We start from the raw sequence: 71,090 nt of genomic DNA, 5'->3' as shown, positions 1-71,090 counted from the left end.
AAAGAAATCAGCCCTCGACAACTTAACCGGCAGAAAAAGATTTTTTTTTTAAAATCCCTAAGCCCCGGGTTCAGAATTTCATAAAAAATCTGACTTTCGGCAATTCACTGAAAAATGTTGCCAAACGGTTGCAAATGATCCCCTGAAAGGTTTGGCGGTCGAAACAGAAGGCTTTTAATCACAGGAAAAGAAATCAGCCCTCGACAACTTAACCAGCAGAAAAAGATTTTTTTGAAAAAATCCTAAGCCCCGGGGTCGCAATTTCATAAAAAAATCTGGTTTTCGGCAATTCACTCAAAAATGGTGCCTAAGGGTTGCAAATGCTCCCTTGAAAGGTTTGGCGGTCGAAACAGAAGGCTTTTTATCACAGGAAAAGAAATCAGCCCTCGACAACTTAACCGGAAGAAAAAGTTTTTATTGAAAAAATACCTAAGCCCCGGGGGCACAATTTCATAAAAAATCTTGCTTTCGGCAATTCACTCAAAAATGGTTCCAAACGGTTGCAAATGCTCCCCTGAGAGGTTTGGCGGTCGAAACAGAAGGCTTTTAATCACAGGAAAAGAAATCAGCCCTCGAGAACTGAACCGGCAGGAAAAATATTTTTTTGAAAAAATCCTAAGCCCCGGGGTCACAATTTCATGAAAAATCTGACTTTCGGCAAATCACTCAAAAATGGTGCCAAACGGTTGCAAATACACCCCTTAGCGGTTTGGCGGTCGAAACAGAAGGCATTTAATCACAGGAAAAGAAATCAGCCCTTGACAACTTAACCGGAAGAAAAAGATTTTTTTGAAAAAATCCTAAGCCCCGGGGTCACGATTTCATGAAAAATCTTGCTTTCGGCAATTCACTCAAAAATGGTTCCAAACGGTTGCAAATGCTCCCCTGAGAGGTTTGGCTATCGAAACAGAAGGCTTTTAATCACAGGAAAAGAAATCAGCCCTCAACAACTTATCCGGCAGGAAAAGATTTTTTTGAAAACAATTTCATGAAAATTCTGACTTTCGGCAAATCCCTCAAAAGTGATGCCGAACAGTTGCAGATTTTCCCCTGAAAGGTTTGGCGGTCGAAACAGAAGGCTTTTTATCACAGGAAAAGAAATCAGCCCTCGACAACTGAACCGGCAGGAAAAGCCCCGGGGTCACAATTTCATAAAAAATCTGACTTTCGGCAATTCACTCAAAAATGGTGCCAAACTGTTGCAGATGCTTCTCTGAGAGGTTTGCCAGTCGAAACAGAAGGCTTTTTATCACAGGAAAAGAAATCAGCCCTCGGTCACAATTTCATCAAAAATCTGACTTTCGGCAATTCACTAAAAATGATGCCAAATGGTTCCAAATGCTCCCCTGAGAGTATTGGTGGTCAAAACAGAAGGCCTTTTATCACAGGAAAACAAATGAACACTCGACAACTTAACCGGCAGAATTTTTTTTTTAAAAAAAAATCCCTAATCTCCTGGGTCACAATTTCATCAAAAATCTGACGTTCTCCAATTCACTATAAAATGGTGCCAAACGGTTGCAAACCCCTGAGAGGTTTGGCGGTCAAAACAGAAGGCTTTTTATCACAGGAAAAGAAATCAGCCCTCTACAACTGAACCGGTAGGAAAAGTCCCGGGGTCACAATTTCATAAAAAATCTGGCTTTCGGCAATTCACTGAAAAATGGTGCCAAACGGTTGCAAATGATCCCCTGAAAGTTTTGGCGGTCGAAACAGAAGGCTTTTTATCACAGGAAAAGAAATCAGCCCTTGACAACTTAACCGGCAGAAAAAGATTTTTTTGAAAAAATCCTAAGCCCCGGGGTCACAATTTCATGAAAAATCTGGCTTTCAGCAAATCACTCAAAAATGGTGCCAAACGGTTGCAAATGCTCCCCTGAGAGGTTTGGCGGTTGAAACAGAAGGCTTTTTATCAAAGGAAAAGAAATCAGCCCTCGACAACGGAACCGGCAGGAAAAGATTTTTTTGAAAAAATCCTAAGCCCCGGGATCACAATTTCATAAAAAATCTGACTTTCGGCAATTCACTCAAAAATGGTGCCAAAGGGATGCAAATGCTCCCTTGAAAGGTTTGGGGGTCGAAACAGAAGGCTTTTTATCAAAGGAAAAGAAATCAGCCCTCGACAACTTAACCGGCAGAAAAAGATTTTTTTGAAAAAATCCTAAGCCCCGGGGTCACAATTTCATGAAAAATCTGGCTTTCAGCAAATCACTCAAAAATGGTGCCAAACGGTTGCAAATGCTCCCCTGAGAGGTTTGGCGGTCGAAACAGAAGGCTTTTTATCAAAGGAAAAGAAATCAGCCCTCGACAACGGAACCGGCAGGAAAAGATTTTTTTGAACAAATCCTAAGCCCCGGGATCACAATTTCATAAAAAATCTGACTTTCGGCAATTCACTCAAAAATGGTGCCAAAGGGATGCAAATGCTCCCTTGAAAGGTTTGGGGGTCGAAACAGAAGGCTTTTTATCAAAGGAAAAGAAATCAGCCCTCGACAACTTAACCGGCAGAAAAAGATTTTTTTGAAAAAATCCTAAGCCCCGGGGTCACAATTTCATGAAAAATCTGGCTTTCAGCAAATCACTCAAAAATGGTGCCAAACGGTTGCAAATGCTCCCCTGAGAGGTTTGGCGGTCGAAACAGAAAGCTTTTTATCACAGGAAAAGAAATCAGCCCTCGACAACTTAACCGGCAGAAAAAGATTTTTTTGAAAAAATCCTAAGCCCCGGGGTCGCAATTTCATAAAAAATCTTGCTTTTGGCAATTCACTCAAAAATGGTTCCAAACGGTTGCAAATGCTCCCCTGAGAGGTTTGGCTATCGAAACAGAAGGCTTTTAATCACAGGAAAAGAAATCAGCCCTTGAGAACTTAACCGGCAGAAAAAGATTTTTTTGAAAAAATCCTAAGCCCCGGGGACAAAATTTCATAAAAAATCTCGCTTTCCACAATTCACTCAAAATGGTGCCTAAGGGATGCAAATGCTCCCTTGAAAGGTTTGGCGGTCGAAACAGAAGGCTTTTTATCAAAGGAAAAGAAATCAGCCCTCGACACCTTAACCGGCAGAAAAAGGTTTTTTTGAAAAAATCCCTAAGCCCCGGGGGCACAATTTCATAAAAAATCTCGCTTTCGGCAATTCACTCAAAAATGGTGCCAAACGGTTGCAAATGCTCCCCTGAGAGGTTTGGCGGTCGAAACAGAAGGCTTTTAATCACAGGAAAAGAAATCAGCCCTCGAGAACTGAACCGGCAGGAAAAATATTTTTTTGAAAAAATCCTAAGCCCCGGGGTCACAATTTCATGAAAAATCTGACTTTCGGCAAATCACTCAAAAATGGTGCCAAACGGTTGCAAATACACCCCTTAGCGGTTTGGCGGTCGAAACAGAAGGCATTTAATCACAGGAAAAGAAATCAGCCCTTGACAACTTAACCGGAAGAAAAAGATTTTTTTGAAAAAATCCTAAGCCCCGGGGTCACGATTTCATGAAAAATCTTGCTTTCGGCAATTCACTCAAAAATGGTTCCAAACGGTTGCAAATGCTCCCCTGAGAGGTTTGGCTATCGAAACAGAAGGCTTTTAATCACAGGAAAAGAAATCAGCCCTCAACAACTTATCCGGCAGGAAAAGATTTTTTTGAAAACAATTTCATGAAAATTCTGACTTTCGGCAAATCACTCAAAAGTGATGCCGAACAGTTGCAGATTTTCCCCTGAAAGGTTTGGCGGTCGAAACAGAAGGCTTTTTATCACAGGAAAAGAAATCAGCCCTCGACAACTGAACCGGCAGGAAAAGCCCCGGGGTCACAATTTCATAAAAAATCTGACTTTCGGCAATTCACTCAAAAATGGTGCCAAACTGTTGCAGATGCTTCTCTGAGAGGTTTGCCAGTCGAAACAGAAGGCTTTTTATCACAGGAAAAGAAATCAGCCCTCGGTCACAATTTCATCAAAAATCTGACTTTCGGCAATTCACTAAAAAGGATGCCAAATGGTTCCAAATGCTCCCCTGAGAGTATTGGTGGTCAAAACAGAAGGCCTTTTATCACAGGAAAACAAATGAACACTCGACAACTTAACCGGCAGAATTTTTTTTTTAAAAAAAATCCCTAATCTCCTGGGTCACAATTTCATCAAAAATCTGACGTTCTCCAATTCACTATAAAATGGTGCCAAACGGTTGCAAACCCCTGAGAGGTTTGGCGGTCAAAACAGAAGGCTTCTTATCACAGGAAAAGAAATCAGCCCTCGACAACTGAACCGGTAGGAAAAGTCCCGGGGTCACAATTACATAAAAAATCTGGCTTTCGGCAATTCACTGAAAAATGGTGCCAAACGGTGGCAAATGATCCCCTGAAAGTTTTGGCGGTCGAAACAGAAGGCTTTTTATCACAGGAAAAGAAATCAGCCCTTGACAACTTAACCGGCAGAAAAAGATTTTTTTGAAAAAATCCTAAGCCCCGGGGTCACAATTTCATGAAAAATCTGGCTTTCAGCAAATCACTCAAAAATGGTGCCAAACGGTTGCAAATGCTCCCCTGAGAGGTTTGGCGGTCGAAACAGAAGGCTTTTTATCAAAGGAAAAGAAATCAGCCCTCGACAACTGAACCGGCAGGAAAAGATTTTTTTGAAAAAATCCTAAGCCCCGGGGTCACAATTTCATAAAAAATCTGACTTTCGGCAATTCACTGAAAAATGTTGCCAAAGGGATGCAAATGCTCCCTTGAAAGGTTTGGGGGTCGAAACAGAAGGCTTTTAATCACAGGAAAAGAAATCAGCCCTCGACAACTTAACCAGCAGAAAAAGATTTTTTTGAAAAAATCCTAAGCCCCGGGGTCGCAATTTCATAAAAAAATCTGGTTTTCGGCAATTCACTCAAAAATGGTGCCTAAGGGTTGCAAATGCTCCCTTGAAAGGTTTGGCGGTCGAAACAGAAGGCTTTTTATCACAGGAAAAGAAATCAGCCCTCGACAACTTAACCGGAAGAAAAAGTTTTTATTGAAAAAATCCCTAAGCCCCGGGGGCACAATTTCATAAAAAATCTTGCTTTCGGCAATTCACTCAAAAATGGTTCCAAACGGTTGCAAATGCTCCCCTGAGAGGTTTGGCTATCGAAACAGAAGGCTTTTAATCACAGGAAAAGAAATCAGCCCTTGAGAACTTAACCGGCAGAAAAAGATTTTTTTGAAAAAATCCTAAGCCCCGGGGACAAAATTTCATAAAAAATCTGGCTTTCCACAATTCACTCAAAATGGTGCCTAAGGGATGCAAATGCTCCCTTGAAAGGTTTGGCGGTCGAAACAGAAGGCTTTTTATCACAGGAAAAGAAATCAGCCCTCGACACCTTAACCGGCAGAAAAAGATTTTTTTGAAAAAATCCTAAGCCCCGGGGGCACAATTTCATAAAAAATCTCGCTTTCGGCAATTCACTCAAAAATGGTGCCAAACGGTTGCAAATGCTCCCCTGAGAGGTTTGGCGGTCGAAACAGAAGGCTTTTAATCACAGGAAAAGAAATCAGCCCTCGAGAACTGAACAGGCAGAATTTTTTTTTTAAAAAAAATCCCTAATCTCCTGGGTCAGAATTTCATCAAAAATCTGACGTTCTCCAATTCACTATAAAATGGTGCCAAACGGTTGCAAACCCCTGAGAGGTTTGGCGGTCAAAACAGAAGGCTTTTTATCACAGGAAAAGAAATCAGCCCTCGACAACTGAACCGGTAGGAAAAGCCCCGGGGTCACAATTTCATAAAAAATCTGACTTTCTGCAATTCACTCAAAAATGGTGCCAAACTGTTGCAAATGCTCCTCTGAGAGGTTTGCCAGTCGAAACAGAAGGCTTTTTATCACAGGAAAAGAAATCAGCCCTCGGTCACAATTTCATCAAAAATCTGACTTTCGGCAATTCACTAAAAATGATGCCAAACGGTTCCAAATGCTCCCCTGAGAGTATTGGTGGTCAAAACAGAAGGCCTTTTATCACAGGAAAACAAATGAACACTCGACAACTTAACCGGCAGAATTTTTTTTTTAAAAAAAAATCCCTAATCTCCTGGGTCACAATTTCATCAAAAATCTGACTTTCTCCAATTCACTATAAAATGGTGCCAAACGGTTGCAAACCCCTGAGAGGTTTGGCGGTCAAAACAGAAGGCTTTTTATCACAGGACAAGAAATCAGCCCTCGACAACTTAATTGGCCAAAAAAGATTTTTTTGAAAAAATCCCTAAGCCCTGGGGGCAATTTCATCAAAAATGTGACTTTCGGCCATTCACTCAAAAATGGTGCCAAACGGTTGCAAATGCTCCCCTGAGACCTTTGGCGGTTGAAGCAGAAGGCTTTTTATCACAGGAAAAGAAATCAGCCCTTGGTCACAATTTCATCAAAAATCTGACTTTCGGCAATTCACTAAAAATGATGCCACATTGTTGCAAATACTCCCCTAATACGTTGGGCGGTCGAAACAGAAGGCTTTTTAACACAGGAAAAGAAATCCGCCCTTGACAACTTAACCAGCAGAAAAACATATTTTTTGAAAAGATCCCTAAGCCCCCCGGGGTCACAATCTCATCAAAAATCCGACTTTTGGCCATTAACTCAAAATTAGTGCCAAACTGTTGCAAATGCTCTCCTGAGAGGTTTGGCAGTCGAAACTGAAGACTTTTTATGATAGGACAAGAAATCAGCCCTCGACAAGTTAACCGGCAGAAGATGATATTTAAAAAATAAATCCCTAAGCCCCGGGTTCACAATTTCCTCAAAAATCTGACGTTCTCCAATTCACTCAAAAATGGTGCCAAACAGTTGAAAATGCTCCCCTGAGAGCTTTGGCGGTCGAAGCAGAAGGCTTTTTATCCCAGGAAAAGAAATCAGCCCTCGGTCACAATTTCATAAAAAATATGACTTTCGGCAATTCACTAAAAATGATGCCAAACGGTTGCAAATGCTCCCCTGAGACGTTGGGCGGTCAAAACAGAAGGCTTTTTAACACAGAAAAAGAAATCCGCCTTCAACAACTTAACCGGCAGAAAAAGATTTTTTTGAAAAAATCCCTAAGTTCCGGGGGTCACAATTTCATCAAAAATCTGACTTTCGGCAATTCACTCAAAAATGGTGCCAAACAGTTGCAAATGGTCCCCTGAAAGGTTTGGCGGTCGAAACAGAAGGCTTTTAATCACAGGAAAAGAAATCAGCCCTCGACAACTTAAGCGGCGGGAACAGATTTTTTTGAAAAAATCCCTAAGCCCCGGGGTCACAATTTCATAAAAAATCTGGCTTTCGGCAATTCACTCAAAAATGGTGCCAAATGGATGCAAATGCACCCCTGAGAGGTTTGGCGGTCGAAACAGAAGGCATTTAATCACAGGAAAAGAAATCAGCCCTCGACAACTTAACCGGCAGAAAAAGATTTTTTTGAAAAAATCCTAAGCCCCGGGGTCACAATTTCATGAAAAATCTGACATTCGGCAATTCACTCAAAAATGGTGCCAAACTGTTGCAAAGGTTCCCCTGAAAGGTTTGGCGGTCGAAACAGAAGACTTTTTATAACAGGAGAAGAAATCAGCCCTCGAGAACTTAAGCTCCGGAAAAAGATTTTTCTGAAAAAATCCCTAAGTAAAAATCTGACTTTCGGCAATTCAAACAAAAATGGTGCCCAACGGTTACAAATGCTCCAATGAAAGGTTTGGCGGTCAAAACAGATGGCTTTTTATCACAGGAAAAAAATCAGCCCTCGACAACTTAACCGGCAGAAAAAGATTTTTTTCAAAAAAAATGCCTAAGCCCCGGAAACACAATTTCATAAAAAATCTGACTTTTGGCAATTCACTCAAAAATGGTGCCAAACGGTTGCAAATGCTCCCCTGAGAGGTTTGGCGGTCGAAACAGAAGGCTTTTTATCAAAGGAAAAGAAATCAGCCCTCGACAACGGAACCGGCAGGAAAAGATTTTTTTGAAAAAATCCTAAGCCCCGGGATCACAATTTCATAAAAAATCTGACTTTCGGCAATTCACTCAAAAATGGTGCCAAAGGGATGCAAATGCTCCCTTGAAAGGTTTGGGGGTCGAAACAGAAGGCTTTTTATCAAAGGAAAAGAAATCAGCCCTCGACAACTTAACCGGCAGAAAAAGATTTTTTTGAAAAAATCCTAAGCCCCGGGGTCACAATTTCATGAAAAATCTGGCTTTCAGCAAATCACTCAAAAATGGTGCCAAACGGTTGCAAATGCTCCCCTGAGAGGTTTGGCGGTCGAAACAGAAGGCTTTTTATCAAAGGAAAAGAAATCAGCCCTCGACAACGGAACCGGCAGGAAAAGATTTTTTTGAAAAAATCCTAAGCCCCGGGATCACAATTTCATAAAAAAACTGACTTTCGGCAATTCACTCAAAAATGGTGCCAAAGGGATGCAAATGCTCCCTTGAAAGGTTTGGGGGTCGAAACAGAAGGCTTTTTATCAAAGGAAAAGAAATCAGCCCTCAACAACTTAACCGGCAGAAAAAGATTTTTTTGAAAAAATCCTAAGCCCCGGGGTCACAATTTCATGAAAAATCTGGCTTTCAGCAAATCACTCAAAAATGGTGCCAAACGGTTGCAAATGCTCCCCTGAGAGGTTTGGCGGTCGAAACAGAAAGCTTTTTATCACAGGAAAAGAAATCAGCCCTCGACAACTTAACCGGCAGAAAAAGATTTTTTTTAAAAAATCCCTAAGCCCCGGGTTCAGAATTTCATAAAAAATCTGACTTTCGGCAATTCACTGAAAAATGTTGCCAAACGGTTGCAAATGATCCCCTGAAAGGTTTGGCGGTCGAAACAGAAGGCTTTTAATCACAGGAAAAGAAATCAGCCCTCGACAACTTAACGAGCAGAAAAAGATTTTTTTGAAAAAATCCTAAGGCCCGGGGTCACAATTTCATAAAAAAATCTGGCTTTCCACAATTCACTCAAAATGGTGCCTAAGGGATGCAAATGCTCCCTTGAAAGGTTTGGCGGTCGAAACCGAAGGCTTTTTATCACAGGAAAAGAAATCAGCCCTCGACAACTTAACCGGCAGAAAAAGATTTTTTTGAAAAAATCCTAAGCCCCGGGGTCACAATTTCATAAAAAATCTGACTTCTGGCAATTCAATAAAAAATGGTGCCATATGGTTGCAAATGCTCCCCTGAGAGGTTTGGCGGTCGAAACAGAAGGCTTTTTCTCACAGGAAAAGAAATCAGCCCTCGACAACTTAACCAACAGAAAAAGATTTTTTTGAAAAAATCCTAAGCCCCGGGGTCACAATTTCATCAAAAATCTGACTTTCGGCAATTCACTCAAAAATGGTGCCAAACGGTTGCAAATGCTCCCCTGAAAGGTTTGGCGGTCGAAACAGAAGGCTTTTTATCACAGGAAAAGAAATCAGCCCTCGACAACTGAACCGGCAGGAAAAGATTTTTTTGAAAAAATCCTAAGCCCCGAGGTCACAATTTCATGAAAATCTGGCTTTCGGCAAATCACTCCAAAATGGTGCCAAACGGTTGCAAATGCTCCCCTGCGAGGTTTGGCGGTCGAAACAGAAGGCTTTTAATCACAGGAAAAGAAATCAGCCCTTGAGAACTTAACGAGCAGAAAAAGATTTTTTTGAAAAAATCCTAAGCCCCGGGGTCACAATTTCATCAAAAATCTGACTATCGGCAATTCACTCAAAAATGGTGCCAAACGGTTGCAAATGCTCCCCTGAAAGGTTTGGCGGTCGAAACAGAAGGCTTTTTATCACAGGAAAAGAAATCAGCCCTCGACAACTGAACCGGCAGGAAAAGATTTTTTTGAAAAAATCCTAAGCCCCGGGGTCACAATTTCATCAAAAATCTGACTTTCGGCAATTCACTCAAAAATGGTGCCAAACGGTTGCAAATGCTCCCCTGAAAGGTTTGGCGGTCGAAACAGAAGGCTTTTAATCACAGGAAAAGAAATCAGCCCTCGACAACTTAACCAACAGAAAAAGATTTTTTTGGAAAAAATCCAAACCCCGGGGTCACAATTTCATAAAAAATCTGACTTTCGGCAAATCACTCAAAAATGGTGTTAAACGCTTGCAAATGCTCCCCTGCGAGGTTTGGCGGTCGAAACAGAAGGCTTTTAATCACAGGAAAAGAAATCAGCCCTTGAGAACTTAACGAGCAGAAAAAGATTTTTTTGAAAAAATCCTAAGGCCCGGGGTCACAATTTCATAAAAAAATCTGGCTTTCCACAATTCACTCAAAATGGTGCCTAAGGGATGCAAATGCTCCCTTGAAAGGTTTGGCGGTCGAAACCGAAGGCTTTTTATCACAGGAAAAGAAATCAGCCCTCGACAACTTAACCGGCAGAAAAAGATTTTTTTGAAAAAATCCTAAGCCCCGGGGTCACAATTTCATGAGAAATCTGACTTTCGGCAAATCACTCAAAAATGGTGCCAAACGGTTGCAAATACACCCCTTAGCAGTTTGGCGGTTGAAACAGAAGGCATTTAATCACAGGAAAAGAAATCAGCCCCCGACAACTTAACCAGCAGAAAAAGATTTTTTTGAAAAAATCCTAAGCCCCGGGGTCACAATTTCATAAAAAAATCTGGCTTTCGGCAATTCACTCAAAAATGGTGCCAATGGGATGCAAGTGCTCCCTTGAAAGGTTTGGTGGTCGAAACAGAAGGCTTTTTATCACAGGAAAAGAAATCAGCCCTCGACAACTTAACCGGCAGAAAAAGAATTTTTTGAAAAAAGCCTGAGCCCCGGGGTCACAATTTCATAAAAAATCTGGCTTTCCACAATTCACTCAAAAATGGTGCCAAAGGGATGCAAGTGCTCCCTTGAAAGGTTTGGCGGTCGAAACAGAAGGCTTTTTATCACAGGAAAAGAAATCAGCCCTCGACAACTTAACCGGCAGAAAAAGATTTTTTTTGAAAAAATCCTAAGCCCCGGGGTCACAATTTCGTAAAAAAACTGGCTTTCCACAATTCACTCAATAATGGTGCCAAACAGTTGCAAATGCTCCCCTGAAAGGTTTGGCGGTCGAAACAGAAGGCTTTTTATCACAGGAAAAGAAATCAGCCCTTGACAACTTAACCGGCAGGAAAAGATTTTTTTGAAAAAATCCTAAGCCCCGGGGTCACAATTTCATAAAAAATCTGACTTTCGGCAAATCACTCAAAAATGGTGTTAAACGCTTGCGAATGCTCCCCTGAAAGGTTTGGCGGTCGAAACAGAAGGCTTTTTATCACAGGAAAATAAATCAGCCCTCGACAACTTAACCGTCAGAAAAAGATTTTTTTGAAAAAATCCTAAGCCCCGGGGTCACAATTTCATGAAAAATCTGACTTTCGGCAAATCACTCAAAAGTGGTGCCAAACGGTTGCAAATTTTCCCCTGAAAGGTTTGGCGGTCGAAACCGAAGGCTTTTTATCACAGGAAAAGAAATCAGCCCTCGACAACTTAACCGGCAGAAAAAGATTTTTTTGAAAAAATCCTAAGCCCCGGGGTCACAATTTCATGAGAAATCTGACTTTCGGCAAATCACTCAAAAATGGTGCCAAACGGTTGCAAATACACCCCTTAGCAGTTTGGCGGTTGAAACAGAAGGCATTTAATCACAGGAAAAGAAATCAGCCCCCGACAACTTAACCAGCAGAAAAAGATTTTTTTGAAAAAATCCTAAGCCCCGGGGTCACAATTTCATAAAAAAATCTGGCTTTCGGCAATTCACTCAAAAATGGTGCCAATGGGATGCAAGTGCTCCCTTGAAAGGTTTGGTGGTCGAAACAGAAGGCTTTTTATCACAGGAAAAGAAATCAGCCCTCGACAACTTAACCGGCAGAAAAAGAATTTTTTGAAAAAAGCCTGAGCCCCGGGGTCACAATTTCATAAAAAATCTGGCTTTCCACAATTCACTCAAAAATGGTGCCAAAGGGATGCAAGTGCTCCCTTGAAAGGTTTGGCGGTCGAAACAGAAGGCTTTTTATCACAGGAAAAGAAATCAGCCCTCGACAACTTAACCGGCAGAAAAAGATTTTTTTTGAAAAAATCCTAAGCCCCGGGGTCACAATTTCGTAAAAAAACTGGCTTTCCACAATTCACTCAATAATGGTGCCAAACAGTTGCAAATGCTCCCCTGAAAGGTTTGGCGGTCGAAACAGAAGGCTTTTTATCACAGGAAAAGAAATCAGCCCTTGACAACTTAACCGGCAGGAAAAGATTTTTTTGAAAAAATCCTAAGCCCCGGGGTCACAATTTCATAAAAAATCTGACTTTCGGCAAATCACTCAAAAATGGTGTTAAACGCTTGCGAATGCTCCCCTGAAAGGTTTGGCGGTCGAAACAGAAGGCTTTTTATCACAGGAAAATAAATCAGCCCTCGACAACTTAACCGTCAGAAAAAGATTTTTTTGAAAAAATCCTAAGCCCCGGGGTCACAATTTCATGAAAAATCTGACTTTCGGCAAATCACTCAAAAGTGGTGCCAAACGGTTGCAAATTTTCCCCTGAAAGGTTTGGCGGTCGAAACAGAAGGCTTTTTATCACAGGAAAAGAAATCAGCCCTTGACAACGGAACCGGCAGGAAAAGATTTTTTTGAAAAAATCCTAAGCCCCGGGGTCACAATTTCATAAAAAATCTGACTTTCGGCAAATCACTCAAAAATGGTGTTAAACGCTTGCGAATGCTCCCCTGAAAGGTTTGGCGGTCGAAACAGAAGGCTTTTTATCACAGGAAAATAAATCAGCCCTCGACAACTTAATCGGCAGAAAAAGATTTTTTTGAAAAAATCCTAAGCCCCGGGGTCACAATTTCATGAAAAATCTGACTTTCGGCAAATCACTCAAAAGTGGTGCCAAACGGTTGCAAATTTTCCCCTGAAAGGTTTGGCGGTCGAAACAGAAGGCTTTTTATCACAGGAAAAGAAATCAGCCCTAGACAACTTAACAGGCAGGAAAAGATTTTTTTGAAAAAATCCCTAAGCCCCGGGGTCACAATTTCATGAAAAATCTGAGTTTCGGCAAATCACTCAAAAAGGGTCCCAAACGGTTGCAAATGCACCCCTGAGAGGTTTGGCGGTCGAAACAGAAGGCTTTTTATCACAGGAAAAGAAATCAGCCCTCGACAACTTAACCGGCAGAAAAAGTTTTTTTTGAAAAAATCCTAAGCCCCGGGGGTCACAATTTCATGAAAAATCTGACTTTCGGCAAATCACTCAAAAATGGTGCCAAACGGTTGCAAGTGCACCCCTGAGAGGTATGGCGGTCGAAACAGAAGGCTTTTTATCACAGGAAAAGAAATCAGCCCTCGACAACTTAACCGGCAGAAAAAGATTTTTTTGAAAAAATCCTAAGCCCCGGGATCACAATTTCATGAAAAATCTGGCTTTCAGCAAATGACTCAAAAATGGTGCCAAACGGTTGCAAATGCTCCCCTGAGATGTTTGGCGGTCGAAACAGAAGGCTTTTTATCAAAGGAAAAGACATCAGCCCTTGACAACTTAACCTTCAGGAAAAGATTTTTTTGAAAAAATCCTAAGCCCCGGGGTCACAATTTCATAAAAAATCTGACTTTCGGCAAATCACTCAAAAATGGTGTTAAACGCTTGTGAATGCTCCCCTGAAAGGTTTGGCGGTCGAAACAGAAGGCTTTTTATCACAGGAAAATAAATCAGCCCTCGACAACTTAATCGGCAGAAAAAGATTTTTTTGAAAAAATCCTAAGCCCCGGGGTCACAATTTCATGAAAAATCTGACTTTCGGCAAATCACTCAAAAGTGGTGCCAAACGGTTGCAAATTTTCCCCTGAAAGGTTTGGCGGTCGAAACAGAAGGCTTTTTATCAAAGGAAAAGAAATCAGCCCTCGACAACTGAACCGGCGGGAAAAGATTTTTTTGAAAAAATCCTAAGCCCCGGGGTCACAATTTCATCAAAAACCTGACTTTCGGCAATTCACTCAAAAATGGTGCCAAACGGTTGCAAATGCACCCCTGAGAGGTTTGGCGGTCGAAACAGAAGGCTTTTTATCACAGGAAAAGAAATCAGCCCTCGACAACTTAACCGGAAGAAAAAGTTTTTATTGAAAAAATACCTAAGCCCCGGGGGCACAATTTCATAAAAAATCTTGCTTTCGGCAATTCACTCAAAAATGGTTCCAAACGGTTGCAAATGCTCCCCTGAGAGGTTTGGCTATCGAAACAGAAGGCTTTTAATCACAGGAAAAGAAATCAGCCCTTGAGAACTTAACCGGCAGGAAAAGATTTTTTTGAAAAAATCCTAAGCCCCGGGGACAAAATTTCATAAAAAATCTCGCTTTCCACAATTCACTCAAAATGGTGCCTAAGGGATGCAAATGCTCCCTTGAAAGGTTTGGCGGTCGAAACAGAAGGCTTTTTATCACAGGAAAAGAAATCAGCCCTCGACACCTTAACCGGCAGAAAAAGGTTTTTTTGAAAAAATCCCTAAGCCCCGGGGGCACAATTTCATAAAAAATCTCGCTTTCGGCAATTCACTCAAAAATGGTGCCAAACGGTTGCAAATGCTCCCCTGAGAGGTTTGGGGGTCGAAACAGAAGGCTTTTAATCACAGGAAAAGAAATCAGCCCTCGAGAACTGAACCGGCAGGAAAAATATTTTTTTGAAAAAATCCTAAGCCCCGGGGTCACAATTTCATGAAAAATCTGACTTTCGGCAAATCACTCAAAAATGGTGCCAAACGGTTGCAAATACACCCCTTAGCGGTTTGGCGGTCGAAACAGAAGGCATTTAATCACAGGAAAAGAAATCAGCCCTTGACAACTTAACCGGAAGAAAAAGATTTTTTTGAAAAAATCCTAAGCCCCGGGGTCACGATTTCATGAAAAATCTTGCTTTCGGCAATTCACTCAAAAATGGTTCCAAACGGTTGCAAATGCTCCCCTGAGAGGTTTGGCTATCGAAACAGAAGGCTTTTAATCACAGGAAAAGAAATCAGCCCTCAACAACTTATCCGGCAGGAAAAGATTTTTTTGAAAACAATTTCATGAAAATTCTGACTTTCGGCAAATCACTCAAAAGTGATGCCGAACAGTTGCAGATTTTCCCCTGAAAGGTTTGGCGGTCGAAACAGAAGGCTTTTTATCACAGGAAAAGAAATCAGCCCTCGACAACTGAACCGGCAGGAAAAGCCCCGGGGTCACAATTTCATAAAAAATCTGACTTTCGGCAATTCACTCAAAAATGGTGCCAAACTGTTGCAGATGCTTCTCTGAGAGGTTTGCCAGTCGAAACAGAAGGCTTTTTATCACAGGAAAAGAAATCAGCCCTCGGTCACAATTTCATCAAAAATCTGACTTTCGGCAATTCACTAAAAATGATGCCAAATGGTTCCAAATGCTCCCCTGAGAGTATTGGTGGTCAAAACAGAAGGCCTTTTATCACAGGAAAACAAATGAACCCTCGACAACGGAACCGGCAGGAAAAGATTTTTTTGAAAAAATCCTAAGCCCCGGGATCACAATTTCATAAAAAAACTGACTTTCGGCAATTCACTCAAAAATGGTGCCAAAGGGATGCAAATGCTCCCTTGAAAGGTTTGGGGGTCGAAACAGAAGGCTTTTTATCAAAGGAAAAGAAATCAGCCCTCGACAACTTAACCGGCAGAAAAAGATTTTTTTGAAAAAATCCCTAAGCCCCGGGTTCAGAATTTCATAAAAAATCTGACTTTCGGCAATTCATTGAAAAATGTTGCCAAACGGTTGCAAATGATCCCCTGAAAGGTTTGGCGGTCGAAACAGAAGGCTTTTAATCACAGGAAAAGAAATCAGCCCTCGACAACTTAACCAGCAGAAAAAGATTTTTTTGAAAAAATCCTAAGCCCCGGGGTCGCAATTTCATTAAAAAATCTGGTTTTCGGCAATTCACTCAAAAATGGTGCCTAAGGGTTGCAAATGCTCCCTTGAAAGGTTTGGCGGTCGAAACAGAAGGCTTTTTATCACAGGAAAAGAAATCAGCCCTCGACAACTTAACCGGAAGAAAAAGTTTTTATTGAAAAAACCCCTAAGCCCCGGGGGCACAATTTCATAAAAAATCTTGCTTTCGGCAATTCACTCAAAAATGGTTCCAAACGGTTGCAAATGCTCCCCTGAGAGGTTTGGCTATCGAAACAGAAGGCTTTTAATCACAGGAAAAGAAATCAGCCCTTGAGAACTTAACCGGCAGAAAAAGATTTTTTTGAAAAAATCCTAAGCCCCGGGGACAAAATTTCATAAAAAATCTGGCTTTCCACAATTCACTCAAAATGGTGCCTAAGGGATGCAAATGCTCCCTTGAAAGGTTTGGCGGTCGAAACAGAAGGCTTTTTATCACAGGAAAAGAAATCAGCCCTCGACACCTTAACCGGCAGAAAAAGATTTTTTTGAAAAAATCCTAAGCCCCGGGGGCACAATTTCATAAAAAATCTCGCTTTCGGCAATTCACTCAAAAATGGTGCCAAACGGTTGCAAATGCTCCCCTGAGAGGTTTGGCGGTCGAAACAGAAGGCTTTTAATCACAGGAAAAGAAATCAGCCCTCGAGAACTGAACAGGCAGAATTTTTTTTTTAAAAAAAATCCCTAATCTCCTGGGTCAGAATTTCATCAAAAATCTGACGTTCTCCAATTCACTATAAAATGGTGCCAAACGGTTGCAAACCCCTGAGAGGTTTGGCGGTCAAAACAGAAGGCTTTTTATCACAGGAAAAGAAATCAGCCCTCGACAACTGAACCGGTAGGAAAAGCCCCGGGGTCACAATTTCATAAAAAATCTGACTTTCTGCAATTCACTCAAAAATGGTGCCAAACTGTTGCAAATGCTCCTCTGAGAGGTTTGCCAGTCGAAACAGAAGGCTTTTTATCACAGGAAAAGAAATCAGCCCTCGGTCACAATTTCATCAAAAATCTGACTTTCGGCAATTCACTAAAAATGATGCCAAACGGTTCCAAATGCTCCCCTGAGAGTATTGGTGGTCAAAACAGAAGGCCTTTTATCACAGGAAAACAAATGAACACTCGACAACTTAACCGGCAGAATTTTTTTTTAAAAAAAAAATCCCTAATCTCCTGGGTCACAATTTCATCAAAAATCTGGCTTTCTCCAATTCACTATAAAATGGTGCCAAACGGTTGCAAACCCCTGAGAGGTTTGGCGGTCAAAACAGAAGGCTTTTTATCACAGGACAAGAAATCAGCCCTCGACAACTTAATTGGCCAAAAAAGATTTTTTTGAAAAAATCCCTAAGCCCTGGGGGCAATTTCATCAAAAATGTGACTTTCGGCCATTCACTCAAAAATGGTGCCAAACGGTTGCAAATGCTCCCCTGAGACCTTTGGCGGTTGAAGCAGAAGGCTTTTTATCACAGGAAAAGAAATCAGCCCTTGGTCACAATTTCATCAAAAATCTGACTTTCGGCAATTCACTAAAAATGATGCCACATTGTTGCAAATACTCCCCTAATACGTTGGGCGGTCGAAACAGAAGGCTTTTTAACACAGGAAAAGAAATCCGCCCTTGACAACTTAACCAGCAGAAAAACATATTTTTTGAAAAGATCCCTAAGCCCCCCGGGGTCACAATCTCATCAAAAATCCGACTTTTGGCCATTAACTCAAAATTAGTGCCAAACTGTTGCAAATGCTCTCCTGAGAGGTTTGGCAGTCGAAACTGAAGACTTTTTATGATAGGACAAGAAATCAGCCCTCGACAAGTTAACCGGCAGAAGATGATATTTAAAAAATAAATCCCTAAGCCCCGGGTTCACAATTTCCTCAAAAATCTGACGTTCTCCAATTCACTCAAAAATGGTGCCAAACAGTTGAAAATGCTCCCCTGAGAGCTTTGGCGGTCGAAGCAGAAGGCTTTTTATCCCAGGAAAAGAAATCAGCCCTCGGTCACAATTTCATAAAAAATATGACTTTCGGCAATTCACTAAAAATGATGCCAAACGGTTGCAAATGCTCCCCTGAGACGTTGGGCGGTCAAAACAGAAGGCTTTTTAACACAGAAAAAGAAATCCGCCTTCAACAACTTAACCGGCAGAAAAAGATTTTTTTGAAAAAATCCCTAAGTTCCGGGGGTCACAATTTCATCAAAAATCTGACTTTCGGCAATTCACTCAAAAATGGTGCCAAACAGTTGCAAATGGTCCCCTGAAAGGTTTGGCGGTCGAAACAGAAGGCTTTTAATCACAGGAAAAGAAATCAGCCCTCGACAACTTAAGCGGCGGGAACAGATTTTTTTGAAAAAATCCCTAAGCCCCGGGGTCACAATTTCATAAAAAATCTGGCTTTCGGCAATTCACTCAAAAATGGTGCCAAATGGATGCAAATGCACCCCTGAGAGGTTTGGCGGTCGAAACAGAAGGCATTTAATCACAGGAAAAGAAATCAGCCCTCGACAACTTAACCGGCAGAAAAAGATTTTTTTGAAAAAATCCTAAGCCCCGGGGTCACAATTTCATGAAAAATCTGACATTCGGCAATTCACTCAAAAATGGTGCCAAACTGTTGCAAAGGTTCCCCTGAAAGGTTTGGCGGTCGAAACAGAAGACTTTTTATAACAGGAGAAGAAATCAGCCCTCGAGAACTTAAGCTCCGGAAAAAGATTTTTCTGAAAAAATCCCTAAGTAAAAATCTGACTTTCGGCAATTCAAACAAAAATGGTGCCCAACGGTTACAAATGCTCCAATGAAAGGTTTGGCGGTCAAAACAGATGGCTTTTTATCACAGGAGAAGAAATCAGCCCTCGACAACTTAACCGGCAGAAAAAGATTTTTTTCAAAAAAAATGCCTAAGCCCCGGAAACACAATTTCATAAAAAATCTGACTTTTGGCAATTCACTCAAAAATGGTGCCAAACGGTTGCAAATGCTCCCCTGAGAGGTTTGGCGGTCGAAACAGAAGGCTTTTTATCAAAGGAAAAGAAATCAGCCCTCGACAACGGAACCGGCAGGAAAAGATTTTTTTGAACAAATCCTAAGCCCCGGGATCACAATTTCATAAAAAATCTGACTTTCGGCAATTCACTCAAAAATGGTGCCAAAGGGATGCAAATGCTCCCTTGAAAGGTTTGGGGGTCGAAACAGAAGGCTTTTTATCAAAGGAAAAGAAATCAGCCCTCGACAACTTAACCGGCAGAAAAAGATTTTTTTGAAAAAATCCTAAGCCCCGGGGTCACAATTTCATGAAAAATCTGGCTTTCAGCAAATCACTCAAAAATGGTGCCAAACGGTTGCAAATGCTCCCCTGAGAGGTTTGGCGGTCGAAACAGAAGGCTTTTTATCAAAGGAAAAGAAATCAGCCCTCGACAACGGAACCGGCAGGAAAAGATTTTTTTGAAAAAATCCTAAGCCCCGGGATCACAATTTCATAAAAAAACTGACTTTCGGCAATTCACTCAAAAATGGTGCCAAAGGGATGCAAATGCTCCCTTGAAAGGTTTGGGGGTCGAAACAGAAGGCTTTTTATCAAAGGAAAAGAAATCAGCCCTCGACAACTTAACCGGCAGAAAAAGATTTTTTTGAAAAAATCCTAAGCCCCGGGGTCACAATTTCATGAAAAATCTGGCTTTCAGCAAATCACTCAAAAATGGTGCCAAACGGTTGCAAATGCTCCCCTGAGAGGTTTGGCGGTCGAAACAGAAAGCTTTTTATCACAGGAAAAGAAATCAGCCCTCGACAACTTAACCGGCAGAAAAAGATTTTTTTAAAAAAATCCCTAAGCCCCGGGTTCAGAATTTCATAAAAAATCTGACTTTCGGCAATTCACTGAAAAATGTTGCCAAACGGTTGCAAATGATCCCCTGAAAGGTTTGGCGGTCGAAACAGAAGGCTTTTAATCACAGGAAAAGAAATCAGCCCTCGACAACTTAACCAGCAGAAAAAGATTTTTTTGAAAAAATCCTAAGCCCCGGGGTCGCAATTTCATAAAAAAATCTGGTTTTCGGCAATTCACTCAAAAATGGTGCCTAAGGGTTGCAAATGCTCCCTTGAAAGGTTTGGCGGTCGAAACAGAAGGCTTTTTATCACAGGAAAAGAAATCAGCCCTCGACAACTTAACCGGAAGAAAAAGTTTTTATTGAAAAAATCCCTAAGCCCCGGGGGCACAATTTCATAAAAAATCTTGCTTTCGGCAATTCACTCAAAAATGGTTCCAAACGGTTGCAAATGCTCCCCTGAGAGGTTTGGCTATCGAAACAGAAGGCTTTTAATCACAGGAAAAGAAATCAGCCCTTGAGAACTTAACCGGCAGAAAAAGATTTTTTTGAAAAAATCCTAAGCCCCGGGGACAAAATTTCATAAAAAATCTGGCTTTCCACAATTCACTCAAAATGGTGCCTAAGGGATGCAAATGCTCCCTTGAAAGGTTTGGCGGTCGAAACAGAAGGCTTTTTATCACAGGAAAAGAAATCAGCCCTCGACACCTTAACCGGCAGAAAAAGATTTTTTTGAAAAAATCCTAAGCCCCGGGGGCACAATTTCATAAAAAATCTCGCTTTCGGTAATTCACTCAAAAATGGTGCCAAACGGTTGCAAATGCTCCCCTGAGAGGTTTGGCGGTCGAAACAGAAGGCTTTTAATCACAGGAAAAGAAATCAGCCCTCGAGAACTGAACAGGCAGAATTTTTTTTAAAAAAAAAATCCCTAGTCTCCTGGGTCAGAATTTCATCAAAAATCTGACGTTCTCCAATTCACTATAAAATGGTGCCAAACGGTTGCAAACCCCTGAGAGGTTTGGCGGTCAAAACAGAAGGCTTTTTATCACAGGAAAAGAAATCAGCCCTCGACAACTGAACCGGTAGGAAAAGCCCCGGGGTCACAATTTCATAAAAAATCTGACTTTCTGCAATTCACTCAAAAATGGTGCCAAACTGTTGCAAATGCTCCTCTGAGAGGTTTGCCAGTCGAAACAGAAGGCTTTTTATCACAGGAAAAGAAATCAGCCCTCGGTCACAATTTCATCAAAAATCTGACTTTCGGCAATTCACTAAAAATGATGCCAAACGGTTCCAAATGCTCCCCTGAGAGTATTGGTGGTCAAAACAGAAGGCCTTTTATCACAGGAAAACAAATGAACACTCGACAACTTAACCGGCAGAATTTTTTTTTTAAAAAAAAATCCCTAATCTCCTGGGTCACAATTTCATCAAAAATCTGACTTTCTCCAATTCACTATAAAATGGTGCCAAACGGTTGCAAACCCCTGAGAGGTTTGGCGGTCAAAACAGAAGGCTTTTTATCACAGGACAAGAAATCAGCCCTCGACAACTTAATTGGCCAAAAAAGATTTTTTTGAAAAAATCCCTAAGCCCTGGGGGCAATTTCATCAAAAATGTGACTTTCGGCCATTCACTCAAAAATGGTGCCAAACGGTTGCAAATGCTCCCCTGAGACCTTTGGCGGTTGAAGCAGAAGGCTTTTTATCACAGGAAAAGAAATCAGCCCTTGGTCACAATTTCATCAAAAATCTGACTTTCGGCAATTCACTAAAAATGATGCCACATTGTTGCAAATACTCCCCTAATACGTTGGGCGGTCGAAACAGAAGGCTTTTTAACACAGGAAAAGAAATCCGCCCTTGACAACTTAACCAGCAGAAAAACATATTTTTTGAAAAGATCCCTAAGCCCCCCGGGGTCACAATCTCATCAAAAATCCGACTTTTGGCCATTAACTCAAAATTAGTGCCAAACTGTTGCAAATGCTCTCCTGAGAGGTTTGGCAGTCGAAACTGAAGACTTTTTATGATAGGACAAGAAATCAGCCCTCGACAAGTTAACCGGCAGAAGATGATATTTAAAAAATAAATCCCTAAGCCCCGGGTTCACAATTTCCTCAAAAATCTGACGTTCTCCAATTCACTCAAAAATGGTGCCAAACAGTTGAAAATGCTCCCCTGAGAGCTTTGGCGGTCGAAGCAGAAGGCTTTTTATCCCAGGAAAAGAAATCAGCCCTCGGTCACAATTTCATAAAAAATATGACTTTCGGCAATTCACTAAAAATGATGCCAAACGGTTGCAAATGCTCCCCTGAGACGTTGGGCGGTCAAAACAGAAGGCTTTTTAACACAGAAAAAGAAATCCGCCTTCAACAACTTAACCGGCAGAAAAAGGTTTTTTTGAAAAAATCCCTAAGTTCCGGGGGTCACAATTTCATCAAAAATCTGACTTTCGGCAATTCACTCAAAAATGGTGCCAAACAGTTGCAAATGGTCCCCTGAAAGGTTTGGCGGTCGAAACAGAAGGCTTTTAATCACAGGAAAAGAAATCAGCCCTCGACAACTTAAGCGGCGGGAACAGATTTTTTTGAAAAAATCCCTAAGCCCCGGGGTCACAATTTCATAAAAAATCTGGCTTTCGGCAATTCACTCAAAAATGGTGCCAAATGGATGCAAATGCACCCCTGAGAGGTTTGGCGGTCGAAACAGAAGGCATTTAATCACAGGAAAAGAAATCAGCCCTCGACAACTTAACCGGCAGAAAAAGATTTTTTTGAAAAAATCCTAAGCCCCGGGGTCACAATTTCATGAAAAATCTGACATTCGGCAATTCACTCAAAAATGGTGCCAAACTGTTGCAAAGGTTCCCCTGAAAGGTTTGGCGGTCGAAACAGAAGACTTTTTATAACAGGAGAAGAAATCAGCCCTCGAGAACTTAAGCTCCGGAAAAAGATTTTTCTGAAAAAATCCCTAAGTAAAAATCTGACTTTCGGCAATTCAAACAAAAATGGTGCCCAACGGTTACAAATGCTCCAATGAAAGGTTTGGCGGTCAAAACAGATGGCTTTTTATCACAGGAGAAGAAATCAGCCCTCGACAACTTAACCGGCAGAAAAAGATTTTTTTCAAAAAAAATGCCTAAGCCCCGGAAACACAATTTCATAAAAAATCTGACTTTTGGCAATTCACTCAAAAATGGTGCCCAACGGTTGCAAATGCTCCCCCGAAAGGTTTGGCGGTCGAAACAGAAGGTTTTTTATCACAGGACAATAAATCAGCCCTCGAGAACTTAAGCTCCGGAAAAAGATTTTTTGAAAAAATCCCTAAGGCCCGGGGTCACAATTTCATCAAAAATCTGACTTTCGGCAGTTCACTCAAAAATGGTCCCAACGGTTGCAAATGCTCCCCTGAAACATCTGGCGGTCGAAAACAGAAGGCTTTTTATCACAGGAGAAGAAATCAGCCCTCGACAACTTAACCGGCAGAAAAAGTTTTTTATCAAAAAAATGCCTAAGCCCCGGGGTCACGATTTCAGAAAAAATCTGACATTCGGCAATTCACTCAAAAATGGTGCCCAACGGTTGCAAATGCTCCCTTGAAAGCTTTGGCGGTAGAAACAGAAGACTTTTTATCACAGGAGAATAAATCAGCCCTCGAGAACTTAAGCTCCGGAAAAAGATTTTTTGAAAAAATCCCTAAGGCCCGGGGTCACAATTTCAAAAAAATCTGACATTCGGCAATTCACTCAAAAATGGTGCCCAACGGTTGCAAATGCTCCCCCGAAAGGTTTGGCGGTCGAAACAGAAGGTTTTTATCACAGGAGAATAAATCTGCCCTCGAGAACTTAAGCTCCGGAAAAAGATTTTTTGAAAAAATCCCTAAGGCCCGGGGTCACAATTTCATAAAAAATCTGACTTTCGGCAGTTCACTCAAAAATGGTGCCCAACGGTTGCAAATGCTCCCCTGAAACATTTGGCGGTCGAAAACAGAAGGCTTTTTATCACAGGAGAAGAAATCAGCCCTCGACAACTTAACCGGCAGAAAAAGTTTTTTATCAAAAAAATCCCTAAGCCCCGGGGTCACGATTTCAGAAAAAATCTGACATTCGGCAATTCACTCAAAAATGGTGCCCAACGGTTGCAAATGCTCCCTTGAAAGGTTTGGCGGTAGAAACAGAAGACTTTTTATCACAGGAGAATAAATCAGCCCTCGACAACTTAAGCTGCGGAAAAAGATTTTTTGAAAAAATCCCTAAGGCCCGGGGTCACAATTTCATCAAAAATCTGACTTTCAGCAGTTCACTCAAAAATGATGCCAAACGGTTGCATATGCTCCTCTGAAAGCATTGGCGGTCAAAACAGAAGGCTTTTTATCACAGGAAAAGAAATCAGCCCTTGACAACTTAAGCGGCGGAATAAGATATTTTTGAAAAAAATCCCTAAGCCCCGGGGTCACAAGTTCAGAAAAAATCTGACTTTCGGCAATTCACTCAAAAATAGTGTCCAACAGTTGCAAATGCTCCTCTGAAAGCTGTGGCGTTCGGAACAGAAGGCTTTTTATAACAGGACAAGAAACCAGCCCTCGACAACTTAACTGGCGGGGAAAGATTTTTTTGAAAAAATCCCTAAGCCCCGGGGTCACAATTTCATAAAAAATCTGACTTTCAGCAATTGACTGAAACATGGTCCCCAACGGTTGCAAATACTCCTGTGAAAGCTGTGGCGGTGTAAACAGAAGGCTTGTTATAACAGGACAAGAAATCAGCCCTTGACAACCTAACTGGCGGGAAAAGATTTTTTTGAAAAAATCCTAAGCCCCGGGGTCACAATTTCATGAAAAATCTGACATTCGGCAATTCACTCAAAAATGGTGCCAAACTGTTGCAAAGGTTCCCCTGAAAGGTTTGGCGGTCGAAACAGAAGACTTTTTATAACAGGAGAAAAAATCAGCCCTCGAGAACTTAAGCTCCGGAAAAAGATTTTTCTGAAAAAATCCCTAAGTAAAAATCTGACTTTCGGCAATTCAAACAAAAATGGTGCCCAACGGTTACAAATGCTCCAATGAAAGGTTTGGCGGTCAAAACAGATGGCTTTTTATCACAGGAGAAGAAATCAGCCCTCGACAACTTAACCGGCAACTAACTTGGCCCTCCAGATCAGCCTTTCTCAACCAGTGGTCACTGATGATGGGAGTTGTAGTCCAACGGCATCTGGGGAATCAAGCTTCAGAAAGGCTGCTGTAGCGTTTACATTTTAACTTTGATACTACTAATAATTCTGGAGTTTGCCTGGGACAAGCAGCACAGCTCATTTATTCCATCAAGGAGATTGGCGGAAGGAGGGCAGGAGCAAAGGTTCAGGCAGAAAATCCACCCCCATTACGCATTTCTCAGAGGAGGCTTTGGCAGAGAAATGGCCGTGTCGAAACCAAGAGCATGTCAGCTCAGATCAGAATCCCGGCTGGTGATGAAAAGGGCCGCATCCCCGGAGTGAGTTGGGGATGTCGTTTGACTGCTACATGGCCCGGCAGACGAATTAGCTTCTGATTAATCTGTTTGGAAAGAGCTATTCATGGCAGGCAGCGAGGGACAGCGATGCATTAAATCAAAGTTTGCGAGGGAAGAGCACAAAAGCAAGCAGAAATCCCTGGCTTCACAGTTTCGTCAGCTACGCAGCTCCAAACTCTTGGGCTTTTGAGCTGACATTTGCACCTGGCATCCTGGCTGCTACCAGCTGAGTCTGGTACATTAAGTGTGACTGTGGCCCCACCCAGCTCCCCACCTGCCTGCATCCTTCCTTACACCATAAATGAAAGCCCTGCTGGATCAGGATAAGGGCCCATTCGGCCCAGCGTCCTGTTCTCGCAGCCAAATGTTTGGTGCAGTGGTGGTGATCAGCTGCGTAACTGAGTTCACACAAAACTGAGTTGTGTCCCCGATCCAGCCACTTCTCTCACTGCCTACACCTGAAGTCACATTTGACATCAGATGCAGGGCATGTACACATTGTTTGGAGGGCAAGCGGGCCCTCAAGGCAAATTGGTGCTCATTTGGGCCAAATTTGGCCCACAGGCCAGAAGGTTCCCTACCCTGGCTATTGATAACACTGAATTTATAAGATTAAAAACTGCTGACTGGTGATAATCAAGAACAACTTTCCCAGGTTCAATGCCTGGCATCTCCCAGCAGGGCTGGCAATGCCCCTTGTCTGAAACCCTGGAGAGTTGTTGCCAGTCAGTGTAGGGAATACAGGGCTAGATGGTCTCATAGGTTCAACACAGCTGAAGGCAGCTTCCTACGGCACTTAAGCACTGAAAGCCTTTTTTCCCTTGCTTTAATCTTTTTGTAAACCGCTTTGAGGTTGCTGGTTTAACAATCAAGTGGTGTATATGTAATAAATAAATAAGGTTCACACGATAAATCTGCATTTCAGCAGTGGGTCTCGATGATGGGTGTTCTCTGTCTTCCAAAACACAGGCAACGTCGCCTTCCGCCCCCCCCCCCCGCCCCCCCCCCCAATAACTTACCCGTAACAAAACAGACCAGGATGTAAAAAAAGAATCTCATTCTCAAAAGACTTCCTTGTTTTTTAATATAAAGATGAACAGATTTTGCATTAAAGAGCAACGAGGTCAAGTCCAAGACAAAGGGTAGGAGGAGGAGGATATGAACTGTCCAAGGCTAACAGAGGCCACACAGCATCAGCCCCTCCTCACGGCCCAAATCTTAACAATTCTGAAACGGGGGGGAAAGTGTGTGTGTGGCAGGAGGGACAGAACCATCAAAAGAGAAACTGCAATTTATTTTTCTGTTTTGAGCTCCCTTCCGCCTTAGAAGAAACATCCAGAGAGCAAAATCTGCCTTGCAAGCTGCCCCGGACCTTGCTAACTGGTCACGTTGATACATCTGTGATTTACTGGAAGCAGAGATCAGGCGCTAGCCCCTCTTGAATGTTATGGGCAGAAGATTCCCAGCCTCATCACAGCGGTGTTCTGGCCCAGCTCTTCCATTTCAGGCTCTTTCCTCTGGTATCCCCCATCGAGCCGGCGTGAAATTTAGTAGTCTCTTTCCACTCGGCCTCTGGGTTCCTGGGCCAGTTCCAGATCGTCAGCGTCGTCTACTTCACCTCCATGATCTTCCTGTTATTGGGCAGGGGGGAAAGGAGCTCAGTTTTTGTTTGTTTGTTTCTGAGGGGGAATCGGGAAGTGAGACCGAAGATACATCTGCACCAAACATTTATCTATTTATGACTTAAATTTCTATTAAAAAAAACCAAAGGAATAGACTGTCTGCTGGCTCAGGCTGATGGACAATCTATTCCTGCATCCTGTCCTTGCAGTGGCCAACCAGAGGCCTGTTAGAAGTCTGCAAGCAGTGCTTGAGAGCAACAGCCCTCTTCTCACCTGCGATTCCAGACACCAGAGGCAGGGCATAGCCATTGTGGCTAGCAGCCGCTGACAGCCATGAATTCCTCTTAAGTTTCCTATTCCCTTTCTCTGCACAGTGCATATTTTTTTAATATCCCTCTACCTCGTACCTACGGGACTGCCTCTCCTGGTATGTCCCATTGAGGACCTTACGGACTTCAGACAAAAACATCTTGGAGATCCCGGGCCACAGGGAGGTTAGGCTGGCCTCGACCAGAGCCAGGGCTTTTTCGGCTGTGGCCCCGGTCTGGTGGAACGCTCTGTCACAAGAGACTAGGGCCCTGTGGGACTTGACATCTTTCCGCAGGGCCTGCAAGACAGAGCTGTTCCACCAGGCCTTTGGCCAGGGCACAGCCTGACTCCCTCCTTTGGCAATCCTCACAGAACTCTAGCCCAATGGTTGCCATTAATCTGATTGGAATTAATTTTATAATGAAATGATTTTAGAATGTTTTATCATTTTACTGTTGTTAGCCGCTCTGAGCCCGGCTTTGGCTGGGGAGGGCGGGATATAAATAAAATTTATTATTATTATTATTATTATTATTATTATTATTATTATTATTATTACCATCTGTTCCCCTGCCCCCACCTGCCTCTCCCCCCTAAACTAAAAACCTCCAATAATTATAACCCAAATCACAGAACAACGGTCGAGTTGGAAGGGACTCCAGTGGTCATCTAGACCAACCCCCCCCCCAGCAATGCAGGAATTGCAGCTAAAGTACCCCTGGCAGATGACCACCCTGTTTAAAAACCTCCAAGGAATCTAGAGCCAAGTGTTCAATTTCTGGTAGTTGCTCAACCTGGGGAGTACAGTCAGGTGCACATCTATGCACAAGTTGGCTCTGCCCTCAAGTTGCCTCTCTAGGAGTTTCTGCTGTGCATTACTGCACCACAAGCCGGGCTCAGTCTCGGTGGTATTTTCTCCACCTCATCATGATGAAATGTGCCCTTTGCAGCCCTGAGAGCCTTCTCTCTATTATGTTTTAAGGAAAGGAGCGTGGACTTTGAAAAGCTACTTTAAGCGTCTGGGTGTTGCTTCTTTTCTGTAAACATTGTCGCTTTGTTCTGAGGCAGGAGGGGAAGGGGAGGGGAGGGGAGGGGTGACGTGACATGTTGAGAAAGACAAAGGAAAACTGTCCTCAAATGAACCTAATCAATGTCCTTGCATCTCCTGGGGGTAGAGATGGAAGAAGGCACCATTTTCCATTCCGCCATGCCGCAGTTTCCATTCTGCTGTGGTTCATCTTTTGCAAAAAAAAAAAGAAACCCACACTGCGTGCCTCGCTGTCCGCAATGGCAAAACAGCGCAACTTACGTAATTAATGAAGAAAATTATATTGTCCTTGCGTTACTCCAGCCCATTCATTAAGATACAAAAAAGGGAACACAATGCAAATGGTTGGTGTGCGTGTTGAAAGAACTCCACATCTTTGCGGACTGAAAGCAACAACGGTGGATACTGATCGAAATCTGCCGAATTGATTTCCGTCCCAGACATTGAAATGAATAAGGGAACATCAAGGATTTTCCACTTCCATGCTGTTTTCGTCAGAATTCTCCAACACCCTCACTCCTGATTCCATATCCCAATTTGCTTAGGCATGGGCGGCTGGGCTTGCATACTGTTTTTTGAAACAGTGGCAGGTGGCTGTTTTTGATAGGCTAATGGGAGGCAGCTCTGCAAGGGCAGCAGAAGAGGAGCTGAATGTCTTAAGAGAAAGGGAAGGTGGTGAGAGCCTACACACACATCCGCCCCACAAGGAAGCTGCTAGGAGTAGCCATTGTGGTGCGCAAGCCAGGCATTTCAAATGGTGCAGCCTCTAGGACACCTGCTTTGCATGCAGAAGGTTCCTGGTTCAATCCCTGGCCTCTCTAGTCATTTTATTTTTTAAAAAAGGATCTGGCAGCTGGAAAAGATATCTCAAGATTCTGGAAACCTAGAGAGCAGCTGCCAGTCAGAGCACAGCTGCTAAGCTAGTCCAACCCCTTTATGGCCTAGGACCCTCGTACCTACGGGACTGCCTCTCCCGGTATGCCCCACGGAGAGCCTCAAGGTCCATAAACAGCAACACCCTAGAGGCCCTAAGGAAGTTAGATTAGCTTCAACCAGAGCCAGGGCCTTTTCAACTCTGGCCCCGGCCTGGTGGAACACTCTGCCTCATGAGACCAGGACCCTGCAGGATCTGATTTCTTTCCGCAGGGCCTGTAAGACAGAGCTGTTCTGCCTGGCCTTTGGCTTGGAGCCAATTTGATTCCCTCCCCCTCTTTCTTTTTTCTTTTTCCTTTCTCCTCCTGTGATGAGGCTGCATTTTAATATTTTAATGTTTCAATATTTTAATTGTTGTATTTTAATCTTGTTTTTAAGTTGTATTCATTCAACTTGTTTTTATTATTGCTTGTTAGTCGCCCTGAGCCCGGCCTTGGCTGGGGAGGGCGGGGTATAAATAAAAATTATTATTATTATTATTAACCTCAAGCTGACCCCCTTATCTGTCTTCTGTCTCATTTACAAGCAGACCAGGAGTACCTGCATCTCGTTAACACTATAGCCAGGCAGCATCCAACAAAGTTGAATGATGGGAGGTTCAGGGTGGACCAGAGGAGCACATTATTAAGGCATCTGGTCGACCACTGTGAGAACAGGATGCTGGACTACTAGATGGTCCAGCAGCCACACTCTTCTTCCACTCTTAATATAATCCCTGTTTGGGTGCTTGGCAGCAGAGACAGGGTGTGTCAGAGTCATAGAAAGCTCATTTCTGGGAGGTAGAAGAGCTGTTGCTCCTTCAGCAGATGTCTGCAATGAAGGCTGCAATCCCAGTCTTACCCAGGAGTCAACATCACTGAATATCAGCGGTGACGGGTGCTCTTGGTGACTGGCAGGGCAGAAAGCAGGGAGCCTAACAGTAGGTGGCGCCAGAGGCAATAACAAACAGAGCCGACTTAATTTTCGCTTTGCCCCCATCCTTCCTGCTAAGTTCTGCAAGGGGCATCAATGAGACAGAGGAGGAGGAGGAAGTTAATGGGCATTTGCCGTCACCTGGACTGGTTGTAAGGGAGAAGACAAACAGGTGAAACCCCCATTTGCCCCAATGGGCTGGCCTCCCCTGCAACATGGCAGATTTAATTCGGAATAAACACCCACAGAATGCCACTGTGATCTGTTGCTTTCCCTTTTTAAGAGCAGGAAAAGAAAGTCGTGAGAGTGCATGGCAAATATAAAAAATTCAAAAGCCGCTTCCTAAGTGCCTTGTATTTGGGGGACAGTGGGGGAAGGAGATTACCTGTCTTTGGGAACAGCAGGGGCGTGCATTTTGGAAAGTAGGTCAGGGAGCTGCCTCGGCTTGTTAGCTGGGCAGATTAATTGGGGTGGAAGAGAAGGAATGCCTGCTGCTGCTGCTGCTGACATCGCTGCCACCAGAGAAACACTTTTGCATTTTGTGCAGCTCATGGGCTGGGATGGAGGTGGCACTGCGTGAGCGGCACAGTGATCGCCAGTCTAACTATCATGTATGCATAGCAGTTGGGAATGTAAGAAGCTGCCTTATACCGAGTCAGACCATTGGGACGTCTAGCTCAGTACTGTCTACACTGACTGGCAACAGCTGTCCGGGGTTTCAGGGGGATGACATTCCCAGCCCCACCTGGAGATGCTGGGGACTGGACGCTTTGCATGCAAAGTGGATGCTCTACTATCGAGCCACAGCTCTTCTCTTAAGACATGCGAAGCTACAGCTGGGATAGCTCGCTCAGTAGATCACGAGGCTCTTGATCTCAGGGTTGTGGGTTCGAGTCCCACCTTGGGTAAAAGATTCTGCATTGCAGGGGGTTGGACTGGATGACCCTCATGGCCCCTTCCGGCTCTTATGATTCTATGCTTTATACAGAGTCAGACCATTGGTCCATCTAGCTCAATATTATCTACCCTGACTGGCAGCAGCTTTCCAGGGTTTCAGGTAGGGATCTTTCTCAGTCCTCAATGGAGATGCCTGCGATTGAACCTGGGACCATCCACATGCAAAGCAAATGGCCCATTGGGGAACTATGGCTCCTCCCTTAACAATGAAGCAACATTCTAGTCCTCATGGTCGGAATAAAAGGGTGGTTTATGAAGCTGCTTTACATGGAGTCAGCCCATTGGCCCATCTAGCTCAGTATTCTTGTCTGGGAATTGGACCCAGAACCTTTTGCATGCAGAGCTCCTTGAGAGGAGGGACTGCTTGTTAAACTACTCTGGGAACTGTAGCTCTGTGAGGGGAGCAGGGGACTCCTAGTGACTCTCATTCCCCTTAAACTACAGTTCCCAGGATGCCATGGCTGTTAAAGTGGAATCAGAGTGCATTAAATGAGGCAGGACATCACCATCATGATATGCCACTGCTGAGAGACTTGTGCTGACTGCCCTTCAGCTACCAGGCTAAGTTCAAGGCGCTAGTCCCTATGCCGCTTGGGACTAGGATACCTGAATGCTCTGCAGGTGAAGGCCTCCTCCAAGTGATGCCGTCTTATCAGGAGGTCCATACCACACACAACACAGGAACTGGGCCTTTTCTGTGGTGGCCCCATCATTTGAAACTCCCTCCCATTAAATACTAGACAGGCACTGTCTTTTGGGCACCTGCCGAAGCCCTCCCTACTCCAGCAAGGCTTTTAAGTCGAGCTCCTTCCCAGTCTGCTCCTGTATTGGAATTGTTCTTAAGATGCTCGACTGCTTCTGTGTTTGCCACCCTGGGCTCCTTCAGGAGAAAGGAAACCAAAGTGACCAACAGTGGGTGGAGAAACAGAGAGAAGTTTTTTTTCTCCCTAGAACTGCCAGACATCCAATGAAGCTGAATGTTGGAAGATTCGGGACAGATCAAAGAAAGTCCTTGATGCAGTGCGGCGTTAAACTGTGGAACTCGCTCCTGCAGGAGGCAGTGACTGTTGGGATATTCCGTTCCACCTTAAGGAACAGGCATGATTGTGGTGTGTCACATGTCTGTTTACACTCCAGCACAGTATGCTGGGAACTTCCGTTTGTGTATAGCTTTTGCTTATGCTGTCTTGCTTTGGACACGAAGGAGATCGGACATGTTTTCCTTTTGTCCTGATGTATGCTGATGTATGTCCTGATGTTTTGGCCTGATGTATGTAAGGGATGCGGGTGGCGCTGTGGGTTAAACCACAGACCCTAGGACTTGCCGATCAGAAAGTCGGAGGTTCGAATCCCCGCGACAGGGTGAGCTCCCGTTGCTCAGTCCCTGCTCCTGCCAACCTAGCAGTTCAAAAGCACGTCAAAGTGCAAGTAGATAAATAGGTACCGCTCCGGCGGGAAGGTAAACGGCATTTCCGTGCACTGCTCTGGTTCGCCAGAAGCGGCTTAGTCATGCTGGCCACATGACCCGGAAGCTGTACACCGGCTCCCTCGGCCAATAAAGCGAGATGAGCGCCGCAACACCAGAGTCGGCCACGCCTGGACCTAATGGTCAGGGGTCCCTTTACCTTTATGCTGAATAAACTGCTTGTAAATATGCTCACACAACTTCTCCTGCCATTCTGTTGTGTAGTGTTTACTCTGCTGAGTAGCGTGCCCTAGCTTCTGAAGCTCGGGTCGCAGATGCTGCACCAAGGACTGGAGATTGCCCGGTACACCGGCCGGTGGGCTGGAGCCAGATGGGGGCCTGCCAATTGCCCCCATTTCCTTGGTCACATGCCAGCAGTGACAGCTACCAACTTGGACGGCTGGAAAAGGAGATCCGACAACGGAGAAGGCAGGCAGTGGGGGGCTGGCTGGGGGAAGCCCGAGGTTAGTGGGTCACCCTCCACTACTCCTTACTTAACTGGTTAACCAACTGATTACTAAGCAGAGCAATCCCTAGGACTCCTCCAGGCACCCTTTTATACTGAGCTTCCATTATTATTTTCCCTTACGGGGGCACCTCATTATCAGCTGGCGCACGTCCTGGAACTTCCTGCTGAAATCTGTAACTTTTTAGACCAGGAAACCTGCCTTAAATGTAAAAAAGATGCCTGGGAATTTTGAACAGCTTTAGCATTTGTCTTTAAGGCATACTCTCAAGAGAAGCTTGAGAGTTGGGGAGGGACAGAGAAAAGAGAAGAACCTGTGTTTCATACAAGATCTTGCTCCTGGTCTTCCTGATAATCATCCATTGGGTCATCTGCGATTTTCTTTGGTCTACCAGCATCCTGGAAAGCAAAGGAAAGGAAAGGAAAGGAAATGAAAGGAAAGGAACAAAGAGGGGGTTTTATTAAGGAAATTGTAGATCTGCTCCGAGTCAGCCTGGTGTAGGGGTTAAGACTGTTGGGCTAGGACTGGCAAGACCTGGGTTGTTGTTGTTACGCAAATCTAATGCACCACTGAATCTAATGCGCACCTGTTTTCAAAACCTTGAAACCAAAAAAGTATTTGCTGGCGCCACCAGATCTACAGCGCACCCTAATTTTCACAACGTAATCTGGCCAAAAAAGGTGCATATTACATTCGAGTAAATACGGCATTGTTGTGTTTTTTTTTTTTACTATATTACCTCTCTCTGGAATGCACACAGTAAATATTTTGGATTAAGGAGTTGTCAGGATCCTGCCCAACCATGACTCCGGGAAGAAACTCCTCAGTGGGAAAGGCAAGAGACCCTTTCAAAGAGCCTCACTGTAACTGGAAATCAGAAAGAACCACCTATAGTCCTTAAGGCAGCTAACAAGGTTGTAGCCAACATTAGTCCTACTCAAGAGCAGACCCACTGAAATTGATCAGCATGACTAACTTAGGGCCATTAATTTCTTTCTATATATATACACAGTGTGTATAAAATATGTACAGAGAGAGAGAGACAGAGAGAGAGAGAATTATAAACACAAATCCAATAGAGTCAATGGTCTGGAAAAAGGATACAGTGGTACCTTGGTTCTCAAACGCCTTGGTACTCAAACAATTTGGAACCCAAACACTGCAAACCCTTGGAAGTAAGTGTTCTGGTTTGCGAACTTTTTTCGGAAGCTGAATGTGCTCAGTTTTGAGTGTTACGCTGAGGATTTGAGTGTTATGTTGAGGTCTGTCTGGTTTTGCTATTTATTTTGCATTTTTGTTTTTGCGGCTCTTTTTTGTTTTGTTTTTGTGACTGTGTGGAACCCAGTTCAGCTACTGATTGATTGATTGTGTGTGTGACTGCAGTACATTGTTTATTGCTTTCATTTTATGGACAAATGGTCTCATTAGATAGTAAAATTCATATTAAATTGCTGGAGCAGATTAATCCATTTTGCATTACTTTCTATGGGAAAGCACACCTTGGTTTTGGAATGGACTTCCAGAATGGATTAAGTTTGAGAACCAAGGTACCACTGTATTTCCAAAATCATTACATGTAACTAACTTAGATCCAGTAATTTCAAGGCGCCAATTCTGAGTAGGTCTTACTTTGATAAGACGCATCTAGTCCCCATGAATATGTCACCTGGGCTTCTCAAAAGCCTCCAACTGTTACCCTAAACCATGGGTAGGCAAACTAAGGTCCGGGGGCTGGATCTGGCCCAATTGTCTTCTAAATCCAGCCTGTGGCCCGTCTGGGAATCAGCGTGTTTTTACATGAGTAGAATGTGTCCTTTTATTTAAAATGCATCTCTGGGTTATTTGTGGGGCATAGGAATTCCTTCATTATTTTTTCTTCAACTTATAGTCTGGCCCCCCACAAGGTCTGAGGGTCAGTGGACTGGCCCCCTGCTCAAAAAGTTTGCTGACCCCTGTCCTAAACCCTACAGTGATCCCTGCATCCTCTGCCCAGGACTTCAGGAGCAAAAGTAGCATCAGACCCTAGGAAGGCCAGAGACGGCATAGGATTGCAAGGAAAGACCTATTCAGGTGTCAGAAAAGGTCCCCCTCTCTCACACACATAATTCTTCCTCCCTTTCTCTTTCTCTGTCCCCCTCTCCCTCCCTCCGCACCCCACACCTTTCAAGCTAGTTCCAAAAACTAACATCTGCAGCACTCAGATCCACCCGAGTCTACAGCCAAACCCATCTAGAGAGGGCCACACTTTCTGCTCGGATGCTACTGTGTGAGTGTACTTTTTAAAGACACACAAACCTAGCCTGCCTACCTACCTACCAATTTTTGTTTTAGATTTTGACAGGTAAAATGCAGCCTTGGAGAAACAGGAGACACAGAGAAGGCTTGGCAGCTTGTCAAAACAAGGTAGGGGATCTCGTCGCTCGGATAATAACCCACAGGCGAGTGAGGGGAAGGAGGAGGAAGGTCTGAGAGAGCCCGAACAGCCAGTTGCTTGCTCTGCTGAAGGGGCCAGACCAGCCTGAGCAGCTTTAAAGGGTATCAGGTGGGAACAGCTCTGCTGAGGTCCCGTAACACTGCATTGTTAAGATTAACCACGGTTTATCAGGTCTGTGCACCACGGAGAGCTGCAGTTGATCGAAAACAGAACCACAAACTTCCAAGCTCATCTTTGCGGCTGCGCTGGAGAAAAGAGCAGGAGGTGGAGCTCAAGGGTTTCTGAGGAGCATCTCCCACCCAAACAAACCATGGTTTACTGTGTTGACATCTGAGCTGCCTCCAGTTCCAGACACTCTTTACAGCTCCAGGGTCAAACTCCAAACAAGAAACAAAAGTTTTACCTTCGGGATCTTTCCCTTTGTTGCATCTTTAGCTGGCCCGTTGGTGTGGCCAAGTGGAACGGCCTGACCTAGTTTCTCTTCAAAGTCTGGGCGTTCCAGCTCTGCCTCCTCAAACTCATCCTCCCCTTGATTGTTGGGGTCTTTGGCAGGGTCAGCAGCATCAGGGACCTGAGCAGGAAAGCAAGGAATGAGGGACCCACACAGAGTTGTCTCCAATGCTAGTCCTATTCAGTTAAATTGTGGAACTCAGTCCCACATGAGGCAGTGTTGACCACCAACTTGGATGCCTTTTAAAGAGGATGGGACAAATTCATCGGAGTAGCTGGCTACACTCTGCCTTCACAGTCGGAAGCCCTATACGGCCTAGGACCCTCGTACCTACGGGGCCGCCTCTCCTGGTATGTCCCATGGAGGACTTTACAGTCTTTCAAATAAAAACATCTTGGCGAACCCGGGCCACAGGGAGGTTAGGCTGGCCTCAACCAGAGCCAGGGCTTTTTCGGCCGTGGCTCCAATCTGGTGGAACGCTCTGTCACAAGAGACTAGGGCCCTGCAGGACTTGACATCTTTCCGCAGGGCCTGCAAGACAGAGCTGTTCCACCAGGCCTTTGGCCAAGGCACAGCCTGACCCCCTCCTTTGGTAATCCTGACAGAACTCTAGCCCAATGGTTGCCATTAATTTGACTCTCAATTGATTTTAGAATGAATTGCTTTCAGAATGTATTTCAATTATTAGATTGTGATTTTATGTAAACTGTGTTATTTTTACTGTTGTTAGCCGCTCTGAGCCCGGCTTTGGCTGGGGAGGGCAGGATATAAATAAAATATTATTATTATTATTATTATTATTATTATTATTATTATTATTATTATTGCTTCTGAATGCCAGGAGGGCAGAGTGCTTTTGTGCTCGGGTGATATTTGTGGAATTCCCATTGCAGCATCTGCTTGGCCACTGTGAGAACAGGATTCTGGACTAGATGGGTGTGGCGTTTGCCTCCTAGGATGGGTCATAAGGAAAGGGTTAAAATAGGTGTGATGTGATTGGCCAGTGAGAATGCAAGGGGGGAATAAAAGTTAGAGTGGGAGGTTTTGAAAGTCAGTTGAGTCAGCTGAGTTGAGAGTTGAGGTTTGGGAGTTGAAGAAGGAAGAGGGAGGTTTAGGTGTGGGTTGGTAGAGTTGTATTGTGAGAGAGTGAGATGAATTGTTAGGTGGAGTCAGATAGATAGTTGAGAATAATCAGTTTGAAGTTGTTAGGAACTAAGATTAAGAAACTGTCAAGAAAAACTAACTGAAACCATAAGCTTGTTCCTGCATTTAAAAATAAACTTGATTATTTGTTTATGTTAACAACTGACTGGACTCTCTGTGTCCCCATGAGATACGGGGTGGTGGCAGCAGAAAAAGCAATCGCAGTGGCGGCACAGGGTCAATAGACCGTCAAATGTCCGGGGGCCCTGTGTGTGATCACCACAATGGGCTATTGGCCTGATCCAGCAGGCTCTTCTTATGGTTCTTAGAGTCGACCCATTGCAGCCAGCACTAAATGGCTTTTTCTCTCCCGCCTCATCGTACTAAAAAATAAGCATTATCGAATGAAACTGAATGGTGGGAGGCAGGCAGGGAAGTCTATCTTTAAGCTGCACATATTGAAGATGTGGAAACCCATCTCACGGGCTGCCTCCAACTTGGACAGCTACAGCAGCAAGAATGTTGATTGCACAAAATGGGAAGACTGGAGAAATACCAACTAAAGAACAATGGACAAGAGAAGTTGATGAACTATGGCAAAAATGACAGGTAGACTAAGAGAAGAAGACAACAGAGACTTTGAAAAAGATTGGGAACCATTCATATTATATTTGCAGAAACAAAGAAAGTCAATAGACTTGATGGCAGGATTTAAATAAACATTCACATTATCAGCTTTAGAAAATGTTTAGAAGATAGTGAAATATGATGGTGTAGAAAGATGCAGTAGAAGAAGTTTAATAATAGGACGGAGGGGAAGGTGGGAAGTCCAGAGATTCGGAGGAATCTCCAAATGTGTATGTGTACAGGTATTGTTATAACTTTATACTTTTAAAATCAAATAAAAATTATTTCAACAAAATAATATATGGAGATATGCTAGAAAAGTTCCAGGCGAGTTTCCCTGAGGAGAGCATTCCACAAGTGGGGTGCCACCACATGTTATTTCCTGACTGTGTAAAAATCCCAGTTTCCTCTCTTCTTACCACTGATTCCTGGATGACTGCATCCTTCTGGGGCTGAGAATTGCCTCCTTTCTCAATCATGCCAGCATCTGAACAAAAGTAAAAAGAAAAGAAAAGGTGAAAGTGTCAAACCTCTTAACAATGCCTGTCTCCAGTCTAGTCAGCTCCTGTATGTGGAGGAACCATCCATCTTGTTTGTTGCCCTGTACCTGACAAAACACCGTCTCTTCGGGAGGTGTGGGTTCAAATCCCACTTCTCCCAACTGCGCTTTGTAAGACTGATTACGGCATCAAGCAGACGGTTTGCATTCCCAACCGATTTTTGTCCTGCTTCTAAAACCTGCGACTCCAAAGCCTATGAAAATGGGAGCAGCACAACCCCCAAAGTGGCAGGATCCCTGCCCCAAAGAATATACAATCTCAAGCTCAACAGTAGGGAAGGGCAAAGTGTATTTCAGCTTCTCTTGGTTTCTCACTTTTCCAATCTTGCATTTGTTTTTTATAAATGTATATATAGATATTTTCCAGTAAAACCTACAATTTAAAAAACCCAGTAAAGAACAAATTAAGAAATATGGCTCTTGTATTACTCTCCCCCCCCCCCTGTTGTGTGTCCAGTCTCTCAGTTGCTGAAGAACAAGAACTCAGAGGAGGATTCTTTCTGTAGGTGTTAATATTTAAATTAGTACAATATATATACTAATTGGTGGCTTGATCCCAGAAGCATCCTTTGAGGGGGTTTTTTTGTTTGTTTTACAATCAAGCAGTGTATAAATCTTATGAAATGAAATAAAATGTGTGCTGGTTCCAATTCCTTTTAGAAAGGCAGGGGGATTAAATTTGGAGTACCTCCCAGAGTGAGGTGAGTCTGTCTCCCTCATTATTAACATTCAGGAGAGATTTTTAAAGGAACATTCCTATTCACCCAGGCATTTGATGACGGAGAGAAATTGTTCCCAGCAACCTTGAAAATTATTTATTAGCTATCCTAAAACATGACCATTGTCTTTCTTTCTTTCTTTCTTTCTTTCTTTCTTTCTTTCTTTCTTAAACAGAAGTTTGGAATGCTTTTCAATAGGTTTTTATTTTATTTTAATGATATTGTTTCTCTACTTTTAGTTGGCTCCTTTGGGAGGAAGGACAGCCTAGAAATTTAATAAAGAATAATGTTAATTGACATGCTTTTCGGCGGGGGGGGGGGGGAGGCAGCAGGGGTTTTCCTTCAGGTGAGAGCAGGACTTGCAAGGTATCCATGGAAACCACCCAGCTGCAGAGCCAGTGAAGATGGCTGCTTGTGGGCCTAGCGATGCTGTGGCAGGACGGAGCGCAGCATGGATGCTCCCTCTATCATCATGGCAACAAGTAGCTTTCGTTCAGAGAAGTGGAGGGGACGGCATGATGGGAAGATCCCAGGGGGAACCAACGGAGTCCCCGGCCCTGCCAGTTGGTTACTGGGCCCCTGGAAGACAAACAACCTCCCCACCCAGCTTTCTTCACCCCACTTCCATGACTACTGTATTTCTACAGAGATTTGTACAAGGCACAATGCCAAACCCACACAAATGACCCCATTATCATAAAGGATCTCTCTCACACACACATGTGCTTTGAGTTCTGAATGTTTTTTTGTTGGTTGTTGTTGTTTCTTAATGGCCTTTAAGTGATTTCATTTTCATTTTATTTTCAGTTTTAACATTTTGATATTTGCTGCGCTTGGCTCCTTTGGGAAAGAGGGCAGGATAGGAACTGGAATGAATGAATGAATGAATGAATGCTTTATGGCTCTCCTGCTTTTGTCCCACACAAAATGTGTGTGTGTGTGTGTCTGTCTGTCTGTCTGTCTATCTATCTATCTAGTGGCTGGACAAGACTTTATATCAGAGATGCAGCTGGACCACAGACTTTCTGGTACTGATGCGAGTTTGGCAAAACTGGAGGGCCACAGATTGCCCATCTTTGTATTTCATTGACAGGAGTTCATTTCCCACTCCCAACTCACCACCCGAAAACATACATGTGCAAAAGGCTGTGCCCTGTGACATCACTTAGAGCAATCCCAGAATCCTCCTCTGCCCGCCCACATAACAGCCCCCTTAAGATCACGGCAAGTTCCGGAACCCATACCCATATGGAGTTCCTCGTCATCCGTTCCTCCTTTTCCCGCTTCCCAACTGGCTCGCTGCTTCCCCGCCCCTCTCTGTGGATTGGCCAGCACTTGATTGACGTCGGCTATCGCTTGCTCTTGCCCGGGTCGGCCGCCCAGGTGGAGGCTTTGTGGGTAACGAGGAGCTTGTTCTTCCTCCACCTGGGCATTGACCTTGTTGACTATGTCTTGCCAGCTGCAGAAGAAAGAAAGAAAGAAAGAAAGAAAGAAAGAAAGAAAGAAAGAGTGAACAGGAGAATTTCTCAGGAATTGCCTCTTACACCTTTTTGTAAAGTTGGAACAGGGACACATAGCAAGGTGCCTTATACTGAGGCCCCATCTGCACTATAGATTTAAAGCAGTATCATACCACTTTAAACCATCATGGCTTCCCCCAAAGAATCCTAGGAATGACGGCTTGTTCAGGGCACTGAGAGTTGTTAAGAGACTCCTGTTCACAGAGCTCCCATTCCCAGAGTTTGCTGGGAAGAGGGATTGATGGTTAAACCACACTGAGAGTTTTGCCAGTCTGGTGCCCTCCAGTTGTTGTTTTTTAAAACCTTACAATCGGTCAGGGATGAATGGGGATTTCTAGTCCAACAACAACATCCAGAGGGCACCAGGTTGGGCAAGGCTGGGCAGTGTTCTGTGAAAGTAATGGCCGTTGTGGAGAAAATTGATGTCCCTATGGTTCTTTTCCAGCCTTTGCCTGCACTTTGGGAAGAGAGAGAGAGCGCCAAATATATTCTTATCCTCCTCGGCTTCCACTTATCACCTGCTGTTTTCATATTTCCATATAACCTTGAAGAAAAACAACACCTATTTAGCTCGGACTTCTCCCACAGAGTCTGATGGATTACTGAATAATTAGAGGCAAGCACAAGGAAGCAGCCTTTGAAATAAACAGCTTAAGGCTTCCTTAATGAGAAGTGCTGAGCAGGCCCTGCTACCAAAAGACCAGAAGCTTGCAACGCCCTGTACAGATTGTCAGCCTTTTATACCTAACCAGAAACACCCACGCAGCGTTCTCAAAAAAGTTCTGGTTGCCTCATCTCAAAAAGGATATCGCAGAGTCAGAAAACGGGCAACCAAAATGCTGACATGGGTGCAGCAACTCCCTATGAGGACAGGTTACAAAATTTGGGGTTTATAAGATCAGAGAAAAGGTGATGTGATGGAAGTAGATGAACTGATGCCTGGGCATGGAGAAAGTAGACAGGGGAAATGTTTTTCTCGGTCTCTTATTAACACTGGAACAGGTGAACAGCCAATTAAACAGAAGGCTGGAAGATTAGGATTGACAAAGGACTTTTCACACAGTGTGCAAGTTGCATTCTGGGATTCATGCCATTGGAAAGCCACCAACCTGGATGACTTTAAAAGAAAATGATGCAAATTCACAAAGGATAACGCTAGCAGTGGTTACTAGCCATGATGGCTCTGCTCTGCTTTCAAGGACAGAGGCAGAAAGTTTTTTAATACCAGCTGCTGAAAACTGCAGGAGGGGACATTCGCAGTCGCACTCAATTCCTGCTCGAGGGCTTCCCATAGGCACCTAGTAGGCCACCGTGAGAACAGGATACTGCACTAGATGGCTTATCGACCTGATCCAGTAAGACTTCTTAAGTCATGGACTGGTTGGATGCAGAGGAATGGTGGGATGAACAGCTGGGGAACCACCAATGGAAGAAGACTCAGAACTATACGGCCTAGGACCCTCGTACCCACGGGACCACCTTTCCTGGTATGTCCCACGGAGGACCTTACGGTCTTCAAACAAAAGCATCTTGGCAATCCCGGGCCACAGGGAGGTTAGGCTGGCCTCAACCAGAGCCAGGGCTTTTTCGGCTGTGGCCCCGATCTGGTGGAACGCTCTGTCACAAGAGACTAGGGCCCTGCGAGACTTGACATCTTTCCGCAGGGCCTGCAAGACAGAGCTGTTCCACCAGGCCTTTGGCCAAGGCACAGCCTGACCCCCCTCCTTTGGTAATCCTCACAGAACTCTAGCCCAATGGTTGCCATGAATTTGATTTTGAATTGATTTTAAAATGAATTGATTTTAGAATGTTGTGTTACTTCTATTGTTGTTAGCCGCTCTGAGCCCGGCTTCGGCTGGGGAGGGCGGGATATAAATAAAAAATTATTATTATTATTATTTATTAACTCTGGGAGCGGTGGTCAGAGGGAGACGACTGGGGAGAGGTGGTGTCGGAAGCTGAGGAGGTCACCGGACTTTGGGAGCTGGGAGAGTCTGTGACAGAGGGAAGTCCAAAATCAGAGCCACAAGCTGAATCAGGAGGGCGAGAGGAGAGAGGCCAAGAGGCAGAGATGAGTCAGGTTGGGGAAGAGACACGAGTGTCTCCCACTCTTGCTGCAACAAGCTCCCCTCCCCTCTGATCTCCCAGAACTAGAAGAGGCATGAAATGGGCGGGGGAGAGATTGGCAACACAGAGGCGCAGTCTCCGATTGCTTGGGGGGGAAACCCTGTGACTTAGGCAGCTGTGGGGAGGTGGGGACTTTCAGTTTCAGCAACTGATTCATGGAGTAAGACCTCCCAGGGATGAGCTGCTGTGCTCATTAGGCCTGACATTCCTGTGTCGATCATGTTTTTGCTGACGAAGAGTTAACTCCAACTTGCACTGTGTGATTTACTGCTGGCTCACTCCTGACAGGTGGGGTGACCGTGAACCCCAACCACAAAGGCTACAAACCTCTGCACGGCATGATCCCGCTGGCTCCCCACAGAGGGATGCTTTTCCAAATCCTGGGCTTCCTCTGAGGCAGGCACGAGTCTGAAACTGTTCGCCATGTCTTCAGAATGAATGTTTTCCTCACTCTCCCCCGGCCTGCTCTGAGCAGCTTTTTGATCCTGCCGAGAGAAAAAGCAAAAGGGGGACACATACTCTGAAAGCAGAACTGGGGAGACAGTGTGGTAGAGTGGCTTGAGTGCGATGACTAGGCCTGGGGAGACCCAGTGGAAGAGTATTTTGAGGGGAGAAAGGGCACTTCCACATAACAATTCACTGTGGACTTGGGGCTTTCCTGAACCACAAAACAAGCATCCCTGGCTGATTCTTAGGCTGCTTTTAAAGGTGTATCTTTTCACCTCAGATTTTAATCCAGATTTACCATTTCCTATGGGTTGTTTCCCCCCTTCTTTTTCCTTAATGGATTTTCCATAGAAAATCACACTGCCAGAGTGGGAGATATGGGAAGCAGGGTTCGTTCCAGCAGCTTTGACAATAACCAGCTCCATCAAGTCACCTCCTAGCCACAACTGTTTGTACATCAGCTGTCGTAAGAACTACTGTTTAAGAGTTAGTGCCTGAGTTTGCTTATTTTCTCTTCCCTCCCTGTCCCTTTTACCTTGAGTTTCATGGATGTTGCTGTTTTAAGATTGTTAAATCTGCAAGAAGGGACTGCATTGCTTCAAATGGATTACATGTAAGCCTCTCTGGCAGCTTTGGGGTACAAATGTTCTCAATAAATGCAAATTTGAAAGTTGAAGAGGGATAATATGGGGTGGTGTCTTGATAAAGACAGCATTGTGTGAATGCTGCATTAAAAAAATGTATGGATGAGCAGCCGTAAGTTCACTATAAACTGTCACGTGGACTAGTCCCAATTCTCGCCCAGCAGAATGGGTACACTGAACCTAAAGATTTATTCATTCCTTCATTCCATTTATAGCTCATCTTTCCCAACCAAGGGGCTTAAGATGGTATTTATGATTCTCCCTCTTCCCATTTTATCCTCACAATAACCGTGGCCGACTCTGGGGTTGCAGCGCTCATCTCACTTTATTGGCCGAGGGAGCCGGCGTACAGCTTCCAGGTCATGTGGCCAGCATGACTAAGCCGCTTTTGGTGAACCAGAGCAGCACACGGAAACGCCGTTTACCTTCCCGCCGGAGCGGTACCTGTTTATCTACTTGCACTTTGACGTGCTTTCGAACTGCTAGGTTGGCAGGAGCAGGGACCGAGCAACGGGAGCTCACCCCGTCGCGGGGATTCGAACAGCCGACCTTCTGATTAGCAACTCCTAGGCTCTGTGGTTTAACCCAAAGCACCACCTGTGTCCCTTTTCTACCACTATTCTGTTCCTTTAACCTTATATCTTTGGTTGTCTGTAATCATTTTAAACTTTGTGGAGAGACAATTTGCTTACCTGTGGAATTTTTAGTCTAGGCTAAGCCAGTCATAATTTGGGGAACCAACCTTCTTCATATAATTTGTAAAGACATCCCATTCTCTCCTGATTTTTCCACTTGGTTGATTTCTTACTATTTCTGTTAATTTCGCCAGTTCGAGGTATTCGCTTAATTTTATTAACCATTCCTCCTTTGTTGGAATTGTGTTACTATTGTAATGTTTTGCAATTGCTATCCTGGCACCCGTTATTGCATACAAAAAGACTCTCTTATTGTCCTTTGGGATGTCTGTTGTAAAAATACCTAGTAAGAATAGCTCTGGTTTTTAGAAGAAGGTGTATCTTAACATTTTTTATTATTATTCTATATTATTTTAGTATTCTTACCTGGATCCCATTCTGCACGCTATTCACCATCCTCGTGAAGCGGACTATGGGGTTATCCCTTTGCCCCGCCTGAGGCCAGGCCGGAGGCGGCAGGTGGGCTTCATGGGGCGGGGCCACCTGGCCAAACGGCACATTGCCCTGAGGCCTGCCGTTGCCTTCAGGCAAGATGGCTTCTCCCTGCTGTTTGATGCCAGAGGCCGGAGCAACAGTGGAACTCCCTGCTGGAACTGCAGCTTGCCCCAAGAGACTCTGGGGTGGTTTTGCTTCATTGCCTAGTGAGGCCTAGACGAGGGGGGAAAACCCAGGAAAGACAAGCTTAGACAGGAAGAGGTTCCTCAGAAACTGCACTTCATTCTGAACAAGTGGGATCTGCAACAAAATGTTGCAGTATGGAGTGCTTTCCGCCAGTCCGTGAGTCACGCCCTTATCTAGAACATGCCATTCCGTTCCCCTTCCTTGGTTTTTTCAGCATTCCATGCTCACTGAGCATGTTCTGCCTTCACTGGACATTTCCCTTTTGACACCCCATTCCCAGAGATAATAACGATGACAATTCAAAAACTGGGGTTCCTCTAGGCCTGCGGATACTATCTCCCTATGGCATTTGCATGGTGCCATTCTGCCTACATAAGAATCCACCCTTGGTGAATGAGTTTGATATTGGTATACAGCAGGGGCGGGGAAACCGAGGGCCACGCTCCCTTCCAGGGGCCACATGCCAGCTGCAGGCAAGTCAACGAATGTGAATGTCACCTCTGGACAGTAGCTCTGTTTCTACAAACACTCTTCCACGCCTCTCCATCCAGACAAACAAGACGCAGAATGAGTGCAAGAGCAAATTCCAGACCGGCAAAGGTAGGTGTGGCCTGTAGAGAGGCGGTGTCACCTGGAGAGAGTCTTGAGGGCCAGGCAGAGACCTGGAGAGCCACATTGGGCTACTGCAATGCGCTCTACGTGAGGCTACCTTTGAAGGTGACCTGGAAACTACAATTAATCCAGAAGGCGGCAGAATGCGACTGGGAGTGGCTGCCAAGACCCTATCACACCGGTCCTGCAAGGCCTACATTGGCTCCCAGTATGTTCCTGAGCACAATTCAAAGTGTTGGTGCTGACCTTTGACGTCCTAAACGGCCTCGGCCCAGTATACCTGAAGGAGCGTTGCCACCAACAACGTTCTGCCCGGACACTGAGGTCCAAATCCAAGGGCCTTCTGGCAGTTCCGACTGCGAGAAGTGAGGTTACAGGGAACCAGGCAGAGGGGCTGTGGAACGCCCTCCCATCAGATGTCAAGGAAATAAACAACTATCTGACTTTTAGAAGACATCTGAAGGCAGCCCTGTTTAGGGAAGTTTTCAATGTTTGATCGTGTTTTTAGTACTCTGTTGGGAGCTGCCTAGAGTGCCTGGGGAAACCTAGCCAAATGGGAGGGGTACAAATATTATTATTATTATTATTATTATTATTATTATTATTATTATTATTATTATTATTACCACTACCCTACTTGAGTGTGAAGCTCTTTCAACTGGGTCTAATGTTTGGAAGGTGAGAGAGGAGGGAGAGGGACATCCAGACATCCTACCTTTGGCCTAACAATCTGCAACATGCCAAGTCCTTGTCCTGGGGGCTGCTCGTTCTTCAGCTGCGCTTTGGCCCCCACCACTTCCTTAAAGCTCGGCATCTTTTGAAGGGTCTCCTTGAGCTGCCTGAACTCTTCCATCTGGACCTGGAGGCAGACCAAAGAAGAAAAGGCCCCAAAGGAGTTAGAACAATCGCTTTTGGACAGAAGAGACCATCCGTTTCTCTCCAGTGAGGACGTTTTCAGCTCAGGCTCTTCTGGGCAGGTCGATCGAGGCAGGAATCAGGACCCCGGACAGCTCCCAATGGGCTCCCAACAAGGGCAGAATACTGTATGAATTCAATTCATCGTCTTCACAAGATGCTGAGCAGCAGCGGGGATGGCAGGGGGTAAACAGAGAGGTCGTGCCTCCTTTGCCCCCCACATTTCTGAACACCTGCACTTAACACATGCTGTTATTTTCTTTCCAGCACACCTAGAAATATACTTTGCCTCTTCTCTGCCCCTCCCCCCAATTTTTTCCCCTGGTGCCATCAGGAAAAAAGGGGAAGCTGGGCAGTTTACAGTCACCGGTAACTCGTATGAACACTTCACCCTCAAAAAGAATCTAAAAGATGGGGCACCGTCTTCACAACGAGAGAGGTGGTAATGTCAGGGAGGCCACTGTGGCTGAGCGCTATGAATCACTGTGTTGAATATGTATATTCCATCTACTGTATATACTCAAGTATAAGCCCACCTTTTCAGCACATTTTTTATGCTGAAAAAGCCCCCCTCGGCTTATACTCGAGTGAGGGTCCTTTTGGGCTGATCCTTCCTCCTCCGCCGCCTTTGCCGCTGTCGGCGGAGGAACAAGCAGCCCAAAAGCAGCCCTTTTGGGCTGCTTGTTCTTCCTCCGCTGCTGCTACCACCACCAGGTTTGTGGTGTGGTGAACAGGCTTATACTCGAGTCAGTAAATTTCCCCAGTTTTTTGTGGTAAAATTAGGTGCCTCGGCTTACATTCGGGTCGGCTTATACTCGAGTATATACGGTATATCTCAGCCAGTGTGGTGTAGTGGTTAAGAGCGGTGGACTCGTAATCTGGTGAACCAGGTTCGATTCCCTGCTCCTCCACATGCAGCTGCTGGGTGACCTTGGGCTAGTCACACTTCTTTGAAGTCTCTCAGCCCCACTCACCTCACAGAGTGTTTGTTGTGGGGGAGGAAGGGAAAGGAGAATGTTAGCTGCTTTGAGACTCCTTAGGGTAGTGATAAAGCGGGATATCAAATCCAAACTCTTCTTCTTCTTCTTCTTTTCCTCCAAGGGGAGCAAGATAGTGTGCATTGCTTTCTCCCTGCCTATTTTATACTCACAACGGCCCAGGGAGGTAGGTTAGAGTGAGAGACAGTGAGCAGTTCAAGGTTACTCACTGAGCTCCATGGCCAAGTGGGGATTTGAACCCTGCCTGCTCACATCCTGGTCCAGTGCTCCAACCACTACACTGCGCTGCCCATCCCCAGCGCCTACCTGAGCACTAAGAAGCTGTGAGTGAACATCCTGGTGGGCTTTGCGAAGCAACTTGCTCTCCTCCCTGAGCTTGTAAACTGTATCTGCAGGGGGGGGGGAGAGAGATAAATGACAATAATCACACGTTGCTCCAGTTAAATAACAATACAGTGGTACCTCGGGTTACAGACACTTTAGGTTACAAACACTTCAGGTTACAGACTCTGCTAACCCAGAAATAAGAACTTTGCTTCAGGATAAGAACAGAAATTGCGCCACAGCGGCGCAACGACAGTGGGAGGCCCCATTAGCTAAAGTGGTGCTTCAGGTTAAGAACAGTTTCAGGTTAAGAATGGACCTCCAGAACGAATTAAGTTCTTAACCTGAGGTACCACTGTATTTAGGTTTCCAAGCTAACTGCAGAGTTGCAGTTATGGCAGTTGATTTATCAATCACTTTCTCAAGGCAATTTACGCATAAAATAGCTAAAAACACGAAAGCAACAGGTACATTTAAAAGAAAAATCTTAACAGATGGACACTCGTGGCAAAGACTCGTTTTTTCAGCCAGGAGAGCCTGCTGGAGCAAAAACAAGTTCAACTGTTCTGTGAAAGTGAAGAGTGGACACCTGTTGTATTTTGACAGGGATGCTATTCTGCAGAACAAGGTCAGCTAAAAGCCCTGCTCCAGGTTACTTCAGAGCGGACTTTGGAGGCCTTGCTGGAGAAGCTCTCGCAGCTACTGTGTACGAACGATAAGGTGGTCTCTCAAGCAAGGTGGTCCTGAGCTACATAGGAACTCGCTTGTTAGTACTAACGCCTTGAATTTGGCCCAGCAGCAAATGGGCAGCCAGTGCGAGTCCTGTAAGCAAGGCATTATATGCAATTTCCACAAGCGACCTATAGCCGTCATCTTCTGCACCAGCTGTAACCAGATCAGGGACAGCCCTACGCAGAGTGCATTGCAGTACTCGGCATGTGAGATCACCAAGGCATGGACAACCGTGGTCAAGCTTTCCTGATCCGAGAATGGCTGTAGCTGCCTTAGAAACTGAAGTTGCAAGAGGTCATCCAGTCCTGCCCAATGCAGAATACAATGAAGGAACCTGCCAGGTGTCAATAGGCAGGGAGTTCCAAAGTGTAAGTAAAGGTAAAGGGACCCCTGACCACTAGGTCCAGTCGTGGCCGACTCTGGGGTTGGGGCACTCATCTCGCTTTATTGGCCGAGGGAGCTGGCATAGAGTTTCTGGGTCATGTGGCCAGCATGACTAAGCCGCTTCTGGTGAACCAGAGCAGCACACGGAAAGCCGTTTACCTTCCCGCTGGAGCGGTACCTATTTATCTACTTGCACTTTGATGTGCTTTCGAACTGCTAGGTTGGCAGGAGCAGGGACCAAGCAACGGGAGCTCACCCCATCACGGGGATTCGAACAGCTGACCTTCTGATCGGCAAGTCCTAGGCTCTGTGGTTTAACCCACAACACCCCCCTGCATACTACCACACTAACAGAAGGGCTATTGTGTGGCGCCTGAAGACGGCCCTTGATGATGGGAAAGGGGTGATGGGGAGAGTGGGGTGGATGACCCTATCTCTGGAGTTGGAGGAGGAGACCCAAATCTCTGCTGCTGACTTCTCCCATCCTCTCTGCGAATGCAGGATCCTGCACTCACCTTGCAAACCTCCCACCTCGCTTTCCTTCTCCCTCTGCAGCTGGGAGTACTTCTGGTTGTGGGTCTCTGTTATCTTGCGGTGTTCCAGTTTCAGCCCATTGTGTTGCATCTGCAGGTCGAGAAGCTGCTTCTTGACATCTTCGTGCTGATTCTAATCCAAGGAAAAATAAAAATTAGAACTGAGACAGAGCAGGAGCAGAGGAGCGAGAGACGCCTGTGTGACACACTCACATCTTCCCCCATTCAGAAACTTTCCAAATCGCTAACAAGGAATCAGTCCCTCTGTCTACAGTGTCCAGAAATGAGTGCCAATGATTTGTTTGTTTCATTAAAATGTACGTGCCACTTGATTGTAAACAAAACTCTCAAAGCACTTATACAGTCAAAATGGTACCATCCATGCCATACACGTGTGTGTGTGTGTGTGTGTGTGTGTGTGTAGGAATCCTTAGATTTGGAAGAAACCCCAAGGTTTGTAGGAACACAGTAAGATCCTCAGGGTTGTGGGAACTCATGTCTGGTAAGGAGTGAGCAAGGTCAGTGGCCACATAAGGCTGACAGGCAGGTGGCAAGAAAAGAAAGAGGAAATCAGGAAAGCCCGGAATGGAATGGAGTGTCCTGAACTGGAATACTCCGTGCTGCAACATTTTGTGGCAGCTCCCACTTGTATGTTTCTAATTTTACCTCCAAAGGCTCTCTAATCACATTAGGGCTTAAAGCTGTATCGTGATGTGTTCAGTTTAAAAAAAAAAATTAAACAATTTCAGCATAACAAATTACCAGTCTATTACATTATTTTTCCCCCCATCCCTCCCCCCCCCCAAGGACTTCCCTCAGCTCAACCTCTCTGGTTTCTTTGCACAAATTGTTCTCTGCATCTTATAAAATTGTACATATCCTTGCCTTATCTATCACGTGTTCAACTAATAAATTTGTGGGTGTTTATTCAAAACCTGCCAAGGAGTCCAGATCATTTTGTTGTCTTTTTAAGTAATTTGTAAAAAGTTCCCATTCTTGCTTGATGTCACAATTGTCCTTATCACGCAGTTTGTACGTCAATTTGGCCAAAGTGATTTATTCAGATTCAATCACTTCACCTATCAGTTGTTTGATTTTTATCTGGCTGATAAGCCTTCTCAGCAACAGCAGCTTTTAAGATGACAGATTGATAGATTCAAGTTGACTGATTGATAGATTCAAGTTGATTAACTGCAGTGGGAGCTTCATTTGTACCAACGAAGGTAAACTTTTATAGTACGGTCCTATGCTGGTTTTCTCCCCAGACGCCACGGAGTTTAACAAGGCTTATTCCCAGGTCAGCAAGACATACTGTACCGTCATCCAAACTACTGGGACCATTAGGCAAGACTCAGTGATATGGCTGCGTTGGAAGACAGTGGTTCGTTCCCGCTGCCACTACTTCTTCCCTTCTCTTCTCCCAAGCATTCCCTCCCCCAACCCTGCCCAGCTAGCCTCAAAAACTGGGGTGGCTGTGAAGAATTAGCCATTGTCTATAAGGGGCCAGGGGTTCACCTGAGCACCCATCGATCTACATATATAATTGGTGCTGCCAAGCCAAGCAGAGCACGATCGCTGCAAGTTACTATGGGAACACCGAAGGAGGTGAATTCTGGGTCAGTTGCACCGTGCGAAAGGGTTTCCCCCGGTGTTTTTTAGAGGTCCCTAGCTTGGGAAAGGGCAGAGAAAGACAGGGCTATAAACTCACATGGGGGTTCTCAGTTCAGTCAGAGAAAGAAAGGCTGAGCTATGTGTGCTTTCCGGAAACAATCGAAGTATTCCCCAGCTGAATAATGGGGCCTTCACCACGATTTTCCACTTGTCAGTCTTGCTTTAAACATATTTGCTGTTTTAGTGTTTTTAGTTTTGTTACAGGTAAGTCGCCTTGAGGCTGTGGTTTGGAAGGCAACTAATAAAGCAAAGGCAAGAATAGTAATAATGATACTCTTTTGTATTTTTATATTGTTGCAATCCTCCCTGGGGCTTTGCAATGAAGGGCAGGTAAAAAAATCAACACCACCATCTTCAGTCTTACATTGGTTACTTTTTTAAAAAAAGAAACTAGAATCCCTGTAGCCAATTAATGCGTTGTAAAAGTCCAAATTAAAGAGTGTGTACTCAGAATCGATTAACAGTGAAAGCATAACAAATCTGGGTTAAGTGACCCAGAAGGAAACTAACAAAGACAGACTTTTTCCCACCTTCCCCTCTCTCGGGCATTTTAAACCTTGTGTGCGAGTTTATAAAAAAACACATTGGAAAATGTTCATGATTTGAATTTCACTGAGCTTTTGGCCTTTCAAACAGATTTTTTTTAATGTTTGTTTGTTTTTAAAGTTTTTATTTTATCGGTATTTTTAAATGAGTCTTATATATGCTTTTGCGCAAACCACTTAGAGGATTTCATAGATTTTTGTTTTTATTATTTATTTACTTCAAACTTATACAGTGCTTTTGTAAAAAAAAAAAGTGGTTTACAAAAAAGATAAAACAGTAAAATCATAAATTAACAAAATTTAACAACAATAATAAATCCTGCTAAATGTGTACCAATAGCCACAATGGGGTCCTGGTTTATCCCACAGAATCTAAAGCTTGCATCCAGTACTACTCAAAATAGACCCACTGAAGATTATTTATACTATATTTTGTGTGTGTGTGCCGCACGATTGTAAAAAAAAGCTCTAAGCTGTTTATAAAAAATATCACATGAAACATTAAAATGTTTGATTTAAAAAGTAAAATAATAAAGGCATTTTCAAACATCCAAACGATGATTAAAATCAACAGTAGCTAAAATAAATACATATAAGTAACTTTTACAGGCCTGGATAGCCTTGCCTAAACAAACACATAAGTAGACACTGAATTATATAATCGTACACTTAGAAGGGAGGAAGCAAGAGAGACTGGACAAATAAGAGTATTTTTTCCCCTTCCTTGTTTGCCTTTTGCAAGGTTTCAAGGTTTTTGTGTGGTCTTTTGGGGTCAAATTTCTGTGGCTGGAAACGCATTAAAAAATTCCCCATAGGAATCAATGTAAATTGGTGACTCATTATGCAGACGCGAGCCTAACAAACAACTTCCTGAGAGCATGTTGTGTTTGGATAGCGAGACCTTTGTGTACAAATGTTAGGGCCAGTTTCTCAAGCAGTCATTCTGGACACCCTCCCCAGAGTACATAGGGACCGCTCTAGATTGGGTTGTTCTTTTTGAGTGGATAAATTCTGCCACATGCCATTTACACAATAATGGTGGATTAATACCAGACCATCCAGACAACGTTCCACATTGTTCTGTGATGCTTCCACCATACTCCATTATTATTAGTAGTAGTATTAGAGAGGAGCATGGGAATGCAATGCTTAGAGATGATGGAGTTGTCCTCTGGAGGGCGGCAGGTTCCCCCACCCCTAGAAATGGCTGAGATTCCTGTGCCAAAAAGAAGCAGGGTCTGTTTACCTTCAGGATCTTATGCTGTGAGCTCAGGGCTCCATATCTGTTCATGGAATCTTGCTGCAAGGAAAAAGTGACAAGCAAAACTGTCAGTAACCAAAATGACTGAAAGCGGTTAATAATAATAATAATAATAATTTATACCCCGCCCTCCCCGACCAGAGCTGGGCTCAGGGCAGCTAACAACAGTAAAAATTACAGTAAAAACATAATAAAGGTAAAGGTAAAGAGACCCCTGACCATTAGATCCAGTCGTGGCCAACTCTGGGGTTGAGCACTCATCTCGCTTTATTGGCCGAGGGAGCCGGCATACAGCTTCCGGGTCATGTGGCCAGCATGACGAAGCCGCTTCTGGTGAACCAGAGCAGCACATGGAAACGCCATTTACCTTCCCGCCAGAAGGAACCTATTTATCTACTTGCGCTTTGACTGCTAGGTTGGCAGGAGCAGGGACCGAGCAACGGGAGCTCACCCCGTCGCGGGGATTTGAACCACCGATCTTCTGATCGGCAAGTCCTAGGCTCTGTGATTTAACCCACAGTGCCACCGGCATCGAAAAACAACCAATTTTATTACCCAGCACAGCGGTGGCGGTCTTCTTGGTGGTGGCACATCAGCTGCAGAACACTCTCTCTCCCCTCCTCAAAGAGTAACCGGCTCCTATTCTGTCTAGTCTGAGGTGCCAATTAAAAACAAACCACTTCATCTAGGTCTTTGGTGACAAGGGAGCTGTGAGGAAGCAAGGCCAGCTGCAGTGGCATACCCCGGGCTTTTTTCCCCCAGCCGGAACTTGCCGGAACTTTGTTCCGGCACCTCTCAGGTGGGAACCATGGCCATTCTAAGAGAAAGAGGGAGGTGTTCAGGGCAAGTTCCGGCACAATGTTTTTCTGGAAAAATAACACTTGGGCATACTGTTGCAAGGAACGATTGGGAGTGGAGGTTATGATGTGGAGAATTTAATTTTTGTCTTACATTATTGGATTTGAGGGTTTACTGAATATATGGGTGAAAATTGTGTTCATTTAAAAACACCGGTAGCATTCAGATAAATTCAACAGTGTAAATAAGTTCTGATGGATGTAAACAATGGTTTACTGAATGGCTTGTAAAATATGCAGGGATGTGTGGCATGCAAAATGAACCACAGAAAGAGAAGAAGGGAAGTCATTGATTTAAGGTTGTTTAAATGAATATTTTGAAATGTAAATCAGAAAATTTATATATGTGTGTGTGTGTGCGCGCGCGCACGCGCACGCGCGCAAGGGACACGAGTGGCGCTGTGGGTTAAACCACAAAGCCTAGGGCTTGCCGATCAGAAGGTAGTTGGTTCAAATCCCCACGACGGGGTGAACTTCCTTTGCTCGGTCCCTGCTCCTGCCAACCTAGCAGTTCAAAAGCATGAAGTGCAAGTAAATAGGTACTGCTCCAGCGGGAAGGTAAACGGTGTTTCCGTGCACTGCTCTGGTTTTCCAGAAGCGGTATAGTCATGCTGGCCACATGACCCAGAAGCTGTACGCCAGCTCCCTCAACCAGTAAAGCGAGATGAGCGCCGCAATCCCAGAGTCATCTGCGACTGGACCTAACGGTCAGGGGTCCCTCTATCTATCTATCTATCTATCTATCTATCTATCTATCATCTATCTATCATCTATCTATCTATCTATCTATCTATCTATCTATCTATCTATCTATCATCATCTATCTATCTATCTATCTATCTATCTATCTATCTATCTATCTATCATCTATCTATCCATATATGGGTATGTGCAATGAAAAACCATGTACAGTGAATATTATTACCGGTAATAAAGGATAGTAAATATTATTTTCAAAGGATCAATCATATTGATAAAGGATATTATTCCTTTGTATGTGTGTGCCCTCTTCTCCCTCACTTTCACCCCTCCCTCTCTTATTCCCCCAACCCTCTCTCATCCCTTGTGTCTCTACCCTTTCTCTCCCTTCCCCTCTCTCATCCCCCTCTTTCTTCCCTTCCCTCTCCTTCCCCCCTTTTACCCCTCTCTCCCTCCCTTTCCCTCCCTCTCATTCCCTTCTACCCCTCTCCACCCCACCTCCCTCTCACACCCACAGAGGGTTCTAATTTCACCCACCTTTTCTTTGTTGAGGGCTTCTTGAGCTTCCAACTTGTAGACTAAAAAATCTAAAAGGGGGTTAAGAGGGAGAACAATCAGGGAAATTAATGAGACGGAATTTACTAGAATCTGGTTTACATTTGAAGGAGGAAGCTGTTTAAAAGCCTGTGAACCTAATAGGAAGGAATGTGCCCACTATTAAAAAATTTTTTTAAAGAAATCCCTGGAAAAGAAACTAACTAAAACGCAGAAGCCTATTCTCCATCGTATTTCAGAACAGAATTCAAAGTGGAACCCGTGTCTGAAAGGAGCACCAGTGGAAACACTCTGTGTTGCTGGCAATAACAACAACTGTTTGTACTCACACACACAGCAAACACACATATATATTAGGCAGCCTAACCGATGGTAAGGGATGTCTAAGAAGAAGAATAACACTATACAATGTTGTATAATCCAGCATGACTGATGGCCCGGGATGCTGGGAGTTCTAGTACAAGATTCCCCATCCCTGTTGTCTAAAACCCCTCAATTACAACCAAAAATCCTTTGCAACTTCTTCTCCAATCGTCAAGTGGCGATTAGCCACCCAGCGCACACGGCAGAGAAGGCCACATCTTTATCCAAGATAATTAGAGATCGCTTGCAGCCCTCTCAGAAACGCTCCCAAGAAGAACAACTGCTATATTGATCTTTTGCAAAAGCTCTGAGACACAAGAGTCGAGTCAGCCTTTTAATAAATGCTTATTTCTTTTCTAGCGGGGCAATGCGGCTGAGCGCTGGGGCACCAGCACAAAACCCCAGAGGTTTGGGAACGAAGGCCGCAGCAGGAGAAATGATGGTAGCTCAGTGATGCAGCCTTTGCACTGCACACAGGAGGTTCCAGGTTCAATCCCCGCCACCTCCAAGTAAGGAATGTCTGCTGCCCGACACCCTGCTGCCTGTCTGTGCGGACAATACTGAGCTAGATGGGTTGCCAACTTTGGTCTGGCAAAATACAGGACAGGGTGGGGGAATTGCATACCCCGTTAAGTGTTCCAAACCAGGACATCCCGTTTTTTATTGTGAGAGCATGGTGGCCATTTTGGTTGCCACGATCTCACACGATTTCGTGGTGAAATTCCCCCTCCCCCAAAATTTTGAGGGCTGCAATTTTGTGCAGTGCCCCCAAACATGCATTTGTGGGTGCTGTGTGTGAAAAAGTGCTTTTTTGGACTGGGGAAGCAAGATGCTCATGGCAAACAAAATGGCCACCTTGCTCTCACGGCAAAAAACGGCAAGATGGCGTCCTGGAGTTTGACTTCAAAGTGTTGGAGGGTATGGGAGAGAGACAGAGAGAGAGAATCAGCAAAACAGAAATACAGGACAAACTGCCTCCTGTACTGAATCAACATAGGACATAGCATTATACATTGAAATACGGGACAATCCTGTATTATACAGGACAGGAGGAAACCTTAGCATGGGACAATGGTCAGACTCAGTGTTATGTACTGAAGTTCTCACCCTGGGCCAGCAGGGGGATACTGTAGATAGTTATGCAAATAAGGGATCAAAAGTGACGTTCAGTGATTGGATAGTTACAGAAAGTTGTTACAGTTACGTTGTACTGGAGCTCTATATAAGCAGGCTGGCTGAACCCTTCAGTTCAGTTCTGTTCTAGCCTGTGAATAAACAAGAGCTGTTTGAAGAATCACTGTGTCGTCTGATATGTTCACCCACAACTTAACACTCAGCATGGGGAGCATCCATGTTCCATGTTCCTGACAAGGCTCATAGCTTAGTGCTACAGCATCCATTTTGCTAGGGCTGCCATACGTCTGGGAAATGTAATTTTGTTCCCAAAATAAACCCTCAACATTTTTGGGGGGATTTTCACTTAAAAAACAATTAAGCATTGACTGAATTAAAACACACACACACACACACACACATCTATTAGAACCATACTGATCATTACAATAAAAACAGTGCCACGCCTTTCATTAAAAGCAGGCAGTTCCCCAAAGCCTGTTGGAACAAGAAGAGTCTTCACCTGCTGGCGGAAAGACAAGAAGGAGGGAGCCAATCTAGCTTTCTGAGGGAGGAGTTCCAACATTTGGGAGCAGCCACCGAAAAGGCCCTTTCCAAAACCGCGTATTCTGCTGTTTTGAGCAAACGCCTCTTCAAATTTACTTCAGGCAAAAGCCCCACAACCTTACCTTCTTTTGTTTTCTTGTGTTCCCCTCGTTCTTTCTGCAAGGATCGTTCTAGCCGTGATCTGTGTTCGTAAACAACTGAGGGGGAGAGAAGGAGAAGGAAAGAAAAGCAAATATGAAGCAGCAAAACTTTGCAACACCCGCCCTCTACCCAAGTGATTTTCAGACAAGGATTTAAAAACAAATAAATAAACCTAGGTTCTGTGCCAAGCTCAGGTTGTCAGCATAAAGGATGCAAATGGAACAAGCCTGCTTGGTGTCTCTGTGTTATTTATCCTGCCATTTCCCCCACTTTATCTACTATATATTTTAAATACAGTGGTACCTCGGGTTACATACGCTTCAGGTTACAGACTCACCTAACCCAGAAATAGTACCTTGGGTTAAGAACTTTGCTTCAGGATGAGAACAGAAATTGTGCAGAGGCGGCACGGAGGCAGCAGGAGGCCCCATTAGCTAAGTGGTGCTTCAGGTTAAGAACAGTTTCAGGTTCAGAACGGAACTCCGGAACGAATTAAGTACGTAACCAGAGGTACCACTGAAGTTGTTTGTTCACTAGGCATTTGACAAATCACTGGGATATCGTAACCGTATTTTTGCGTGGCAGCTCCTGAGATAGTAGATAACCTTCCCTTTGCTTCTAGTCTGTAAACGTTGTACACTGTAAAGGTTCCTTGTTTTATTTTTCCATCCCGATTTTGTTGCATTATAGCTCTAAAGTTGCCCCTCAGGTGGTAACACTGGGAAAGCACAGCAGAACAACTAACAGAGCAGAATGACGTTCGGACGGCCTGGTATAAATCAACCGCTGATGCACTATTGTTGCGGCTATGACACATTGCAGCCAACACACTGGGGTACGGGGTCATTCTGGAGGGTCCCCATATTCAAAGGCTGCCCTGGTCTTCCTGCCATTCAAAGAAAGAGCGAAACAATATACTACTTTATTTATTCATTTAAAGAGGGGAGGGTGGGGAGGAATAAGCATTGCTCACCACACATCCAGCCAAAATGGCATTCTTTCAGGTCATAAATGTCTCAAGGCAAGGACATTGTGTGTCTCCCTACCCATGCCCCCCATCTCCCCCCTGACCCCCCCCACAAGAATCACAGCCAGAGGCCCAGGAATTACAAGAACACTCAGCATGATGGAGGCAAACAAGCCAAACCTAGCTTGCTGGGGGGGGGGGGCAAAATATGAACAAAAATATTTTAAAATCTGCATTTGATGTGACAGATGAGTTCCTTCTCTCTCCCTCTCCTTTATTCTTTCTTTCTTTGATCAAGAAAGAACAAGTACAAGGCTCCAGTAGATTTTTCGCTGCTGAGTGAAAAGGACCCTCAGGCATCCCTTTCAACCTTCATGGATGTTTAACAATGACTTTTAATGCACTTTTAAAGGCACTTGGAACCCTACCGAGCAGCGGGCTTTCTGGTGGGGGGGGGGGAGAATGCCAAGCCCAAGGATCTCGTTCTCTGATGAAGCCTCAATGGATTTGGGCGATAAGACACAGAGCTCTGTTTTGGACTAAGTTACATGGGGGAGAGGCAGACATATTTCTATGGTGATCCAACTGACAGCTATACCCTGCACTTGTACCCGTATTCTGGAGTTCAAAGTGGGAACGAGGAAGATGCTTCTTTTGGGTTGCAAAACTGGACTAGGGAAGGCATATATATGTGATCGAAGTGAACAGGTACGAAGGGCAGGCACAAAGCGGAAGCAGCAGCATGCTAAGGACTAGGTTCCTGCGCCGTTTATAATGCGGAAGCTGAGATTCTCAGGAAGCTGCCTTTATCGCAGCCAAATTCTGTGGCTTTTTTGCATTCCACCACACATGCATATCCCACCAATTTCACGTGTGCCCTAGGGCACTTTCTGTAATGTCACCCTCTAGGATTCGAGGGTGGGAATCACCACTGTCCTTTTTCTGTCTGTCCACCTATCTGCGCCCCAAATAGGAGAGAGGTATATATTTTTTTCTGCCCCCTCAGAGGTGCCTCAGAACGGACCTGCCTTGCACGGAAGGATGTATTTTGAGCCGCATACCACAGAGTCTCGCCAGGCACAACGTGACAGGATATGAACAAGTCCTCTGAGAATTTATCCCAGCTCACACTAAAGATTTCTTACACCCAACGAACCGTCCGCATGATATAACCGCCTGCCTTTCACTCTCCTCTCTGGATCTCACAAACTCTCTTTTAATGTAAAGATAGTTAGACTCTAAAGCTAAGCTGAAATCACTCCCAGGGTTTCCCCTCAGAGTATTTTCTTCTATGTACAGCTTTTAAAAAATAAATAGAGCCACAGACATTTGGGTGGGGGGTCAGTGAAATTTGCAAAGGGTGTTTAATTTTTGAAAAGTCGGGGGGGGGAGGAAATTCTGAGGAATTAACTCTTGTGAGAAATTTCGGCCTCTATAATATTTGATGCAACAAACACTCTTGTTAGTTTAGAGTTAAGACTCTTGGACTGAAGGAAGCCCTGAGGATAGAGAAGAACACTAGGAGAAGCCAAGGTCTGAGCCCATCGCTCCCTTCCACTAGATTAAAACATAGTGGGCAGGATCCACACCTGAAATTTCCACTGTAACCGCAGGTGGTGAAATGCAGCAGGAGGTTGTTTTTACCAAATATTCTCCGTGGAAGGCTGACGCTCCAAAATATATTTTTGCTTTTAACTGGGGTGGGTGTAAGCTGAGAAGTTCTAGAACAGATCTAGGCTAGATCTGGAAAAGGCACAGCGATAACATTGTCTGTTTGGCTAGCCAGTTTATCCAAGATGATCTTTCCGGCAACAGAACCCTAATCCAACGCAGAAGAGGAGGGTAATAGTTCAGTGACAGTGGCTTTTTGGGCTAGGATAGCGGGTGGGAAACCTCCAGCCTGGAGACCAGTTTTCCCAAACCACACCTACCTGTGCATCCCCTTGGTGGAGTTTAGTACTGCTGGGGTGGACAGGTGTGGAGGACTCCCTGGTCCTGAATGGGGCAACTGTGCCCCTGAAGAACCAGGTGCGAAGCCTGGGAGTCATCTTGGACTCGCAGCTGTCCATGGAGGCGCAGGTCAATTCTGTGTCCAGGGCAGCTGTCTACCAGCTCCATCTGGTACGCAGGCTGAGACCCTACCTGCCCGTGGACTGTCTTGCCAGAGTGGTACATGCTCTGGTTATTTCCCACTTGGACTACTGCAATGCGCTCTACATGGGGCTGCCTTTGAAGGTGACCCAGAAACTACAATTAATCCAGAATGCGGCAGCTAAACTGGTGATGAAATGGCCACTGAGACCATATAACACTGGTCCTGAATGACCTACATTGGCTCCCAGTATGTTTCCAAGCACAATTCAAAGTGTTGGTGCTGACCTTTAAAGCAGTAAACAGCCTTGGCCCAGTATACCTGAAGGAGCGTCACCACCCCTATCATTCTGCCTGGACACTGAGGTCCAGCTCCGAGGGCCTTCTGGCGGTTCCCTTCCTGCGAGAAGTGAGATTACAAGGAACCAGGCAGAGGGCCTTCTCAGTAGTGATGCCAGCCCTGTGGAACACTCTCCCATCAGATGTCAAGGAAATAAACAACTCTCTGACTTTTAGAAGACATCTGAAGGCAGCCCTGTTTAGGGACGTTTTTAATGTTTGATCTTTTACCACTATTATTATTATTCTGTTGGAAGCCGCCCAGAGTGGTTGGGGAAACCCAGCCTGATGGGTGGGGTATTAATAATAATAATAATAATAATACTGTTCAATACTGCTGAATGTGCCAATGAAGCAGACCCCTTGAGCCAAAAGGATTGAACCCTCTGCTCATCAGCTTGTGAGTGGAAAGTTCAATCCTCCTATGTGGTGCTTCACTAACCCCCCCCCCCCCGGTCAACTTTGACAGGGGGTCAGGGACTGCCCAACTCTCAGTCAGCCAGCATCATTATGACATGAGATGATGGCTGAGAGGTGGGGGCCAGTCCAGTTGCCAAAGTTGGCCCATGGCATGGGGAGATAAAGATCTGACCCTCTGGGCTAAACAAGTCCCCCAATCCCTGGGTGAAGATTTGACTGCTGGGAAGTATTCTTCCCCTAATATAAGTGATGTGTATATTAGCTGGCAAACGGAAAACACAATAACAGGAGGGGGCTTAAATAATACGCATAACTTGGAAATTTACAAAACCCATTAGAAATAAAACACAGCCCATCCTCTCTGCCTGCAGACCTTTGGACTACAACTTCCATCATCCCTGAACGCTGGCCAGGCTGGCTGAGGGAAATGAAGTCTAGCAACATCTATGAGTCTACGGATTCACCATCACGGCAGTAATAGATAGATCCAAGGCAGAGAGAATGGGCTGGACTCAATTCCCTTTGTCAACTGCTAGGGATAGTAGCTAATGCTAGTCCTACTCAAGATAGGGTTGCCATATTTCAAGAAGTAAAAAATCTGGAAATGTTGTTAAGCTATTTTGGGGCAAAGTTTTTAAGGAAATTCACCAAAAAATCAACACTTCCGACATAGGTGGCTGCCATGTGCCCAGGTTTTCTGATTTTTGGAAATTCCACCCAGACGCTATTTCCGATGGACGAATCCTGGATAGGACTGGGAAATCCCAGGCATATGGCAGCCCTATACTCAGAATTACCCTCTTATCACAACACCCTGTGAGGTTGACTAGGCTCAGAGTCAGTGACAGGCCCCACACCACCCCGCTGGCCTTAACAGTGGACTGGGGATCTGAGACTGATCTCCTGGGTCCTAGTCCAACAGTCTAAACCAGCGGATCTCAACCTGTGGGTCCCCAGATGTTGTTGGACTACAACTCCCATCATCTCTGAGCTCTGGCCTTGCTAGCTAGGGGTGATGGGAGTTGTAGTTCAACAACATCTGGGGACCCACAGGTTGAGAAAGGCTGCTCTAAACCAAGTATGAGGAACCTTTGCCCCTCCAGACGTTGCTGAACCACAACTCCCAGCTCCCCTGACCATTGGCTATTCTAGCGAAGGCTGATGGGAGTTGTAGTTCAGCAACATCTGGGGGACCAAAGTTTTCACCCCAGGCCTGCTCTGACTACTACCCCACACTGCCCTGTCTTTCTAAGGACCAACGCAGATGACTGAACAGAGCAAAAATAAGGTTGTGAGGAGGGGGCAGGAGGCTCCAAGAGGCAGAGAACTGCAGAACTATGAGCTGAGCTGGCTGCTCTCCCATCCAGCCATTACGAGCAGCTACTAAAATGCCTCTTTAAAAAATCCCCCAGGAGCAATAACTTGCAGAGAGAGCTTCTTCTCTTTGTTAACGTTTCCAGCAAGGCAGATGTGCCAGCAGGCTTCAGCGTGGAGAAATAACCATTCCCGCAGGCTTTCCGCAGAATTTAAGAACATTCCTCTCTCTCGCTTGTTGTCTGTTTGCCATTTTGGAAGTGATCTCTAAGGGAAGAGAGGGGGAGACGACACTTTGCCAGCCAGCTAAGAGCTGATTTACACACTCAGAAAAGAAAAAAAGGGGTGATGTATCTATCCCCGGAGTGAACCAATTCAAAATTCGAGGAAACATCAGAAGCTGCCTTATATTGAGTCAAACCCTTGGTTCATTCAGACTAGTGTTGTCTACACACTGACTGGCAACACCTCTTTAGGATTTCAGGTGGGAGGGGATCGAACCCGGGACCTTCCGTGCGCAAACCAGGCACTCTGCCACTGAGCCACACAGGGGTGGGGGGGCACATGCCAGTTCCCATCCTGTTAAGAAGCGGCAATGATGGTCAAGGGAGTTTGACAGAAGGGGATTAAAACCAGTCATGGAACAATCTCTCTGGGAAAAATCATTCCCTCTTGCGCATGTGTGTGTGAGAGAGAGAGAAGGGAGAATGCCCTCTGCAATTTTAAAAAGCCCTTGCCTTTTAAAATATCCCTTTTGCATGCTGCCCGATAGGACCTGGAATAAATGGTTCTGTTTCAGGTACCTGCGTAACCCAGCATACATTTCAAGCATGTGACTTCCCCCAAAGAATCCTGAGAGCTGTAGTTTGTTAAGGGTGCTCAGAACTGCTTCTCTGTGAGGGCTAAAGTACGAATCCCAGGATCCTTTGGGAGGGAAGCCATGGGCTTTAAATGTGCCCCAGTCATGCCTGCCTCCAGATCTGCCTGCCCCCTGCTTGCATTAAAAATATTCAGTGTTCATGGAGGTTTTTTAAAGGCTGGGAAGGGTTGTTGGTGGGTTTTTTTTGCACCCTTAGATCTGTTTGCTTTTAAAGGGTCATGTGTTAGAGGGTGTCTCGTACCTCTACCAATTTCACTCTTCTCCCAAGTCTGCTGAGATTCCCCTTATATTTCTCAACAGCCCTGTTTTGGCTCTGTTTTGATTGGCACTCAGCAGCCGAGTTTGCTATTCAAGGGAGATTTTATCCGTATGTGACTTATGCGCACACAGAGAGAAACCATTTATACTTCTTTCTTCTTCCATGCTTCTAAGATTTTTGCCCCCAACCGCAGCTCAAACGTTTTTCGAGCTCGTCTCTGCCAGGGCTTTTCGTCAAGCTTGGTCCGGACGATGGGATTAGAAGACCTTTGAGGGTCTCTCTCTCTCTCTCTCTCTCTCTCTCTCTCTCCTGCTCTGCAGTTCTATTCTAGAAAAGTGTAGCCAGCTGGGAAAGCAGAGCGGGCATCTGTAGCCGTAATTACCAGAACTGGCGCTTGGCCAGAATGCCGGAGCTCACCGCCGGGCCCCAAGCAAAGCATGCAGGAAAAACATTTAGAAACCCTTTAGATATCAGCTGGAGGGCTGGAAAGGAATGCAGGAAGTTGTCTTACACCAAGCCAGACCTTTGGCCCATGGAGCTCAGTACTGTCAGCACGGGCTGGCAGCAGCTCCTTAGGGTTTCAGGCCTCTTTACCTCTGCCTTACCTAGAGATGCCAGGGATTGATTGACGGATTGCCTTTCTGCCCCAGCCTTTTCTCCAAGGAAGAAGAAGAAGAAGAGTTTGGATTTGATATCCGGCTTTATCACTACCCGAAGGAGTCTCAAAGCGGCTAACATTCTCCGTTCCCTTCCTCCCCCACAACAAACACTCTGTGAGGTGAGTGGGGCTGAGAGACTTCAGAGAAGTGTGGCTAGCCCAAGGTCACCCAGCAGCTGCATGTGGAGGAGCGGAGCCTCGAACCCGGTTCACCAGATTACGAGTCCACCGCTCTTAACCACTACACCACACTGGCTCTCAAGCTGGTGGGTGTGGTTCTCTACCCACCCTCACTGAATCCCCACAACAACCCTGTGAGGAAGGGTAGGCTGAGAGGCAGTGAACAGCTCAAGGTCACCTGGCTGAGTGGGAACTTGAACCCTGGTCCCCCACGTCTTAATGTGACACTCTAACCACTACACCACCCAGCATCTTCTGCATGCAAAGCAGGTGCTCTGTCACTAAGCTATGGCCCTTCCTTCAAAGGAGCAATCTGGCATGGGTAAAAGGGCCAGAATTTGGGTTTGGGGGTTTTCCCCCCTCTGCAATGGCCCAGAAGGAGGCATTTCCCTAGACCAGGGGTCTGCAACCTTTAAGACAAAAAGAGCCACTTGGACCCGTTTCCGAAGAAGAAGAAAAACTGGGAGCCGCAAAACTCGTCATTATAAAAATAACTTTTTTGTCACTTTTTATTATTATTTCTTTGATTGACCCCTCAGAATTACTCCTCCTCATAGAAATAAACGTTAAATTAACAAGTTACCTTTTTTGTGTGTGTGTGTTCTTCACTCCCCTTCAAAACAGTGACCAGCGTACATGCCCCCTTTCAATGCAGTGACCAGCGTACATGCCCCTTACAATGTAGTGGGCGGGCGGGCGGGAAGGTGATGTCGGGACGGTGCGTGACTAACGCACACACCGCCCCCATGTGACGTCATAGCCAGTACAGCGCCCGCCACAGTGGGGAATGTCGAGGTGCACAATGCGCCTCCTCCCCTCGCTAGTATCCGCCCCGGAGCCGCGGCAAAGGTGTAAAAGAGCCACATGTGGCTCCGGAGCTGCGGGTTGCAGACCCCTGCCCTAGACATTCTGGGAAAAGCAATAGAGGAACAATCACCAAGGTGGTGGTTGGAATCAGAGCTGTTGAAGCTGGAGAACTGACGGAAACCCTCCACAATTAGCAAATGTGGACACCAAAGGGCCCCTCACCGGGCTGCTGTTTGGTCCCGGGTTTTTGGTGGGTGTATCTGCAACACGTCATTAAAAACGCCGCCTCAGTCAGACTGTTATAAGCAGCCCAGTCCTGTGGAATATCCTGCTAGCAAGAAATTCAGTGGACACCTTCTGTGCTAACTTTTAAACGCCTGCTGCTGAAAACCCTTCTCTTCTGCCGGCTATTAAGAATACGTCCTTCCACTATGGTTTAATTGGTTTCTGTTTTTAACTTTCTGAATGGTTTTTGTCACTTGGTTTTACATTTTTTATCACGGTACTGCTTTGATATTATTTGTTACGCTGCAGCAGTATACAAATATTTAAAAAATAAATGTGACCGCCACACATCGCTCTCATCTGGAGGGGCAACCCTTGCGCTAATGCACAACAAAAACAGGACAGCAAGACACACACACACACACACAGAGAGAGAGAGAGAGAGAGAGAGAGAGAGAGAGAGAGATGGGAAAGTTGCAGGGCATCACCAGGAAGTTACAGGACATGCACGGATTGGAAACGAAACAGCCTGCCCATCCCAAAACCATCGCAGGAGCAAAACAATATCGCCTATAAGCAACGTGATACAGGCACAGTAAAAAACAACAACCGGCTTCTGCCCAACTAAGTCTTCCTCAGAGTAGACCCAGTGAAATAAATTGTTCCACTACCACAAGCACTTCTGCTTCCCCTGACGGGATTATCTCCCCCCTCTCCCCCCCATACGCTGTCCTGGGGTTCTCCCAACGCCCCCCCCCCCAGAGTGGATTGGGGGAGAGGCACTGGGCGAAAGCTCTTGCTCTGGCTTCCGCAAGTGCATCTGATTAGATCAATCCCACGTTCCTATTTATATCTGCCCTTTATTAAGAATCATGAGGACCAGCACCTCGCTTTGTTTTTAAAGGAAGTGGCAGACCCTGACAACGGGGGGAGGGGGGGAGGAAAGTAAGGAACCAGTCTCTCAGGCCTGCACTGCATGCATTTAGAAAAGCCCAAAACAGCAAAGCGTGGAATACTGTATTGGCCAGAATATAAGCCTCACTTTCCCCCCAAATTCCAACTGTGAAAAGTTAAAGTGCAGCTTATATTCGTGACCTTACGGTATGCAGCCAGGAGCACAGCAAGGCGGCACCTGCCCCATGCGTAGTCCCCCATCCTCTCCCCCAAGGCTGGGAAGGGACAGAGCGAGGAAGAGAAAAGGCCGCCATCAATTTTAAAGGTGTGGCTTATATTCGGGTGCGGCTTATATTCACACCAATACGGCATATTCCTTGCAGAAATCAGAAATCAATCCCCGCCTTCCCTTTCCCACACCAGCAAAACTGTTGCCAAACGTTTGATCAGGCCTGGATGAGAACCCTGCCAAGAGGCAGGCAGGATGGGCGGAATCTGCCAAGCAGCTGGATCCAGTCCCAGAGACCACCAGTTACCCGTCAATCCGGGAGCAGTGAGGAGGGGACGTTTTGCTATAAAATAAGAATGTCCCTCCATTGGACATGAGCTCCGAGTTCAGCAACTGCAAGTTTCTGAAGAATGCCTGCATGCGAATTGGAGGCAGGGGAAAGATAATGAAAAACAAACAGTGTGCTGCTGCTGCTTCTGGTATGTTTAAAGCTCCTTCCTGAACTCTCCAGCTGGTCCTTCCAGACTAATAGCCAGTGCATGGTGCCAGGAGAAGCTATTTGCCTTTACATCCCAGGGGGTGAGCTCTGGAGTTGATATCAGCAGAACAGCAACTCTGTGTGTTGTCTGTGTTGTGATTCTGCATCCCTGGTGACCTCAGGTTTTTCAAGCAGCTGGTCTCTCAAACCCAGAAGGGCATAATGAGCAATCCCCCTAAATTGGATTTCCCTGACCTGGTGCACTCCAGAAGTTCTGGATGGCATACAACTGCCATCAGCCCCCAAGTGGCATGGCCAATAGTCATTCAATGAGTCTGGTATCATGAACAGAAATAACAGGGGAAGTCTATGGCGCCAGGGTCATTCCAGTGGCATTTCCCGCCCTCCTCGCTGGTCTTCCCTGATGTTTTCCTTTGGCGTTTCCCTGCTGGGCAGCCAAACCCACCAATGACCTCTAAGGCATCAGAGTGGAGCCCAAGTTTAGTGCTCAGTTCCATGTTACCATATTTTTCGGTCTATAAGACGCACCAGACCACAAGATGCACCTAGTTTTTGTAGGAGGAAAACAAGAAAAAAAATATTCTGAATCTCAGAAGCCAGAACAGCAAGAGGGGTCACTGTGCAGTGAAAGCAGCAATCCCTCTTGCTGTTCTGGCTTCTGGAATAGCTGCACAGCCTGCATTCGCTCCATAAGATGCACACACATTTCCCCTTACTTTTTAGGAGGGAAAAAGTGAGTCTTATAGAGCAAAAAAATACGGTATTTGCTTCCAGGAAAAAGTAACTTGGAAACGAGCGCCGAAGTCATGCGACTTTCTGCTATATTTCTGGAAGTGGTTTTTATGTCTTACGAAAGTTCAGGTGTGATGCGGAAACCAGCAGCTGGGCGAATGGTATAAACTGCCCTTTGACTGCTGCCTAAGACTATTAACCCTGGAATCTAAAATCATCTAGATGCACCAAGTTTGTCACCAAATATGGTGGTAAACTTAGATAGCTCAAAGCTTACCCACCGCCAACAGTTAGACACACCCATGTAGGGCAGGACTATCAGTGAAGATGCATGATGATCATTTGATGGGGCTTCCAGGTCCATCAGAGCTGGGGAACCTGTGGTCCTACAGATGTTGCTGGGTGACAGCTGCCAGCATCCTAAGGACAGGCCTTGCTGACTGTGGCTGATGGGAGGTGGAGTCCAACATCTGTGGGTCCACAGGTTCCCTACCATAGATGTATAGAGACACTTCTCAGCACCACAAGGTGGGACACAAAACAAGAAAGAGGAATTTGCACTGGCTGCCTAAGAGCCACCAAGTCACTTTTAAGGTTCTGCTATTTACATGCAAAGCCTTAAATAAATCTGGACCAGGTTCCCTGAAAAACCATGCTCCCTTCCACTGCTCAATGAGGGCACTGTGATCAGCAAATGTGACCTGGTTAGTTTTGCCATGGCCTGCTGATAATCAACTCACCGAGACGCAAAGGCAGGCTTGTTTAGTGGTGGCACCACTGTTGCAGAACACCCTCCCTGCTGAAATGCAAGAGACGCCATCAGTATTGGCATTCTGCCGGCTCCTGAAGACACACCTGTCTAGGAAAGCAATCCCTTGAACTGGAACTTCTGATCTTGTTGTTATAGCCGTTTTCATTGTCATGCTTTTTATGCAATTGGCATGGCTTGTGTAATTTTAAATTAGGAGTGTTTTTAAGGTTTATGTTGACTTGTTTTATTGCATGCTTTAATTATGTGTGTATTTTATTGTTGTAGAAGCCATTTTGGCCTAAAAATGGCACATGAATTGATAAACAATAAAAAAAAACCAACACCAAGCACCCAGTGACCTCAGACTAGCTTCTGCAGGACTAACCAGAAATAGACAGCCTGTGGTTTTCCAGATGTTCTTGAATTCCAACTCCCAGCCCCAGCTGATGTTCAGGAGTAGATCTGGAGGCCCCCCAGGCTCTGTTCCCCTGGACTGCATAGACCAGTTGCTTTAGATATTAAATTGTATGCATGTGTGCTGCACATGATGGGAACGGACCAGAGCCAACTAATTCTAGTTTCATCCCCATCCTCTTCCCTGCCGAGTCCCACAAGGGGCACCACTGAGCCTGAGGAGGAGGAAGCTGGCACTGGATGGAAGGAAGAAGGCAGGCCAGGGAGACCTGGCTGAGGGCAGACTGAGGTTGGTAGGGCAGCACCCATCTGCTCTAACGGACCAGCAGGAAACGCAACCGCAAACAAAGCAAGCCAAGACCTCACCTTGCAATTGGGCCGAAAGCACCTCCTGTTGCTGCTTGTATTTCAAAGCCAAGGCTTCTGCGGACTTCACCTTCTGCTGGAGGTGGTTGTACAGGAAAGCTCCGGATGCCAGGCAGGCCACGGCCACTAGGCAAAACCCAGTTTGCAAGAGGCCCTTTTGCCTCCTGGTGCACAGCCCAGTCCCCATCCCGGGAGCTTCCTTGCCAAAGGATTTATTTTTTCACTTTTCTTCGCCGCTGTACCATCTGGTCTGAGTTTTCGTGAGCACCCAAGAACAGCAGCTTGCCCTCTTTCCGAACGGCCAGTCCGTTGAAATAACAATAATAATAATGGTCTTTCTTTAAATTCTCCCAGATGGAGGAGGATCCTTCCTTTTCCTCTTCTCTTTACAGGACCAGGCTGGCTTAACAATCCTCATAGTCAGTGAGAAGGAATAGAGGCTGGGGCAAAGGACAAGCTCATCTCTTCCCAGCTAGAAACTGCTGGGGTTTGAAAGAAGCCCCAACAATTAAAAAAAAAACCCTACCAGAGATTGCACCGTTTTATTCCATCTCCTTCCGCTGTTTCCTTTCTTCTCGAGCCCAGGTGTGTGCGCGTGCACAGGAGAAAACTTTTTCTTAAACTTCCTTTTTCCTTGTGCTGTAGGAAGCGGGGTGGGGGATTTGGGAAGTGGAGCGCAAAGCACGGAGGACTTTCCCAGGTTTAAGGAAGTTCCTTTCCCGCCCAGCCCCCTCGCCCAGCCCAGCAGCTACACGCGCAACACTAGGGGGCAGTTTATCATCGCAAGCTGCCCTCTCCCTCCCCTGAAAAACTTGCAAACAATCTTAACACGGAGAGAGGAAGCCGAAGCAGGATCCCCAAGGGAAGCGTGGAAACGGACCAGGAAACTGACCGCAGGATTTGCAGGCGGCTGCAAAAACATTGACTCCTTTCTGGTCTCCTTTCCTCCGGACTCTCCCTCCTCCAACTTGAAACGGGGTGGCGGTGGTGGGAAGGATCGGCTGGGGAGGTGGAGGAAGGATCCGAAAGGAGGAGGAGAAGGGCAATTTTGCGATATGCAGAGAGAGAGAGAGAGAGATTGAGAGAGGTGGTTGGCGGCGGTGGAAGGAGGATGCGGAGCTGGGCGGAGCTGAACTAGGAAGGAAAGGGGGCGGCGGTGGGAGCATCAGGGGAAAGGGGAGGGGGGTGGAGAGGCGGGGGAGGGGAGGGGAGAGGCGGGGGAGGAGCCGGAGGAATAAGATCCCAGGGATCGCCAAAGAGCAGGGTTGCAATGGAGCGGGATGTGCTTTGCGCGCGGGGCGCACGAGACTGTCAAGCCCGTTGCGCGCTCACTCGGAAGCAAGCCCGCTGACCAGCCGCCGGGGATCGCTGCTGAAATCCGGCTCAGTGGCGCGGTTAGGGGATCGCAGATCCCTCGCGCCCTTCCTAACCTTGGCTGTGCCGGCTCCCCAAGATCCCTGGAAACTGCCTCTTGTTCTGTGTTGGTGGGAACTGTAGCAATGCGGGGGTAAACTATAGGACCCTGGGTTAGTGAGCTGGGAGAGTCTGTGGCAGAGAGCAGTCCAGAAGCAGGTGAGGATGGGGGCCAAGAGGCAGAGATGAGTCAGGCTGGTGAAGAGTCAGGGGTGTCTCTCCCACCTGCTGCCACAAGATCCCTCCCCACTTGTCTCCCAGAACCAGAAGAGGGCTGAAATGGGCAGAGCAGCAGCAGGCTTGCATGCAGGCCCAGTCTCCGATTGCTTGGGGAAAGCCCTGGAAAGGAAAGCACTTAGGTGGCTGTGAGGAGGTGGGGACTTTCAGTCTCAGCAAATGATTTTCCTGGAGGAAATCCAGAATGAGCTACTCTGCTCATTAGGCCTGACACTCAGCCATATCTGCAAAGATTG

At 45.3% G+C, this 71,090-nt stretch overlaps 1 protein-coding gene across 3 annotated transcripts; it reads right to left on the bottom strand.

The window, feature by feature from the left end:
- Positions 1–26,267: 26,267 nt before the first annotated feature.
- On the bottom strand, positions 26,268–70,321 carry LOC114602955 (uncharacterized). 3 transcript variants are annotated; one of them, XM_077931346.1, is made up of 15 exons: positions 70,085–70,320; positions 69,205–69,843; positions 57,161–57,235; positions 54,978–55,027; positions 52,870–52,923; positions 49,390–49,540; positions 47,741–47,823; positions 46,237–46,380; positions 44,655–44,936; positions 42,830–42,987; positions 40,100–40,314; positions 37,997–38,064; positions 35,760–35,927; positions 33,249–33,320; positions 26,268–26,840 (listed from the first exon to the last, which is right to left on the bottom strand). In XM_077931346.1, the coding sequence occupies exons 2-15, from the start codon at positions 69,389–69,391 to the stop codon at positions 26,757–26,759; spliced, it is 1,791 nt and encodes a 596-aa protein (XP_077787472.1). In that variant the 5' UTR covers positions 69,392–69,843; positions 70,085–70,320; the 3' UTR covers positions 26,268–26,756. The 3 variants fall into 3 exon arrangements, with proteins under 3 accessions (XP_077787472.1, XP_077787473.1, XP_077787474.1); XM_077931347.1 differs by having other exon boundaries at positions 70,097–70,320; XM_077931348.1 differs by having other exon boundaries at positions 33,236–33,320; positions 69,205–70,321.
- Positions 70,322–71,090: the final 769 nt, after the last annotated feature.

The sequence above is a fragment of the Podarcis muralis genome, chromosome 7 (genome assembly GCF_964188315.1).
Source record: "Podarcis muralis chromosome 7, rPodMur119.hap1.1, whole genome shotgun sequence".
Taxonomy (NCBI): Eukaryota; Metazoa; Chordata; class Lepidosauria; order Squamata; family Lacertidae; genus Podarcis; species Podarcis muralis.
This window is presented reverse-complemented; position numbering and strand designations above follow the sequence as displayed.

Excerpts from the sequence above, each read along its gene's own strand:
- LOC114602955 (XM_077931346.1), bottom strand. The coding sequence starts at position 69,391 with ATGGGGACTGGGCTGTGCACCAGGAGGCAAAAGGGCCTCTTGCAAACT. Across the intron at positions 38,065-40,099 it reads TGACGAGGAACTCCATATGG|ATGCTGGCATGATTGAGAAA; the intron begins GTATGGGTTCCG and ends ACTTTTGTTCAG. Across the intron at positions 33,321-35,759 it reads CAAAGGGAAAGATCCCGAAG|GATGCTGGTAGACCAAAGAA; the intron begins GTAAAACTTTTG and ends TTTGCTTTCCAG.